This window comes from Brassica rapa, chromosome A02, assembly GCF_000309985.2.
Source record: "Brassica rapa cultivar Chiifu-401-42 chromosome A02, CAAS_Brap_v3.01, whole genome shotgun sequence".
Taxonomy (NCBI): domain Eukaryota; kingdom Viridiplantae; phylum Streptophyta; class Magnoliopsida; order Brassicales; family Brassicaceae; genus Brassica; species Brassica rapa.
Genome location: NC_024796.2, coordinates 16,649,646 through 16,721,734, shown reverse-complemented (window position 1 = coordinate 16,721,734; position 72,089 = coordinate 16,649,646). Strand labels below are relative to the sequence as shown.

The 72,089-nt window shown below is 32.7% G+C and overlaps 4 protein-coding genes and 4 long non-coding RNA genes across 17 annotated transcripts in view; 5 read left to right on the top strand and 3 right to left on the bottom strand.

Annotated features, from left to right (window-relative positions):
- LOC103868178 (nodulin homeobox-like) overlaps window positions 1-2,137 on the top strand; it is a 13,237-nt gene extending 11,100 nt beyond the window's left edge. Inside the window, exon 17 of the mRNA XM_033284756.1 lies at window positions 1-2,137. This exon is cut by the window's left edge and continues 3,588 nt beyond it. The gene's annotated coding sequence lies outside the window, so the exon portion shown is untranslated.
- A 1,173-nt stretch (window positions 2,138-3,310) lies between these two features.
- LOC103868180 (serine/threonine-protein phosphatase BSL1) lies at window positions 3,311-8,574 on the top strand. Its single transcript, XM_009146278.2, has 21 exons — window positions 3,311-3,641; window positions 3,709-3,769; window positions 3,860-3,938; window positions 4,019-4,098; window positions 4,184-4,278; window positions 4,459-4,558; window positions 4,642-4,711; window positions 4,890-4,991; window positions 5,187-5,268; window positions 5,352-5,522; window positions 5,607-5,772; window positions 5,854-6,055; window positions 6,152-6,322; window positions 6,456-6,694; window positions 6,772-6,856; window positions 6,934-7,032; window positions 7,107-7,306; window positions 7,393-7,468; window positions 7,560-7,695; window positions 7,788-7,927; window positions 8,243-8,574. Exons 1-21 carry the CDS (start codon window positions 3,437-3,439, stop codon window positions 8,324-8,326), a joined length of 2,643 nt encoding a protein of 880 aa, XP_009144526.2. The 5' UTR covers window positions 3,311-3,436; the 3' UTR covers window positions 8,327-8,574.
- A 10,983-nt stretch (window positions 8,575-19,557) lies between these two features.
- Window positions 19,558-22,695, top strand: LOC103868181 (probable 2-oxoglutarate-dependent dioxygenase AOP1). Its single transcript, XM_009146279.3, has 4 exons — window positions 19,558-19,777; window positions 19,884-20,263; window positions 20,662-21,316; window positions 22,202-22,695. Exons 2-4 carry the CDS (start codon window positions 19,893-19,895, stop codon window positions 22,460-22,462), a joined length of 1,287 nt encoding a protein of 428 aa, XP_009144527.1. The 5' UTR covers window positions 19,558-19,777; window positions 19,884-19,892; the 3' UTR covers window positions 22,463-22,695.
- On the bottom strand, window positions 22,438-42,989 carry LOC103868182. 2 transcript variants are annotated; one of them, XR_004455400.1, is made up of 3 exons: window positions 34,606-42,989; window positions 26,682-34,489; window positions 22,438-26,565 (listed from the first exon to the last, which is right to left on the bottom strand). It is a non-coding gene; the product is annotated as an uncharacterized LOC103868182 (long non-coding RNA). The 2 variants fall into 2 exon arrangements; XR_004455399.1 differs by having other exon boundaries at window positions 23,056-34,489; window positions 34,606-42,865.
- Window positions 42,990-43,077: 88 nt separating this feature from the next.
- On the top strand, window positions 43,078-53,010 carry LOC103868183. The gene is made up of 2 exons (XR_632824.2): window positions 43,078-47,681; window positions 47,755-53,010. It is a non-coding gene; the product is annotated as an uncharacterized LOC103868183 (long non-coding RNA).
- A 2,042-nt stretch (window positions 53,011-55,052) lies between these two features.
- Window positions 55,053-64,542, top strand: LOC103868184. The gene is made up of 2 exons (XR_004455555.1): window positions 55,053-61,257; window positions 61,416-64,542. It is a non-coding gene; the product is annotated as an uncharacterized LOC103868184 (long non-coding RNA).
- Window positions 57,484-68,774, bottom strand: LOC117132075. The gene is made up of 2 exons (XR_004455556.1): window positions 62,801-68,774; window positions 57,484-62,716 (listed from the first exon to the last, which is right to left on the bottom strand). It is a non-coding gene; the product is annotated as an uncharacterized LOC117132075 (long non-coding RNA).
- Window positions 68,775-69,041: 267 nt separating this feature from the next.
- Window positions 69,042-71,866, bottom strand: LOC103868185 (ELKS/Rab6-interacting/CAST family member 1). Of its 9 annotated transcripts, none has more exons than XM_009146285.3 (9): window positions 71,755-71,866; window positions 71,389-71,449; window positions 71,031-71,172; window positions 70,587-70,963; window positions 70,312-70,485; window positions 70,118-70,234; window positions 69,820-69,999; window positions 69,700-69,746; window positions 69,042-69,566 (listed from the first exon to the last, which is right to left on the bottom strand). In XM_009146285.3, the coding sequence occupies exons 2-9, from the start codon at window positions 71,434-71,436 to the stop codon at window positions 69,275-69,277; spliced, it is 1,377 nt and encodes a 458-aa protein (XP_009144533.1). In that variant the 5' UTR covers window positions 71,437-71,449; window positions 71,755-71,866; the 3' UTR covers window positions 69,042-69,274. The 9 variants fall into 9 exon arrangements, with proteins under 9 accessions (XP_009144533.1, XP_033141499.1, XP_009144536.1 ...); XM_033285608.1 differs by having other exon boundaries at window positions 70,587-70,960; window positions 71,755-71,865; XM_009146288.3 differs by having other exon boundaries at window positions 71,664-71,839.
- Window positions 71,867-72,089: the final 223 nt, after the last annotated feature.

The following is a 72,089-nucleotide window of genomic DNA, read 5'->3' as shown; positions in this document are numbered from 1 at the left end:
AGAAGCAAATTCTGATGCTGGCTAGAAACAACCAGCACACATCTTCATCATCTAGAAAATAACCGCCTTTAGCCACCGGACTCTGAAATCAAACTTCACGCGCCACCACGCTCCTCTAGGCCGGGACCTTCACACACATCAACCAAGTCGGATCTTCACCACATCTTCAGAGAGCAACAAAAGCACCCAACAAGGCAACAACAGAACAATGAAATTCGACTCCGATGCTGTGAGACACACCGGAGTCAACCACCAGCAAACCCTAAATCTATTTTTTGTATAGAGATGACAGAGCTTCGGGAAAGAATGTTGACTGAGTAAACCTTTTTTCTTATGATTAATTAAAGAAATTTTTTAAAAATAAACAACATTGAGGAATTGAAAATTACTAAATGGACCTTCATATTGTAATCCCATATATATTAAAAGAGAAGCATTGTCATTTAATGCTTTCACACTACATTAGACACGTAGCAGCTCACATCGATTTTAATTTGAGTATGCTGACGTGTCGGCCACACAATCATTTAACAATTAATGCGTTCACAAAATATTTTTTTAACTCCACTGCAGACAATTTAATGTGTTCACACTAATTTTTTTTAAATTGGTTCATTTTTAGTTCATGCATTTTTAACCTTTGTATTAGTGAACTGAAATTCTCTTTGTACAACTACTGAATAATATCACTTTGAAAGAAAGAAATTACAAAATCATTAAGATTCACATCAACTAAAATGTTGGAATGAAAATGTGTTTTAGAAATGAAAAGTTTCATATCTTTTCGAACTTAGCCATGGTTAAAGTTTCTAAACACGAAGGCAATAAATAATTGTGATTGGTTATGAATTAAGAAAATTGAGGTAAAACTACCACACACAAAGTTGGATTTTTAGTTTACCCAAATATTTATTTTCTTTACAGAGTTTTCATATCAGACCAAGAACTAGAAACATAATCAAATTGCTAGAAAAATCAAATCAGAAAAGTTTACCAGAAAAAAATTCATTAAATCGATTAAAAAACATAATTCAGGTGCCGACTAAAGATATCACATTATTTTCCATGCAATTCTAACACTCTTTGCTTGATTGTATCGTGTTTTTATTATATTTACCAAAAAAATTTTATAAGAAAATACACGTTATTGGTTATAGACTATACTAGTTTTGCAACATGCCCAACAATATTAACACGACACTCAACCATTTTATTAGCATTCTTAACGTATGATTCAATAATTATGTATGTTAAATAAGCCGGTAATATTTGTTTTACACTTATTTTATTTTGCTTTATATTAATAGAAGAAAGTAAGTCTGGATTAAATATTTGGATCTGAAGAACCAAACCGAAGTAGATTTGAAAATAATACTAAACACAAACTAAAACTGATTAAGTACTCATATAAATCTAAAAGTTTAATATCCAGATAACCATATCCGAATCTGATCCAAACTAACATATTTTGGATACCAAAAATATCTAAATCAGAGTTATATACTTAAATATGTTAATTATTTTAAATTTTATATATATTAGATATTCAAAAATACGAAAATATCTAAAAATTATCAACACTGTCACACGTAAATATCTAAAAATAACATCTATATTATTAAAACAGAAACATTGTGTTGGACCTAACATTTATTTTATAAGTTTTTAAATTAAATACATCTTCCTACTTTATAGTTAAACCTACATTAAATCACTAATATTATTTTCCTTATACTACTATCAATGTTTCCAAATAATATAATTATTTCTTTATACTACTATCTATTTTCCCAAACAACACTATAATTAATCTTATGTCCAAACAATATAAAATACTGGAACTTATCTTTTTAATAACCAAATATTTAAATAAATTAAATAATTATAAAAAATATTCAAAAAATTATAAAAAACGAAAATAAATAAACTTACGTTTACAGGTTTAAATACTACAAAAATATTTCAATCAATGATAAATCAATTAAATTAACATATTATTTTATTTATTTACTACATAATGGTTCTATCATTTATTTAAGTAAAATAACAATTCAATAATAGCTATTACATAAAAAATAAATATATAAACATTATACAGTGTACAATAACTATAATAACAAAAATAATTATGAAAAAATGTTCAAAATATATGTTATCTAAAGAAAAATGCTTAATACTAATTGTTAACAAAAAATTTAAAGTGATTATAATATAAATGATTAACAAGAAAAATTACACAAAACAATTATAATAAAATTAATTAAGTTATATAAAATGGAGTAATATGATCAAATATTCATAGTTGTAATTATATCTATTATTTTCTTTATCAAAATTTTGTAGAAATGTCATAATTTAATAAAATTGTAAAACAATAAACTTCATAATTTAGATTAAAAGGTGGCAAATTATGAAACTATAGCAATTTAAATCAAATTGGATATGTTAATATATCGGGCATCCATCGGTTCAATTTGTTAGTCTCGGATATAGTGATTTTTATAAATATAAATATTTTTAAAACCTAAATTGAATTATCAAATCACCGGATTAACCGATTTGACCGCGGATGCGGGTCAAATTTAAAAACATTGATTTAAATGCAAAGAAAATTCAAATAAACAAAATTCTTACAAATTAACAAAATATTTATTAATTATTAGTAAAAAAATTCATCATAAAATAATCCGCGTTTGCAAAGCGCGGGTCATGATCTAGTAAAATGTTTAAAATAGTGAAAATATTTATTTGTTCTCCATCCAAATATTTAATTTGAACTAATTTTTATGTAAATTTAAACATTTAGTCTTACATTATTCAAATTTTTATGTTTTATATTATATTATTTTTGAATTTTGAGAATTTAAATATATTTAGACTTTTGTTAAAAAAAATACATAATTAGGATGGGTATCCGAATTCGAATCCGCACCAAATCCGGACCGAAACCGCAATGATTCCAACCAAATCCAAATCAAATGATGTAAATATCTGGATACGATTTAAATTTCTAACTCTAAAAATCCAAAATCCGAATAGATTAATAGAATCCAAACGGATATATGAATATCCATCTCTAGAAAAAATTATACAACAAATCTCTTAGTACAATATACAATAAAAAATATAATAAATTATTTCACTGTGAGCGGATTTCTGCTTACTAACAATAATATTTGAAAGTCGACTCAATTAATTTAAGTTAGTAAAAATTTACCGTTATGTACATGATTAAATCTGAAATACTGAGGGGTAGAATCGACATTTTACTACAGCAATAAAGCCGTTGACTAGAAAAGGGAACTAAATTACAGCTCAGCAGCAAATGGCTTGTCTCTCTCCGCCCGCCCCTCCAAGTAGTTAATTGATCAGTACGGTGGTCTCCCTTCTGTGATTCGCTATCTCTAGGTTCCTGGGCGGTCCAGTAGTGGTTTCAATGGGCACGAAACCGTTTGTACATCCAGCTCCTCAGTACAAAACCATAGAAACCTTTTGGGACGAGGAAGAAGACGCCCCTGGTCCTAGATGCGCTCATACACTTACAGCCGTTGCAGCTACCAAGACTCACGGCCCTCGTCTCATACTCTTCGGCGGCGCCACCGCTATTGAGGGCGGGAACTCTCCCTCCGTACCTGGGATCAGTAAGTATCCTTGATGGATTAAACTTGAATCTCGGATTTTGATCTGATGCTGGGGGTTGTTTTCTAGGGTTAGCTGGTGTCACCAACTCGGTTCATTCTTATGATGTTCTCACTAGGAAGTGGACAAGGTAAATAGAGAGACACACACACACATTCATTCTCATGTGTTTTTCTTTCTTTTTTTGGTTTACTGTTTTCTTGAAACCGGATTTGTGTAGGCTTAAACCGGCTGGTGAGCCTCCTTCCCCTAGGGCTGCTCACGCCGCAGCTGCTGTTGGCACCATGGTCGTTTTTCAGGTTTTTTTATATGATCAGACCATTTAATTGTCAGTTAGCACTGTCGACACATACATAGTTTATGTTTGGTCGATTAACAGGGTGGCATTGGCCCAGCCGGGCATTCTACGGATGATCTTTACGTTCTTGACATGACTAATGATAAGTACAAGTGGCATAGGTGAGAGATTCTTTCTCAGCCTTGCTATTTATTGTATTGATGTTGATGATGAGAGACAGTATTATATTCTTGCCTGTGTGTCCAGGGTGGTAGTTCAAGGGGAGGGTCCAGGCCCTCGCTATGGTCATGTTATGGATTTAGTTTCTCAGAGGTATCTTGTCACCGTCACCGGAAATGATGGTAAGGATTTATTATCCGACTTTTCATTAGCTTTGCTTCATAATTTCTGTTTTCCTCTGTAAGGGATGGGGACCATCAGAGAATGCTACTTAGATATATGTATATGTATTTTTTTTGCTTTCGACTTTATATCTTCTTAGATTCTGTTGAAATATTTTTGTTCATCTATGTATGGAACAGGGAAACGAGCTCTCTCTGACGCTTGGGCATTGGATACAGCTCAGAAACCATATGCATGGCAGAGATTGAACCCTGATGGTGACCGACCAAGTGCTAGGATGTTAGTAAATCTACTTCATTTGAATTGTTAATGTAGTAAGGACATCCTAAACTTTCATACTTCGATATTCCTCCTGTGCACAGGTATGCTTCTGGCAGTGCTCGTTCTGATGGCATGTTTTTACTCTGCGGGGGAAGAGACACCTTGGGGGTGGTATAATTATCTTCTCCGTTACTTTTCTTCTGTGTATTGGAAGTATTAGACTTCTCTTTCGAGGATATATATATATATTAATTACGAACTTAGGTTATTGTGCGGTATGGTCTCAATTTTAAGACGTTCATCTCCTCCATGCGTATCCCTTTAACATGGTCCGTGCATCTATCTGCAGCCACAGGGAGATGCTTACGGTTTACTCATGCATAGAAATGGTCAGTGGGAATGGACTCTGGCTCCAGGTGTGGCCCCTTCTCCAAGATACCAGCATGCAGCGGTAACCTAAATCTTACTCTAGTTTCAAAACCCTTGGAAAATAAGTTCTCAAGTGTAGACTGACTGCACGTTGTATGTAGCCTTAGAAACTCACTTATTTGGGTATAAGAAAGATAAAAAAGGATTGGTGAGGAGTTGAATTTCAATGGACAATACAGTGCTCTAATCATATCCGTTTGATTGTTTTTCTCATCAGGTATTTGTAGGTGCAAGATTGCATGTCAGCGGTGGCGTTCTGAGAGGAGGCCGCGTGATAGATGCTGAAGCATGTGTTGCAGGTATTCAATGACTGTTTCCCTACCAAGTAATTTTGGTGTTTCACAAGCCTCCCCTGGAGTTACTCACTCGTTTATTCTCGCAGTGCTTGATACTGCTGCCGGTGTATGGTTGGACAAAAATGGGCAAGTGACCTCTGCGCGTGGCAGTAAAGTACAAATGGATCAAGATCCGTCTTTTGAACTTATGAGACGCTGTCGCCATGGTGCTGCATCAGTTGGTATCCGTATCTATGTACATGGTGGTCTTAGAGGAGGTTAAATTGATTCTTGGGACACTTGCATTTCTCTGAGTTTAGTGAATGCCTTTCTTAGTTGCCCTACTTTTATTCACCTCGCAGATGTGTTGCTTGACGATTTTCTAGTCGCTGAAAATTCAACATTCCAGTCAGACATCAGTTCTCCTCTGTCAGCATCATCAGATAGAACCCAACAAAGCTCTACTCCCAGGTTTTCTTATGCCGCACGACCTCCTTCAGGCTCTGAACCAGCATCCGAAGGAATGAGGTTTTCTTACACTCTTCTTCTTGCCTTTGTGCTTTAACTTTATTATCTAAGTTGTTCGATCGTTACATATCTATCTATCAGCTTGGATGAAAATTCCTTGGAGAAATTGACGGAGGCTTCTGCGGCCGAAGCCCAAGTAGCTAGTTCTGTTTGGCGAGCTGCACAATTAAGTTCTGCTTCTCTAGATGAAGAACCCTCTGCATCTGATGGCAGCTCTCCAACAGTAGAAACCATTACTGATTATCCTGAAACTGAAGGAGATGTCCGGCTTCATCCAAGAGCTGTATGTTACTTAATCCCCAATTATTTATGTTTCTTTTGGTTTCTTTTATATCCATTTGATTACCAAAAAAAATGGACTTACTACCTCATTTTATAGGTTGTGGTAGCAAAGGAGACGGTAGGCAGTCTAGGCGGCATGGTGAGACAGCTAAGCTTGGATCAGTTTCAGAACGAGAGCCGGCGGATGGTTCCCATGAATAATAGCGATGTGCCACAACCCACCAAGAAGTTCACGCGACAGAGGTCTCCTCAAGGCCTGCATAAAAAGGTATGATTTCTTTTTTTCTTTTTTCTTTGAATACCAGGGCTGCCCGAAACCACAACATGTAATATTAGTTTCATCATCTCATTCCTGAATGGCCAGTTAGCATCTACTAATTATCAGATCTCGTTGCTTGCAGGTCATTTCTGCTTTGTTGAGACCTCGAAACTGGAAACCTCCTGGGAATAGGAAGTTTTTCTTGGATTCTTACGAAGTTGGGGAACTCTGTTACGCTGCTGAACAAATATTTATGCATGAGCAAACGGTTCTTCAGCTAAAAGCTCCTATTAAAGTCTTTGGTGATCTCCATGGGCAATTCGGCGATTTGATGCGGTTGTTTGATGAGTATGGATTCCCTTCAACAGCTGGAGATGTCACGTAAGTTTAAATTAAGCAAACAATTGAATAATGTGAGTTTTTGGTACTCATTAATCCATTGAACGTATTAACCTCAGGTATATTGATTATTTATTTTTGGGAGATTATGTCGACCGGGGGCAACACAGCCTGGAGACTATAACTTTGCTGCTTGCATTGAAGGCAAGACGGTGCCTAATATCATATCATCCATATTACTAGTTTCATTATAAATTGTGTTTACGGTCGGTCCTTTGCAGATTGAATATCCGGAGAATGTTCACTTGATTCGTGGAAATCACGAGGCTGCTGATATCAATGCCCTATTTGGTTTCCGTCTTGAGTGCATAGAAAGAATGGTATATTGTCATTTTTCTCTAGATTTTCTGCTTGGGTGGACTAAGCCTGCTTTTTACATTTTTTTTTTTATCAGGGAGAGAATGATGGGATCTGGGCGTGGACAAGATTCAATCAACTTTTCAATTATCTTCCCCTGGCTGCTCTCATCGAGAACAAAATTATATGTATGCATGGTGGGATTGGGAGGTCAATCAGTTCAGTGGAGCAGATCGAAAAAATCGAAAGGCCAATAACAATGGATGCTGGATCCCTTATTCTTATGGATTTATTATGGTAACACGTCCTTTATGCTCCTGCTTTAAATATTGATATCTTTATCTTACATTACCATGTCATAATTTAATATTTTTGAAGTATAGGTCTGATCCTACAGAGAATGATAGTATAGAGGGTTTGAGACCAAACGCCAGAGGACCCGGACTTGTCACGTTTGGGGTAAAAACACATTCCCTTATCGTCTGTTATTCATTAATATAATCCTTTTGGGACCAACCACTGAGGTTGTTATAAGTCTTGATATTTACAGCCTGATCGAGTTACAGAGTTCTGTAAGAAGAATAAACTACAGCTAATTATCAGAGCCCATGAATGTGTAATGGATGGATTCGAAAGATTTGCACAGGGGCAGTTGATTACGCTTTTCTCGGCCACAAATTACTGCGGTGGGGACAAAACAAAAATTATCTATGTTTGTATTCTTGGATGGGCTTGAGGTAACCAATAAAACCATGTTGGTGATACTCTTTTCTGACAGGAACCGCGAACAATGCGGGAGCTATATTGGTGGTTGGCAGAGGACTGGTGATTGTTCCCAAGCTGATTCATCCTCTTCCACCTCCCATCTTATCTCCAGAGAATTCTCCTGAACATTCTGGAGACGATGCTTGGATGCAGGTAACAACACATGTCTCAGTCTTTGTGTCTAAATCTGAAACACATTTAGTTCTGTAACATGACATTATTCCTACCATGTACACTGGCACTGTCTTTATTTTAGCTGGTGAACGGGAACAAGTCGACCGTAGTTACTAGTCATCTGTGTGCATCCACAGCATCGTCACTTGCTTAGATAAATTGAATGGTCCTATAACAAGCTTATTAGAGAAATTGATAACTCCTGGAACGATATAGTAGTTTATGTAGGCTGTACATATGTTTTGTTGTAGCTAAAAAAGAATCAGACACTGGAACTAAAGTATCTGTGTGCAGGAGCTAAATATCCAGAGACCGCCTACTCCAACACGAGGGAGGCCACAACCGGACTTTGACAGAAGCTCGCTTGCATACATCTAAAACTAAATTGCATTCGCGTTTTTTTTTTTCACAATTCACTGGAAGTCATCAAGGTAGAAGCAATTGAGAATTTGGTACAACTCTATACAAGTATAGTAAAAGATGTTAATGGTTCCAACATTGCAGTGTTCACATACTCTGCCGCACATGTGTAATATAATAACCTACTTACTGTAACAGAGAATGAGAATGGTATGGTACTTTGTTTCTTCCTGAAAACTTTCAGATATGTTTCTTCTCTGTGAGTCTATATGGTGTATTATGTTTATGCATATGCCTATGAAATCATAGTAAATGGCAAACCTAGAACATAAAAAGTACTTTTGGGCTGATTAAAGCAATCAGTAAGCCATTACATTCACTATTGTGAATTAACTTAATTGTTTTCAGAGAGCACATGAAGCATGGAGATTAGATTTAACCCAACGACCAGCTTCAAAGGGTTTGATCATACACGGATGTTCATCAAATAAACTTTTTCAGGTGAATCGATAATAACTCGTGGTTTTGGAACAGAGAGCAATGCTGTTGAATAACGAGCGGGTTAGCCCGTTTAGAACCTTTACTTGGTTCTCTTCAAACATCTAGATGGAATAACGATTGCGGCTGTCTCATTGAAAATCATAAAATGAAAGATGAAATATTTACCTTCAAAGACACATTTCATGTTTTCAATTACCCAATAAGACACTTTGGACTTTGAGAGCAACTTATCTACGGCCTCAACTTTAGCAAGTGTATTTTATGGAAAGAGACAAATTGCAATTACACCAAACTGAATAGTAACCAACCGTATGTTGCAGTTGGATTTTTAGAACTAGACAAAACTGATTGAAAAAAAGAATATTTTTTTTCTTTATTTTAATTTGACAAAAAACCTAAATCTCTAAATCGGTAAACTCTCATAATCGAGACTCTTCCGTTGCTGGATTTTCTGTCTACAGAAAAGCTTCTGCCACTAGATTTCCTATCTACTGAAACTCTTCCGTTTTTTTTATTGGAAAGCAACTACATTCTTCTCGTTTGTGTTCTCTACCTTAACGACAACTCTCTATCTCTTGTTTGTACAATTTGCAAAGAACAAAAAATATCACCATAAGAACAAAACGCCTGCTACACCCATTCTCGATTCTTAACTCCAAAACCCCCTTTACATCTCTCCACCACCACTTCGCAACTCGTCTGACCACATCTCATCGCCCAACCACAGAATACCTGTCCACACATCAAGTGACCACACCCCACTCTGGAACCCCTTTACATCTCTCCAACGCCACTTCACAAATCGTCTGACCACATCTCATCGCCTAACCACACACCACCCGTCCACACATCGAGTGACTGCGCCCACTTTGGAACCCCTACATCTCTCCACCACCACTTCACAACTCGTCTGACCACATCTCATCGCCCAACCACACAACACACATCCACACATCGAGTGACCACACACCTCACATCCACTCATCACCTGACCACAATACTCCCGTCCAACCAGCGTCTGATCATATATCTGCTAACCAAACTTCGTCTGACCATATCTCTTCTGAGCATGACGCACCTACTTTCTCAACTTTCGAAACCCATTAATTACACCTTAAAGACATGCTTCTTTGTAACCGTTAGATCTCATGTCTTTAAATTGATCCAACGCCCACAAACCATTCACATAAACCCATATACCTACTTTCTGGTTTATAACTTTATTATTAAATTCAATCAGACACCAACTAAATTTCATTACGGTTGCCTCTTTAATAACATTATTTTCCTGAGCCAAAAGCAAGGTTATTTTCGTCATGAATAAAACAGCTGTCGCAGTAAAGTGTGTCAAAACAACATTATGTCTTCTAGTGCAAAGATAACTGAGAAAGTGTCTTTTTATGTAAGTCTCTCATGAAAGATCATACACAAAAATCCTCTAACAGTGTGGGAACCAAAATTCGCACTGTCTATTTCCGTTTAAATAACAAGGTGAAAAAACTCTAAATTTCCTAGAGGTCCCGGATTATCTTCAAGAGCCAACGGTAAGTGACCAAATAAATGGGGAAAAAAATGTAAAGACAATAAACGAGTTTAGAAAAAGTTGATCTTATTTCGAATCCGCGTAAGAGCGTTGCAATCATTACAAAAGATGATAAAAGCTTTGGCTGCAAGAGCTGTCAACGAGTTACATAGTTCTAGCAACCTAAAACTTTTAAACCTAGTTGAGACGCAGCTCGATAATAAAAGGCGAAAAAGACATGAAAAATGTTTTGATATGATTTCGGACTGAACCTTATGATAGGCTGCCTACGTACCCCTTTTGAGGATCAAGCCGAACGTAGTTTGATTGAAAGAGTAGAACAAGAGATCGAACAGCCTGGACGAGTTCGTCTAGTAATCGGGTGCCAGTCATAGAAATATAGCATGTCGAGAATAATGCCTAAAAGTTTCTAAGTGCAGAGAGTTTTAAGTCTAAAAGAATTGTCTCCTTACCTCTTCAACCTCGGACTTTGAAGGGTTGTGTACGTTTCTTCTTCCGAGCTTTGGAATGATCGACAATTCGGGTCGATTTAAAGACGACGCTGGGACTGTGATTTGGTTGTTTCCAGGTTGACGACTTGGATTATGTCGGTTTTAAGAAAATCGCTAGAAACAAATGGGTTTTAAGACGACGTTTGTGTCTCTAGTTTTTTACTCTCTTTAGGAAGCGAGCTGGATATGCGTGGCGATCGTTTCTCAATTTTCAGAGAGTTTAAATCGGTTTGCAAGATCTGGCTGAACAGTTATGGAACGATATATCGAGACAGGAAAAATCGCCTAAGACTTAGTTCGTTAGACTATCCACCTAGGTTTTAAGTTCCCTAAAGTTCTATGGCAGTTTCAAAAGCGTTTTTATTTCTTAGTAATTTCCTATGAAAATTCCAAGTCTGATTTCAAAAATTTCAAGTCGGAAATACCTTAGTTCTCTCGAAGATTTGGGTTAGCCTCTTCTCCGTTTTGCTTGGTCATTTACCCTTACTCTTTTCGTGTCTGTCAGCCCATTTCAAATAGCAACAATATTGATTCTTGCTGGACTTCTCCGCTTTCCTGGCCGCGTTTAGGTTGCTGCCAATCTTGCGGTTTTCGTGATCCATGTTTCAATCTTAGTATCATTGGATTTACGAAAATGAATAAGCATCTCGTCGAAAACTTTTTAGCGTTTAGGAATAACCAGGGACGATCAAGAGATGCCAAGGATGATCGACTCGCCAGGTGATGAGGGTTTGGCGACAGATCAAGGCGCAAAAGGAAGGATGGTGAGACCGTGGAGAGCTAGGAAGCTTAGTGATCACATTAACGATTGACCAAAAGCGTCGATCGATATTCCAATCGAATAATCGATCGACGTTTCAACAAGTGTATCGATCAATATTCCTATAGAATCATCGATCGACCACTGGTCAATAGACAAACCTAGAAAGTGAGAGTCTAATGGTTTATTATTAAATGTTGAGCTCTATAATATCATGCATACAACTTTTTAGACATCTGTAGGATTATAATCCTCATTACCTGAATAAAAACCCTAAGTCTAGCTACTTCCATCTAAGTACCAAAACCCCAATCAATCGATCGAGCAATTAACTTGCTCACAAACCTTTTTTTACATTTAATCAAAATCAACCTAGCTTAATCAACTTAATTAGATTTATTAGGTTCCCTAGCTCCCTAAGAATTCGATCCCTAAGTACTACAACTTAACCTCTTATTCGAGAGAGTAATTCACTCCTTAGGATAATTTGAGTGAGATCATATTTGACGCCGTTGCCGGAGAGCTTTGATCGCTTGATAGATTTAATTCGATTTAGTCTAGGTTTCTTCTTAAAACCACTTTCTAAGACAAAAAAATTTCTTATCTTTTCAGGTACATGCCCAACAGTCCCAGAAGCAACAAGGAAACTCAACTGCAATTCTCATCAGACCCTGCAAGTTTGGAACGTTCAATCCGCAAAGGAAGGCGCTCCTCATCGATCGACAACAACAAAAGTTTATCGCTCAATTCTCGTCAACCACCGTCGACCCATACACTAGTTTCGTCGACCGATACTCGGTCACCACCGTCGACCGATACTCGGTCACCACCGTCGACCGAAGATACATTTCTGTCGACTGACATCTTTTATCCGACATCGATCAATAGTCCAGTCCGAACATCGCCGCAAGATATGGTATGGATTTATGTAATCTTTTTTTTTTGCTTAAAGTATTATGTAATCTTGTCTCAATGTTTTAATGTTTTATATACGAGGCACCACTTCATACGTAACTGAAAACTATAAAGAAGTAATTTGTCGTTTAATTATAGCCATTAATGTTTCTCTTTGTTTTTTTTCTCGTTACTTCAAAGTTCAAAAACGGCTCTCTGATACTTCTGAGAAAAGAACGAGTATATAAGGCGACGAGCCGGTGACGGTGAGGATCCGAAGTTCTGAACCAACGGAAAGGTTACTAGCTTCGACTAATCCCCGAACTGTTGACAAGCACAGTTTCTCGTCATCTTTTGTAATACGTACAAGTAGGGGTGTCAAAATGGGTCATGACCCATAGGTTGACCCAATGCAATTTGACCCATTAACCCAAATGAACTGTTTATTTTTGATTCAATGGGTTAATGGGTTAAAATGTTAATGGGTTAACATGTTAATGGGTTAACAAGTTAATGGGTTAACAAGTTAATGAGTTTATTGGGTTGGGTCAATTTTGACCCATTTGTTTTCAATTAAAAAAAACCATAAGTAAACTCAATTCTAAGATTTGATAAAATTGGAAAATCATGAGTTTCTCTAAAGTCCAATCATTTATTCGGTGGTAAAATACATTTCCCGCCAAAATCGCAAAATACGTTTTTCCACCAAAACGTGTTTTCCCGCCAAAACTACAAAACAAGTTTTTCCGCCAAAACTGCAAAACTCGTTTTTCCGCAAAAACGCAATTTCCCGCCAAAACTGAAAACCCAATTTTTCCGCAAAAACGCATTTCCGGCCAAATCCGCAAAACCCATTTTTCCGCCAAAACCGCAAAAACCCATTTTCCCGCCAAAACCGCAAAAACGCATTTCCGGCCAAATCCGCAAAAACCCATTTTTCCGCCAAAACCGCAAAAACGCATTTTCCACCAAAACCGCAAAAATCCATTTTCCCGCCAAAACCACAAAAACGCATTTCCCGCCAAAACCACAAAAACACATTTTCCCGCCAAATCCGCAAAAACATGTTTTCCCGCCAAAACCGCAAAAACGCATTTTCCCGCCAAAACCGCAAAAAACATGTTTTCCCGCCAAAACCGCAAAAACATGTTTTCCCGCCAAATCCGCAAAAAACATGTTTTCCCGCCAAAACCGCAAAAATCCATTTTACCGCCAAAACCGCAAAAAACATGTTTTCCCGCCAAAACCGCAAAAACGCATTTCCGGCCAAATCCGCAAAAAACATATTTTCCCGCCAAAACCGCAAAAACGCATTTCCCCGCCAAATCCGCAAAAAACATGTTTTCCCGCCAAAACCGCAAAAGCACATTTTCCCGCCAAAACCGCAAAAACGCATTTTCCCGCCAAAACCGCAAAAAAACATGTTTTCCCGCCAAAACCGCAAAAACGCATTTCCGGCCAAATCCGCAAAATAACATGTTTTCCCGCCAAAACCGCAAAAACGCATTTTCCCGTCAAAACCGCAAAAACGCATTTTCCCGCCAAAACCGCAAAAACGTGTTTTCCCGCCAAAACCGCAAACACGCATTTTCCCGCCAAAACTGAGAAAACTCACTTTCCCGCAAAAATGCTATTTTCCGCCTAAACCACAAAAAACATTTTATCATTTTGATCAACTTGGTCTTAACTTAAAAATAATTTATTATAAAGATATTGGGTCGATGGGTCAACCATTAACCCATCTAACCTATTTAATTTAATGGGTCTTGGGTCAACTCAACCTATTTAATAAATGGGTTGGGTTGACCCATGACCCATTCACAGCAAACCCATTTGGATTTTGGGTTGGGTTGACCCATTTGACCCATTTTGACACCCCTACGTACAAGTGATACAAAAATTCATAAAGTTGTTGGTGATGTCGTGGAAAAGAAATAAGAAAAGTTGAATTCTATCGTTAATGAGCAAAGAAGTTCGTGATGTTGGGTTCAATTACCACAAAAAAATCTATACTATTATTTGTGAAGTAAATTTTTGGAATCGAGCTCTCACGTTAAAAATTATAGTGATTAATAACGTTTATATCTTTAATGAATAAAATATATAACTAAATTAAAATATAAAAACAGAATTTTAATTTATTTGATTAGATAATTGATTAAAATTAATAATAGTAAGAATTATCCAGTAGATATTGTATTGTTATCTCAAAAAGTATTTTAGTATAAAATTAAAAACATGAATTATATATATAACTAAATATTAATCAAATAAAATGTATAACTAAATTAAAAAAAACGAAATTTTAATTTATTTGATTAGATAATTGATTAAAATTAATAATAGTAAGAATTATCCCAAATCTGAAAATATAATTTTAAAAAAGAGATAATTTCTGTATATATTGTATTTTTATCTGAAAAAACCTTTTAGTAAAAAATTAAAAACATGAATTATATAACTAAATATTAATCAAATAAAATGTATAACTAAATTAAAAATAAAAACGAAACGTTAAAAGTTAGAGTGGTTAATAACGTTTATACCTTTAATGAAAAAAATATATAACTAAATTTAAAAATAAAAACGGAATTTTCATTTATTTGTTAGATAATTTATTAAAATTAATAATAGTAAGAATTATCCAGTATATATTGTATTGTTATCTGAAAAAAGTATTTTAGTAAAAAGTTAAAAACATGAATTATATATATAAATAAATATTAATCAAATAAAATGTATAACTAAATTATAAAATAAAAACAAAATTTTAATTTATTTGATTAGATAATTGATTAAAATTAATAATAGTAAGAATTATCCCAAATCAGAAAATATAATTTAAAAAGAGATAATTTCTGTATATATTGTATTTTTATCTGAAAAAACCTTTTAGTAAAAATTTAAAAACATGAATTATATAACTAAATATTAATCAAATAAAATATATAACTAAATTCAAAATAAAAAAGAAATTTTAATTTATTTGATTAGATAATTGATTAAAATTAATAATAGTAAGAGTTATCCAAAATCTAAAAATATAATTTAAAAAGGAGATTTTTTATATATTGTATTGTTATCTGAAAAAGTCTTTTTGTAAAAAGTTAAAAAAATGAATTATATAACTAAATAATAATCAAATAAAATTTATAACTAAATAAAAAAATAAAAATGAAATTTTAATTTATTTGATTAGATAATTGATTAAAATTAATAATCGTAAGAATTATCCAAAATCTGAAAATATAATTAAAAAAAAAGATAATTTCTGTATATATTGTATTGTTATCTGAAAAACTATTTTAGTAAAAATTTAGATTATAACTAAATATTAATCAAAAAAATGTATAACTAAATTAGAAATAAAAACAAAATTTTAATTTATATGATTAGATCATTTATTAAAATTAATAATAGTAAGAGTTGTCCAAAATCTGAAAATATAATTTAAAAAGGAGATAATTTTTGTATATATTGTATTTTCATCTGAAAAAATATAATTAAAAAAGGTAATCTCTATATATATATATATATTGCATTGTTATCTGAAAAATTGTTTTAGTAAAAAGTTAAAAACATAAATTACATAATTAAATTTTAATCAAATAATTTTTTAATTATATAATTAAAAGTATAATATTAAATTATTTTAAGATTTTTTTAATATAATGAATATAATATATAAAGACCTTTTCAAAAATTATGAAAATGTTTAACCCCGCATCGCGGACAAAACATCTAGTTCAAAGTAAAAAGTAAAGTACTTAACAGATTCTCGGAAAATCATGCAAACGACAAAATGTAAAAAGCCTTGTCCTATGCATATGGTCGCAAGGATTGTTCATAAACTGTCTACAATGTTCGATATTCCACGAAACTGAAACTGAAACTGAAAATATGAGACTTGTGATCTACTAACAATTAAAGTATAATTAAGGATTTATATATGTGCCAACATAAATACAAGTGTTACACTTTGACAAAGAAAAGGAGATTGAAGTAATTGAATTCTTGCCTGAAGAAAGTACCGTAAGTGTTAGGATTTATTAAATCTATGTCTAACTCTATATTATTTGACTAGGTTAAGATCCGCACCTTGCGCAGAATGAACATTATATATATAAATTATTTTATATATTATATGTTTATAACATATTATAAACTAATAAATATATTGAATAATTAAAAAGTTATTATCTACTACTTATATAATTATATTGGTGCGAACATATAAATAAATTTTATAAATCGAAAAAATATTTTTTCTATTTGATATGATATATAATTAAATTTAAATGATAGTAATATATATAAGGTATATTTTAATATTAATATTTATTAGATGATGCTTTTTGCTCATATTTTTTTTTTATCATTTGTATCTGTTTTAGCAAAAAGTCTAAATTAGTGATAACAAAATTTTCACTGTGGGATTAATGGTTTAAGTAATTTATGATATTTAAAAAAATGAAGTTGTCAATATTTTTTAAATTTTTTTATCAAAAAATGTTCAAAGTAAATTTCAAAATTAAGATATTTATGTATTTTTATATGGCATATAGTTTAATTTAAAATGATACATATATTTATATATCTTTTATTTTTGATACTTATTAAATGAGAAAACTTATATTATTTTTTAATTATTTGTATCATGTCATAACAAAAGTTTTAAATCATAGATCACAAAATTTGAATGTGAAATTTTAAACAGTTTTAGTAATTTATACTCGTTTTTAAAAATTCAAAATATAATATATAAATATTTTTTAAAATTTTTATTATATGGTTACTATGATTGTTTAATTTATTTTAATATATTAAAATTAAACAAATATAATTATAATACACACTTATTTTTATTAAATCTTTATTACTCAAAATCATTAATTGTCATATATACTTTAGCTACATTAGGCAATTCCGTAATCTTATTTAAGGAAATAATAAAGCACATTAATAATTTATTTATTGTGGTTTAATAAAAAGTTTATTATATATTTAGCTGGACCAACTTATTTCTCTAAGGATTCTAAGAATCATTCTAGTGATGACATGTGGCTACATAGAAATGTTGCAATGCTTTTCAAATAATATATAGGAGATTAGTACGATATTGTCTATTTTGGATCTTAGTCAAGCCCGCATGGATTTACTTTTGTTTCTTTTCCCAAAAAGCTTCGTCCTAATTAGAGTTGAACATCTCTTTATATATTAGACACTCCTTATCTAAACTTCCAATGTGAGACTTGAATTGACATCTTTTATTCTCCCCTTCAAATCAAAGACCACACTCATTTTGTATCCTTTCCTTTAATGAAATTCCTTAGCCCCTATCTTGTCGCATCTTCGATATCTGGTACCCAATCACAAGGTTACTTTGAATTGTTTTGAGGATGTTCTTCCCATAACTGAACTTCCAGAATCTTCTGACTAATCTCTGCCGAACCTCCCTTTCCACCTTGAAGGGTCACATTCATACTCGAAAGGTATTTTAGTCTTTTTGCAGATTTTCGTCAAACCTCTCTGATACCAATTGTTGGGATTTATTAAACCTCATGTCCAACTCTATATTCTCTGATTAGTATGATATTGTCCACTTTGGGCCTAAGAGACTGGCCCGTACGGATGTATTTTTGGTTTTCATCCCAAAAGGCTTCGTGCTAATTAGAGTTGGACATCTCTTTATATATTAGACATTCTTTGTCTAATTATCCAATGTGGAACTTAGTTTGATATCACACATTTTACCCTTCAAATTAAGGATTATATTCATCTTGTGTCCCACAACTGACTTTCAGGATCTTTTGACTTGATCTCTGCCATATATCTCCCAATCCTAACTCGATGTGTCCATTCCTATTCGACGGGTATTTTGGTATTCTTGTAGATTTCTCGTCAACCTGGCTCTGATACAAATGTTGGGATATATTAAATTCATATCCAACTCTATATTATTTGATTAGTACGATATTGTCCACTTTGAGCTTTAGTCAAATCCGCATAGATTTAGTTTTGGTTTCTTTCCTAATAAAACATCGTCCTAATTAAAGTTAGACATCTCTTTATATGTTAGAACTCTTTGTCTAAACTTCGAACGTGGACATGTCTCGGTAAGATCAGTTCACTGTGTGTTGCCTCTATTTTTAAACAGATAACGCATATACGTAGTGTTTTATAAATTTTACCATTTGTTATTTTCTGAAGTAAATATTTGCAATATCCTACGCATGCGTAACGCTCTAGTCAACAATAAGCTAGAGCTAATTATCAGTAAAAATGTTCATCTCGTTCTCGAATTTCTTTGAAAAATAAAACAGAGCTTGTGATGATTAACTATCTAAACCGTCGAAGTTTATTCATCAAGTTATCATCTTCCACCTCCAGTCTTACTTACAGCGAAGTCTCCCGATCGAAACATTCCAAAGTCGACGTGTGGGTGCCGTAAAAACGACAGCTTTCTGCTCCTAAGTACCTAGATGAATAGTTGGATCCAACAGGAATCAATCAAAAGGATCTTGCTTTAACAATGGGCCATTTTTCCTTTTTTCTCAACATTATTGCTTTGCTTCACACAAACCAATCTCTGGCCACATAATTCAAATGGTAATAATAGCACGAAATCACGTCAAATCTTTACACTGGTTATCATGTAACTAGGGTTACATGAATAGTTAGTTAGCTAAGGTATAAGACTTTGAAAGTTTAGAGTTTACAATGTAAATTCTTGCTCCATTTTATCAGAAATTTAGTTCCCTAAAGATAGTTTTGAAACCAATATTCAATGGAAAACAACAAAAAAACTTATGTTGCATGGGTCTCTTCCTCAAAACCTCTTTTCACCGAGACTATTTTCCTTTCTTTTTTTTTTCTCATATTAAAAAGTTCCAAACTAAAAGGCCATGTTGAAAACTATTGAAATTCAAAGCCTGAAACAGATAGGTAAGGTTAGTCACTGAGTTGTTGTTCAATACTATAAGAATAACGCAATGTATTGAGAATAAAGGAGATGGAAACGTTTCACCAACTTATAGAAAAGATGTATGTTTTTGTGATAAATTCACCAACTTTCCTCCCTTTGAATATAGTACATATTAAACCCACGTGTTTCTCTAAAGACAGCGCCAAAATAAACTGAAAAGCATCATGTGGTTAATTGTGTATAAAAGTTCTGTATAAATAGGGCATTCCACCACTTACTTTTTCAGCACGGAAGCGAAGATCCCTTAAGCAAAGAAAAACCAACTTTGTCTCTTAGAATCAAGAAAACTCCAACGGTAATTTTCTTATGAGTTTTGAATGTTTTTTTTTTGTTATAATTAAAAATCTAGCTAAAAAAGTTTGGTTAACATTTGTAAATGTATTTTTGGATTTGCACCAAAGGAAAGAAGAATGGGTTCAGACAGTACTCCCCAACTTCCAGTGATCTATCTCTCGGACCAAACCCTAAAACCAGGAAGTGAGAAGTGGGTTGAAGTGAGGAATGATGTCCGTAAAGCTCTTGAAGACTACGGAGCTTTCGAGGTGTCATATGATAGAGTGTCAGAGGAGCTAAAGCAATCGGTTTTGGAAGCCATGAAAGAGCTTTTCGAGTTACCAGTTGAGGCTAAACGGAGGAACGTGTCTCCAAAACCCTACACTGGATACTCGACTCATAATGGTCTTTCCGAGAGTTTGGGGATCCAGGATGCCGAGGTTTTGGAGAAAGTTAACGAATTTACTCAACTGCTACGCCCTGATTTTGAGGGTAACAAGAGTATCAGGTAAGGTTATGTTATGTGAACAGCACGATATTGCTCAATGTGCAAGAAATCGCTAAGCGGTAATTATGTGATTTAAATGAGATTAGTGCATAGGCAACATACCATCTAGACAGATATTTTTAACAATCAACAGAGAAAATCGTTTCATAGTGTATGTCTGATTTGTGCATAAACTGCGTAGGCCAATTTTAAAACACAAGGATTGCTTCACAAAGTAACTTGTTCGTAAACCCTGTTGATTTCTTTATCAAATATATTGTTCGTAAGTTTTTGTTAATTGCTTCTATATAAAACAAGAATATTTGTTTCTTACATAATACGTTCACGCGTTTTGTTTTTGTTTTGTTCTTCTCTTTTTTATTAAAATGTTTAAAGAAATTTCTTTTTGTTGAAAACAGCGAAACAATCCAGAAGTTTTCAGAGAAGCTAGCAGAATTGGATGTAATGGTGAGAAGAATGGTTATGGAGAGCTTTGGGATAGAGAAGTACTTTGATGAACACCTCAAGTCAACGAATTACCGTCTGCGACTGATGAAGTATATAGCACCTCCTGATGTTGATACTAATGTTGCAGCGGGTGCTAATGATGCTGGTGATGGTTCTAATGATGCTGGTGCTAGTGATAATGCCAATGTTGTTGCTGATACTAGTGATATTGCTAGTGGTATTGCTAATGTTCATATTAATGATGACGCCAATATTGGTGCTACGGCTAATGGCGACATTGGTGCTGATGTTGATGCTAAAACTAGTGATTTTGCTAGTGTTGAGTCTAAAGCCGACGTTAGTACCAATGTTAATGCTAATGCTGATGCCAATGCTAATACTGGTACTCTCAGTAGTGCTGGTGTTGGTGATAGTGTTACAGCTAATGGTGGTGCTGATGATGAGGAGAAGAAATTGGGTTTACCTTCTCATACTGATAAAAATCTTTTCACTGTGCTTTATCAATATGAGATTGAAGGTTTGGAGGTGTTAACCAAAGATGAAAAGTGGATCAGACTGAAACCATCTCATAACTCTTTCGTTGTTATGGCTGGAGATTCTGTATATGTAAGTTAACTTCTTCTTTCTTTTTATGAGATGACATGCACATGTAAAATATTAACCGCTCCTCATTATATTCATGATTTTATAGCATAAATATTTCATAATTTACTTTTATATTCTTTTCCTTTGAATGAAAACTAAGAACTTTTACTTTTATATTCAAAAACCTAAACCCAAACGAATTTTTTTTTACTGTTTCATAGTATTATTTCAAACTATGAAAATTCAGAGACTATATATATATATACATATATATATATATATATATATATATATATATATATATATATATATATATATATATATACTGATATGTGATAGTTACAAAAGTAAATCCACCTTATAACTTTTGATGTTTTTTTATTGAGTATTTGCTTCGTAAACGTTGATGATCTGTGATCTCTTTTTCCTTTTTGGTAAGTATGATTTGTGATCTCTTCAAAAGTTTTAAGGTTTTTGATATGGTTGTGCATGATTACATAGGCTATCTACCAGAACTAAATTGAGACAGAAAACGTGTTGGAATAATAGAAAGTAACCCATCTTTTAAAATTAGAAGTCGAGGAAGAAAAAACTAAAAGAAAAAAAAAACTAGCGGAGAAAAAGGTTCAATTCACTTTCCACTAAGGTGACCAACCAATTCCTCTCTCTACAAACAAATGTCTTATGATTCTATTTGCTCTTGTTCACTCTCACTAGTCACGAGTGTTAGGGGACCAACCAAATCTTATAGCAACTGATGTTTTATTTGCTCTTATCACTTTTCACTACAAGCGCATGTCTTGGCTTACATCATATGTTTTTTTTCTTCTGATCATGACCTTGCTCTTGACAAAAATAAAAGTAACAGTGATTTACTTGGTGATGTTTTTGTCTTTTTGTTTGCAGGCACTTATGAATGGTAGACTATTTCGTCCTTTTCATCGAGTGAGAGTAACAGAGAAAAAGAAGACAAGATATTCAATAGCATTGTTCTCGACTCCAAACGCAGGCTACATCATAGAACCACCAAAAGAACTTGTGGACGAAAAGCATCCACGAGTCTTCAAACCATTCACTTATGTTGACTTGATGAGTTTCTATCACACTGAGGGTGGTCGTAGAGCTCGTTCTACTCTTCATGCTTATTGCGCCGTCTCTGAAGCATGAGCTTGGTTACGGGAGTTTCAAGAATATTTTGATAGTTTTAAGATTCAAATAATATCAAGAACTATGTTGTACTACTAAATAAGGGGTTTTGACTAGTTGAGTTATGTTTGTGTGATAAGCAGTGATGTGCGTCTTTCTATTGTATGAAAATCAATAAAGTACATGTGCCACATGCACATGTCAATAATGTAATAAAATTATTGTTTATTGTCGTGGCACGACTTAATAACTAGGGATATGTTGCTTTCATGAAGATTTACTATGCTCATTTTATAAAAATGGATAGCGTCATGGAATTTAATCGAGGGTGGCCCCGCTTTCCTTTGGAATTGCTGGGTAGCAAAATGCCATAACTGAATTGGCTAGATTATAAGAGCAAGATTATTGCTAGGACTTTATTTTGAGTTCTTAGCTTATTTTAGTATTATTTTTATGTTAAGATATAATGGTAAGACACAACCTCTAAAATTTAGATTATTGCTAGGACTTTTAGTTGTATCTTAGTAAATTAATTGTTTATTTTAATAAGTAATGACATATAAAAATAAGTTTAAAATAAAACATATATTAAAATTGAAAACATAAGAAAATTACAAAGATGCAAAAAAAATAAAATTACAAACATCAGAAACATTTTATTCAATTCATAAAAACATATAAAGTATATGTTATTTGGAAGATGTCCAAATTTAGCCCATATGTTTTCAATCAAATAATCTTTTAATTGTTGATGGGCTTGTTTATCCCGAACTCTTGTTCGACGATCAATTGCATTGCCGAGATTTGTAGGCATATCGACGGAATATGTAAGATCAGCACCCTCACCTTGTTGAAATTCTGAAACGTCATACCGAGTGTATGAATCACGTTCATCTTCGACAATCATATTATGGAGTATGATACATGCTCTCATAATATTTGCTATTTTATTTTTATCCCATAAATTAGAAGGATTTTTAACAACGGCAAATCTAGCTTGCAGGACTCCAAAGGCATGTTCTACATCTTTTCACACATATTCTTGGGTTTTAGCAAATAATAAAATTTTTGGACCCTGTGGTAGCCAGATAGATTGAATAAAAGTCGCCCATTTTGGATAAATCCCATCTGTGAGATAGTAAGCCAAATGATACTCCCTTCCGTTGACATAGAAGTTCACTTGTGGAGCTATTCCATTAATAATATCATCAAAAATAGGTGATCGATCAAGTATATTAAGATCGTTCATGGTACCTAGGGCTCAAAAAACGCGTGCCATGTCCAGAGGTCAGACGAAGCTACCGCCTCTAACACAATTGTTGGTTTATCGGTTTCTAGTGAATACATTCATTTCCAAGCGGTAGAGAAATTCTTCCACCCCCAATGCATACAATAAATGCTTCCAACCATTCCGGAAAATCCACGTTGTTCTCTAATATAGAGTAGTCTCTCAAGATCCTCCGGTGTGGCACGTCTTAGGTATTCATCGCCAAACAAGTGGATTATAGCGGCGGTAAAGTTGTGCAGACATTTTTGAGCCGTTGTTTCACCAAGTCGAACATATTCGTCCACTGTATCAGCTCCACCACCATAAACCAATTGACGAATTGCTGCAGTGCATTTTTGGAGCGGTGATAGACTAGACCGTCCGACTGCATCTTCTGTTGGTTGAAAATACTTAACTTATGTAGAGAGAAGATGCACTATACGCATGAACAAATGCTTGTTCATTCGGAACCGTCGTTGAAATAAATAGTGAGGATATGTTAGAGTTTCACTAAAATAATCATGCCAGAGTTTATCGTGGCCTTCTTCTCGATTTCTCTCGATAAAAATACGCTTTTTTTCTCTTTCTCGGTTCTGGAATAAGAGTAACGTTTTCAAAAAATTCTTCAAAGGGAGTTTTAAAATTAGCATCATCATCATCTTGGTGGTAATGGTAATGTGATGAAGATGCCATTTAAAAAGAAAAAAGGAAAAAAAGGTTTTGGAAGCGGCGGAAAAGGTTTGATCGAGAATGATAATCCAACCAATCCCCAAAACAGAGGAGATTGATCGAGAATGACAAAAAATTCATCTAACTCTCAAAACGGAGGACATAGGAGGAACACATACCTGGTTTTGATTGGAAGCGGCAGAGAAGGTTTTTATATAAGGACAGAGCGGTGTGGATTGAGCGAGAACAGACCGGTTGGGTTGAAAATCGCCTTCCGGAGAGAAGAGGGAGACGATGAAAATGAGAGACACCGTAATACTGGACTTAACCCTAAACCCGATTCGGTCTTCCTCCTTATCGGAAGTTTCCATTTCTTGGAATGGAGCTCGGTTCCAGGGACCGAACTCAAGGTTCCTTCTAGCGGGGACCTGGAGCTTTTCTTTATCGGGGACCCGAGGGTCTAGGTCCTGCCTGGAGGCTGGAGGAAATGATACCGGGAAATTTTCCCTAAACAGAAGGGATGCAATGTTTAGAAAAGTAACCACCCTTTCTCCTATAGAAGGAGGATGGTTCCGTGGCTTTGCAGGTACGCCAGGGCTTCCTCCTACACCCTGAAACACAAAGAAAAACAGAAAAAAGACAGAGAGTTGGTCGGATTCAACATCCAAAACCAAGAGTGGTTTGAAGGCCATAAAGAGGCAGTTTTTGGAGAGATCAAAGGGGAGGTTATGAACGACCCTTTGATGGGTTTTGATTCATTTTAATAACACCCAAAACATCCTCCAGGGACTAAGAACACACGCAAAAATTCAGGGAAAAAGTGGGATGGCCGGATTTCACTTCCTATGGCCAAGATAGTCTTAAGGGGAGAGGTGCGTGGGAAGGCAGTTTCATGGGAGTTGGGAACGACCCTGTGATGGTGTTTTATCATGGATGATCACATCCTAGGCTTCCTCTATGTATTGGAGATACACACAAATATCCAGGAGAGTAGGAAGAAGGCCGGACTTCACTCTCAATGGCATGAACATCTTCAAAGGTGGATGCAGTGTAGAAACTGATTTCATGGAAGTTCAAGGGAAGAGATGAGCGACCCTTATATGGATCTTTCAATACTGGAAGTATATGATAAGGGCTTGAAAAAGGCGTGGATTGTAGGATCATGTCCATTCACATAAAGGATAAAGAAGGCACATGATCTAGACAGATCATGTATAAGATAACCAATTTTATAATTACTTTTCAGTTCATATTTCTGTCTTTTGTGGTGCGGTTAAGGCCAAGTATGGTACGCCCCTTGAAGACCATATGTTGTGATGTACACTAAGGATCCAGGACCCTGAGAGAAGGGCGGAGCTTAGTTGATCTAACTCATCCATGTGGGATGGAATTAGAGTGCCACTCATTGGATAGTGATCAATGGTGGATCATGGTGTGTGTTGATTCTGATCATTGTGTGAATCAATGATCCGACTCATGGAGGAGACACATGGGGGTCCTAGTATATGAGGAACCATGTGGAGTGCAAGGTCCGATTCGTTTGGAACCAGCAGCAAGCCGTGGAGGCGAGTAAGGCCAGTACTAATTGGCATGGACCACAAGTATGGAGCCGGGTGTGTTTATCCAAGGAAAGTCGTGTGTGATCTGGTCTTGGGCAAGGATGGACGACCTGATCCATAGGTGATGGATCAAGGTGTCTGATCTGATGGATCAAAGGACACACCGGTTGTAAGAGCAAGATCAATCGGGTTCATTGGGACATGGTTCCATGGCCGGTTAGGTAAGTGTGAAGACTCATCAGTTCTGAGTCATGTGGGGTGTTTGGTTGATTGACTTAGGATCTGATGGGCATTATTAGTCCATAAGAGGACTTGGCTCCAGGAGAGCATACGCTTAAGACATGGAGGCAATGAACTAAGGCCTTGGGCCGATTCTGGAATGAAGTCCTTGACATAGCCGGGCCGTTCATGATCAGGATCCATATGATCCGGGTCGATACATTGGATTCTGATTATGGGAATATCTTAGTTGGGATTTATCATGAGTTATGAATTTTAATTAATTTATGGAGCATGTTTGTTTGAGGTTGTTTTTGTAGCTGAAGACTTCCCAAAGGTGCTTGGTCTGTGGGGATGGTTGGCTGAATGACTAAGTACTAAAAGGAAGAGTTTATGCAGGAATAAGAGAGCTGTGAGTAGACAGGGAGCTGGTCGAAGCTATCTCTTAGCTCTATCAGCTGGAAGAGAGTAGATGGAACCTCAAGTAAAGTGGTTCAGCTCAGCTAGCTGGATGAGCAAGCTAAACAGCTAAGTCAGCTGAGACAATGAGCTAACAAGCTCCGTGAATGTGGCAAAGGTATGATCAAGTAACTCTTGCTTAGTTCTAGATAGAATGGATTAGGGGAATGGAACCTCAGATAGTTAGACTTGAACCGAGTTAAGAACTGATCTCTAAGCTGAAGGCTAGTTAGTTGAGCTAACTAGAGCATATATGATTAAACCGGTTAAGTGTATGGTTGGATTGAGATCCAATGTTATGAAAGTCCCTAGCTAAGGTCTAAGGTAGCCATCGCCTAAGGGCGAACTTATAGAAGTATGGCTAAAATTAGGAGGTTCACCAGTATGTGGTCTGAGGGACGAAGGACATCGACCGCGGCTTAGGCAGCCGGGTTGGGGCCCTTCAGTAACCCACTTCAATGGAGAATTTTGAGCCTCTCTGAGTCTCGAAGAACACATCCATTTGTATATCAATAGTGTTTCAAGATCAATGGAGAGTGATGAAGAGTGAGTAAGATAAGATTATTTCAACTTCTGTAACTAAGTTTCCTTGTAATGTGTTAACTAATGACCTATTTGCATGGGAATTTTATAATTATTGCTCTGTTTTCACTCTCAAGTCTCAAGTTTGCTATTTTTGAAATATATATATATATATATATATATATTTAATATGAAATATGTGTTCCTAATGTTCAAAATGGCAATAAAAATGAGAGAAAATATGTATTTAAATACCGAACTTACTCAAATTTGCCAAAAAATACAGACTTTTCATTAATCTAAAAAAATATCAAACTTGTTTTGACCTAGCCAATTTAGGTATGAGTTTAGTCAAAGATAAATATCGTTAGTTAGCCGTTTTCTGTTTATGTTTACTGTTCACGACAATAGAAACAATGCGTTTTAAAAATTAGAAACACGTAACTCAATTCCCAAAATCAAAATCAGAAGAACTCTAACCCATAAATCGATTTCTCACCTATCTATTCTCTATGTTTGCTTCAGAAGCCAAATCAAGTCTGATATGAACAATATGAGAAGGAAAAAAGCTACCTGTCCATCGTCAACAAGATCGAGAATCCGAACCTCCACTTGTGGTTAAAAGCAACAAGATTGAGGGTCACAAAGAGCAGCGTGAACCTGTACCCGATGATGTCCTTGGAGAGTGTACTGCTCATATGAAAAGAGGAAGCATAAGCTGCAGATAAAGGTCTATATCAATGAGCATGCTTGTGTAAGGTTTGGTTAATCCAAAATGTTGAAGAGTTCATCTATTGCTCATTTGTTTTCTGAAAGATTGAGGTTGAACCCAAAGCTTACGGCTGTAGAGATTGGTGAAGTTCAAACTGACCTAAAAGTTGACAGTAACTGATGAGCAATGTCGAAAGGCGAAGACTAAAGTAACTATGGAAAGACGAGCAAGCCATGAGAGTCATTTTTCACGCATTTGGGATTATGAAGCCGAGCTTCGTAAGGCTAATCTAGACACCCTTACAAATATAATTACCATTCCAGGAGCAACACCAAGAAGTAAGCAAAGGTTTGATCGCTTCTATGTATGTTTTGAAGCACATCGAGCAGCTTGGAAGTCCACTCTTAGGCTAACTATAGGTCTTGATGGAGCTTTTCTAAAATGAGATGTAAGGGGCCAATTGCTTGCTGTTGGAAGAGATGGAGATAATCGAATTGTGCCAATCGCTTGGACTGTTAACTGGCAATGGTTTGTCAATCATCTTAAGAGAGATTTGGATCTTTGTGATGGAAGCAACTTGACAATCACATCTGACAAGCAAAAGGTAAAGCTATATATTGTGTTATCCGCGTTGTTCTTGTTTAACAGCAAAATAATAAGGCTATTAATGTGTTGTTCTCGTTGTTTTGAAGGGTTTAATAAAAGTTGTTCATCTAGAGCTTCCTAATGCAGAACATCAAATGTGTGCAAGACACATTCTTGGAAAGTGGAAGAGAGACAGCCATGATCCACAGCCAGAGAGATTATTCTGGAAAATACCTCGCAATTACACTTTTGGAGACTTTCAAGAGAAAATGAATGAGCTTAAGAGGTACAATGCAGTGGCGCATCAAACCCTTCAAGTCACCAATCCTCACACTTGGTCGCGGGCTTTCTAAAAGGTTGGATCATGTTGCAGTGATAATCTGAACAAACTCAATGAATCTTTCAATAAAACAATCTGTGAGGCTAGGCGAAAACCATTTCTTGACATGCTAGAGGAAATTGAAAACAGCCAGTAAAACAACCAAACAAATAGCCACCGAACATGGTCTATCTCACAGTAAAGAGTTAAGAAATTACCGTGGAACTGAGACATTCGAGGTGGACATAATAAATCGTAAAGACAGTCAACGCCATTCAAGAAGTTAGGCTATCAGGTTCCTTTTCTATTTGTATTTGCTACCTCTGTTCTCTAGCTCCGACCACGTACGTGAAAATGAAGTTGATACCGCTAAAATAACCCTAAAGAGTGAATTACTCTCTCAAATAAGGGTTCAATTGTAGTACTTAGGGATCGAATCCACAAGGAGCTAGGAACCTATTAAATCTAGTAATTAATTAATTCTAAGTGTTTATTGTTTTACGGTTTTAAAGTAAATAGCAATCCTAATTGAGCAAGTCTATTGCTCGACTAACAAGATGATTTGGGGGTGTAACTTATTGGAAAGTTATTAGATGCATGGTTTCTATTCAGGTGTTGGAGATTATAATCCTGTAGATGTCTATCAGTTGCATGCATGATATATTAGAGCTCAACCTCTTAGATACAGTGATCAGCAATGTCAATGTTTCACTGGTTAACTAACTAGATCTTGGATCTCAACTGTCGTATATTGATCACAAGAAAGTATCGATCGATGGTCCTATATGGATATCGATCGATACACCTTTCACAAATATCGATCGATTGTCAGAAGACAGTAAGTTGATAATGTTCACTAGCTTTCTAGTTCAGCGGTAGCCTTTTTCCAGTTGTCTAGTATGACAGATTATGTTAAGGACTGGATGGTCAAGGATGCTTGACTCATGCAGATTCCTAGATTTAATATTCTAGGTAGCTACTCTAGAACAAGCATTAAGAACAATCAATCAATGAATACCACAACCTAGCAATCTATAGTTGGGGCTAATCCGTCTAACCTATTTGAACCCTGAATCTAACAAGTAAACTACTCAGACATAGCTAAGAAATTCATGACACAAAATATAAATAAAAACTGCATAGAATAGAATAGATGAATCAATGGAGTTCCAATCACAAATCTCTCAATGATCTTCTCTCCTAAAACTCTCTGCTAAAAATAATAATACAAAGGTGGCCAAAAGCTCTCTTGCCTCCTAACACTTAGGCAAGTATATATCTATTAGTTTAAAAACTCGTCAGAGGTAATCTTGTAATTTGTTGAAGTCTTGGGTTTAAAGTCGACTGGAACCAAGTTGTGCTTCCGCGTCTCGACATCGAGCGATGGTACAAGATGTACATCGATCGATCTTAATCTTCAATTGTCGAGGCTTCTCTTATGTATCGATCGACGACACTGGATGTGCATCGATTGATTATGTCTTCTTTGTATCGACCTCTAATGGACAGCTCAGATGAATACTCATTTAAGCTCCTAAATGCTCCATAATCATCATTTTACTCCAAGATACTTCTGAACCTGAAAACATACCTAATAGGGTAGAATATATAGTATATAGATAGTAAAATACTTATATACCATGGGTGAAAATGGATCAAATCCATGGTATATCAGAAGTGTAGCAGAAATGGCATAGAAAATGATTAATAGATAGATATGCAAGTTATGAAAAACGCAGAAGAATGTTTTTATTGAGGAAAGAAAACAATGAACCTCTTGATAGCATCTGATTTGAAATCAGGCAACCGTCCTCCTCCATCATTACTCTCAATCTTGTCTCAAGCACACCTAAAGAGAAAGTGAAGTAACATGATCTGCAAACACAGTAGACCCATCTGAGAAATGGAGCTTCACAGGATGATCATGGTTACTCTCTACCACTCATCTTCGTGACCGTTCGAATCAACTGGATAACACCTTAAGGAAGAACATAAGCCAAGGGATGGATAATGCTTAGATAGCCTTTGGCTATGGGGACATCTTCGCTAGAAACATCTGATGCTCACTCTCCGCCGCGTAGTCAAGAGTCGAGAGATGATGTGTCTGAACATCGCAAAGATGATTTTTTTCAAGCAACTTTCTGGACCATGTTCCATACCTGTCGACTTCATTCTCTCCTACTGCTGATTGAATCCCAGTAAGCATCAAACCCAGATTTGGAGAACGACCCGAGACAACAGGAAGGAGAAGACTAAGTGGCAATATCACAAGTATCAGCCAAACATCTTGAATCGCCGTCGTTTTGATAGATCTATTTCCCCTGATCTAACTCAATGAGAGCTTTGATTAGTTGATAGACCATGGATTTGACTCATTTTCATCCATGGTTTATAGGTGTTTTTACTATCTATTATTATATTATAGAGTATTTATTATATTTATAAGATCAAAAGTGATTTGGAAATAAATGATGATTTTAGCACATTTTGGAGATATTTGGAGCAAGCACCCGAGATGACCATCGAGCTCGACCATCGGTCGATTTTGGAGGAGGAATATCGATCGATGTTCACACCTGAACATCGATCGACAGCGAAGCGCGCAGAAAGCCGGTTTGGTCACAGCCGACTTGAAGCCCAAATCTTCACCAATTTACAAGATTACCCCTGACGAGTTTTAACCTAACTATATAAGCTTTGCCACCATGTTAGAGGCAAAGGGGTGCTTTTCTGTGTTTTTATTTTTATTACTTTCAGAAAAAGGTTTTAGGATTGTGATAGATTGGAGAGAAGATCCAAAGTTATAATTTGTGATTGGAACTCTATTAATATCTATTTTACTATTCAATGAAGTTTTCTAACATAATTGCTTTCATGAATTGCTTGGCCATGTCTGAGTAGTTTCACTGTTAGATTTAGGGTTTAAATAGGTTATGAGGGATTAGCCCCAACTATAGATTGCTGAGTTGTGGTAATTGTCATTAGGATTGTTCATTAATGTATGTTTCTAGATTAGCTACCTAGAACTTGCCCTAGGATTAATAGATAAAAGCGAGAGCTTCATTCTCATCCTGAAAACATTCTAACTGAGCTAAGTTTCTTGCTAAGAGTAAGGCGAGAGCTGATCTAGTGAGCTTAGTAAAACATTATTCAACCCGCACATAAAGCTTAAGTAGAAGCGCGTCGATCGATATTCATATTGGATAATCGATCGACGGAGCAAAAGGTGTATCAATCGACATCCCTATAGGATCATCGATCGACACTTCTATTGATCGAACACATTTGTTTGGGTTATTAGATCTAGTTAATAGACAAGTTCAAACATGCGATAGCTGATGGACTTGTTGAATTGATAGTTGAGCTTTACATTATCATGCATGCAGCTCATTAGGCATCTGTACGATTATAATTCCAAGTTATCAGAATAGAATCTCTAAGTCTAGTTATTTCCTTTTAAGCACCAAAAACCTCAACCAATCAATCGAGCAATTACTTGCTCAACCAAAACTGCAAATTTACATTTTAAATCTTGAAAACTTCCTACTTAACAAATCATATTAGATCCAATAAGTTCCCTAGCTCCCTGTCAATTCGATATCTAAGTACTACAACTCGACCTCTTATTTGAAAGAGTATAAATCACTCCTTAGGGTAATTTTAGTGATACCAAATTTAGCGCCGTTGCCGGGGAGCTTTGATCGCCTACTGTTTTAATTTTTGTTAAGTTTCTGACATAAAATCTATTCTTGGATTTTCAGGTACATGCCCAGCAGTAGTAGAAGCAACAAGGAAACTTAACTACTATTCTCCCCAGATCCTGCAAGCTTGGAGCGTTCAATCCGCAAAGAAGCACGTCCTTATCGATCGATAACACCCCCTGTTCATCGATCGATTTCTGTTAACCACCGTCGACCCAGACACTAGTCCCATCGATCGACACTCGCTCACCACTATCGACATAAGACACTCATATTCCGTCGACTGACATCTTCCATCCGACATTGATCGATACTTCAGTCCGAACATCGATCGATACTGAGCCGCGAGACATGGTTGCTACTTTGATACTTGTACGAGATGATAGAGGAAACCTGCATGACCAGGAGGGTTATCTGCGTAATGCAGCAGGTCAGAGGATTAATGCTCAGGGGGCTGCAATCCCTGAGTCCGATACTGATGCTACATGCGCTACTCTACCTGTAGATGAGGCTGCTCGAACCAGAACGTTGGCTGACTACAACCATCCAAATCAGTTCTACACCAACCAGTCAGCCATTCGTCCTCCCACTATTTAGAGGGATTTCGAGTTAAAGCCACAGTACTACACACTCGTGGGACAGACACCCTACTATGGGTTATCTCACGAGCATCCTATGGACCATATGGAGAGGTTCGAGGATCTTATATCTGCTATTAAAGTCGAGGGAGTCTCTGAAGACTACCTCCTATGCAAGCTCTTCAAGTACTCACTTGCTGGAGATGCTTCGCATTGGCTTGAGGAGTTACCACCACGATCTCTGACATCCTGGGGCGCAACCAAGAATGCATTCTTATGCAACTTCTTCGATGAAGCGCGTGCTGAAGACTTGAGGAGCAAGATTGCTACATTTACTCAGGAGCGTCCAGAGTCATTCAAAAGCTCCTGGATCAGATTCAAGTCTTATCAGGGAGACTGTCCACACCATGGATTTAATGAAGTACAGTTGCTCAGTACTTTCTACAGAGGCATCGCGGTGCAGTACCAGATGGCTCTTGATGCTTCCAGCAATAGAAACTTCAACACCAGAAATCCAGAGGAGGCAGTGAAGGTATTGAGAACCTAGCATGTAGTAGCAGCACCAAGAACACTGACTTTAAGAAGAAGAAATCTGCCACCATCTTTGGGAATGATCATATGGATGAAGTGAAGGCAAAATTGGACAGTGTTCACAAACTACCAGTCTATTACGCAAGCAAGGCTCTCCTGGATGCGGAAACCCGCTATAGCCATCTTGAGAGGTTGGCCTTAGCCCTGCTAGTCGCTGCTCGCAAGCTCCGACCCTTCATATTTCAACTATTTAGATCAAATAACAAAGAGAGACTGTGAAAACCTTAAAAAGAGACACTTCATATTCTCACTGCATTGTTTAGTATTTTTGATATTGAATTATTCCGAATTTCTATTTTATTTAGCTAAAATAATCAGAGATGATATTTTATTTTCATAAAATCAATGGAAGAGATTCTTACAAAACTTGTGAGCAACTCAACAAGCAAACCTAAAGGTAAACACTATGATTACAGTGGCAGCTCTGAAGTAAACTTCCTTGATGCCTCTCTCCACATTCTTTATGATTTCATCTCCCTTCAAACTTGAGCATTGCTTGTTTGCTTTCCTAATCACCTCTCTGAGTATATTTACAGCCCATGACAGTAATACCAAACTGAAACCAAGTCCAGTGTCTACAAACTTGTTTGCGCAGAAGGGTACACGCCTTGAAGCAAGCCTATAGACAACTGAGAACAGCACAGCGATTCCAGCTCCGGCGGCGGTGATAGAAAACTGAGTAAGAATCTCTGATATCTCTCTGCTTGATCTCTGTATTGTTGTTTGTTTGTGTTGATGATCATTGCCTATCATTAAAGACAAAAGGCTCTCGTAAGCATGGAGATGGTTCCTTTTGTAGAGGTCTCTCTCTTTAGTTTTCCTCTTCATGGAGATGGTTCCGTGTTTCACAAGATAAGACTGGCTCTTCTGCATCAATACATTAACAATTAACACAATCAGACAAGAACCAACAAGGTTCAGAAAGAAATATGCGAATCAAAGATGGTAACTTTACACGAACCCACACGAAATGAATAAGTTACCTTGATGATGATATCGGCGTTACTGAACTCATAAGGAAGACCAAGGCCAGCTATTGAGTAGCCATAAGAAGTCATGAAGCAAAGCTTTATCATTTTTTTGTTTCTTGTCTGATTGTTTGAAGAGAGCTCTGTTCCTGTCTTCTCTTTACTTGTTGAATAGAAATAAGCAAAGCTTATCGAATTTAATGAATCTTTTTTTTTTTTTTTTTGCTGTAACGAATTTCAAGATTCTTTTTTTTGTTTCGCGACCTACATTTATTCAATCAACTCTAATGATGGGTTTTTTAACCTAATTGTAGGCAAAGGTTAAATCTTTGAGAGAGCTGTGGCCAATAATAAACACAATTAAGTATAAGTCTTCTTCAGAGTTTAATTAATGTATGAAAGCAACAGTAACCAAAGGACCCAAATTTCTTCCACCAAACATCTACAACAACGAAAGCTTCTATCTTTTTCTTACATAACCATTGTAAACCGTTAACAATAGGAACAAGAGACAAAAAAAAAAAAAAAAGAGTGGGCTACATAGCCTACACTAACCTCGGAGGACCACTTTGATGCGTGCGTTGTTGACTTAAGCTTAAAAAATAGCTTGAGTAATAAGTTATCATAATGTTTTCTAAGAGGATTAAGATTACTTTGTATATTTAGGAGTATAGTCTCCCATACCTTATGCACCTTGAGGGCCAGTGTCGGAGCCAGAAAATTTTTGTACCGGGGTCGGAAAAAAATCAAAAATATAATTTATATACCACAAAAAACTACATGTACTTTAGGCATACTCCATTTTCTGTTGAATGTAAAAATTTATTCAAACAAAAGACGTTCAATGACCGCTTCTTTGTTTATAGTGTTTTGTATTTTTAAAGTTTTCAAGAAAAGAATAGCAAAAACGAATAAAAACAAAGCTCTATCTCTATCTCTAAAATCTTCTCAGACCGAACCACATGATTATTGCAGTTCTACTCTACGCACACTTATAGCTTAAAACTTTTTTATAACAGTTTTATTGGCTAAAAATATAAAAAACCAACCAAAAATTTAACTAAAAAATAATTATAGAGCACGAGTTAAGAGTCCGCCGTCATCTTCTGTTCCCGAGGAAGAGGAACATATTTTCTTTTCTTTTTATGTTTACTTGTTTTATAATATTTCTCTATTGTAAATTAGTTGGACCTAATACAATTTGGGAGTAAACTAACATATTACTAAAGATTAAAATAACAAAACATATTTAGGGATTTTATATTTTTGGATAATTATCAAAAAAATGAGTTTAAAACTAATATAACTCCAAAGTTTCAATGATATAAAGTATAATTATTTTAGTTGTATAATTAAATTTTATCTTCAGTGTTTAGTAATTATTTTTTTTGGGTCAAAATTATTTTTTTAGTGGGGTCAACACAAATTTTGCTTAAAACAAAACAATAATTTTTTTTTTAAAGTAATGGGGTCAGCTGACCACCCTCCTCATATGCTGCATCCGCCCCTGTTGAGGGCTACTCTCACTCGCATAGCACATACCGTGTAGTTAGTAGTATTGAACATCATGAATCCAGGAACATATGATGAAGATAAGAATGATCTGGCTAGTGCTCTCCTTTTTCAATCCAGACAGAGTTACTAATATTATAAGTTAGAAACCTCAAAACCTCAAAAGCAGTTTTGGAAGCAATAAAAGCTAGACATGTAGAAGCTAATAGAGTAAAAGACGCCATGCAACAAATCTTTATGACCGATATTGATACTATTTGATAGAATGAAGATGAAAGAACCTGACATGATTGATGATTTTGTTAGTAAACTTTTGGAGTTATTCACGAAATCAGAATCTTTGGGAGAGAATATTGAAGAATCAAAGCTCGTTAAGAAGTTTTTTAATAGTCTACTACGAAAGAAATATATACATACATATATTATTGCTGCTCTTGAACTAATTCTTGACTTTAATACAACACATTTTGAGGATATTGTAGGAAGATTGAAACCTTATGAGGAAATGATTTGTGATGAGGATAAACAAGGGATCAAACTTATCAAAAAAAATAAACAAGGGATCAAGGAAAACTTATGAGGCTAACATGGACTCATCACCGTATCAAAAAAGTTACATTCGGGGAGAAGTAGAAACCAAGGTGGACGTTTTCTTAACAGAGGAAGAGGGCGTGGACGCTACGGCAACCAACAAAACTCGGGTTACAGACAAGGAAAGGATAAATCCAAAATGGTGTGCTATCGATGTGACAAAACAGGGCATTATACGTTCAACTGTTCCAGTAGGTTACTTAAGCTCCAAGAAACGCATGAGAATGATGATGCAAATACACAAGAAGCTGATAATGATGCATGAGGTGGTGTACCTCAATGAAGAGAACACCAAGCAAGTTTGAAACGCACTCAGATATAGACAATATGTGGTACTTAGACAATGGAGGTAGTAACCACATGACTGAAAATCGTGCATACTTTCTAAAATTGATGAGAGGGTCACGAGAAAGATAAGGTTTGGCGACGATTCTCGTATATATATAAAAGGGAAAGGCTCAATCCTTTTTATATGTAAATATGTCAAAGAAAGATATCAGCTGACCTCTATTTTATCTCAGACTTGAGAAACAATATTATAAGTTTTCGACAGGCTCCAGTGTCAGGATGCGATGTTAGAATTCATTGTTTTCTTCAAGTTAGTTCTCGTTCCTTCGTAAAAACGTTACAATTTAATGACTTTTTTGCTTATTGCTTTTTTAAAAGTTTTTTTATAAAAATAAATAGATTTTTTTATTACATATAAAAAGTGCAGAAACAAAAAAAAAGATAAAACAAAAAGCTGGAAACTCCTAATGGACTTGAAACTAAGAAATGCGTAATTGGAAGACCCACAAAATGGTCCAAAGCCCATGAATACCTGAGAACCCTAGCTTCCGCTTTAGAAGATCCACAGTCGCGAGCACACACCCAATAGAAAAAAATCACAATAGTATACTGCTGTTGACATTTTCTCAATATATAAAAAAAACTGAATCTGAAATAATATGTATTTTAATCATTATTGTAGCTATTTATTATTGTTTTTCTTTTTCAGGGTGGAAAGTTTAGCTTACAGGAAGCTAAAGGAATAATCACTCTTTTCTATATTTCTAAGAAACCATGAAACATAAAAGCAGATGCTCTTTGGCAAAAATTAAAGAAAAATATAAAAGCAGCACTTGGTATACAAAGAATTAATTTATTTTAGTTATTAGAAGCTTACTCCATCTCAGTGTCGGTCCGGAGTTCTATGGTGCCTAAAGCGCATTAAAACAATTATGCATTTTCTAATGAAAATAACTTCCTTAAACAAAAGTACTTCTATAATGAAATTGAGTTTTAATAAGCTTAGCTTTTTAAAACCAAAAAAAAAAAGTCATCAAGAACCCTAATATATTGATCTATCATATTGATAAAACAATGATTCTAAAACGTTCATGTACAATTTAACATGTTACTTGAAAATATTTTTGGTTTCAGATTACTCTAATTTACTAGCTGATCTCTTATTTTGCTGTCAGTAGACAAGAACAATTTTTTTACCAAAAAAAAAAGAAAAGAAAAAAAGAACAACTTAATTCAACTCAAAATTGAAAAACAGAACAATGCATAAAAGAAGCAGAAAGAAGAGCCAAAATGAAGAGCATCTCGTAAATGGCAGCGATTTGGAAAAAGAAATTAATTGATTTACTCTATTTATATGACTATCTCATTTAATACAATATAAAGAAACTAAGATCATCAATAAAGGAATCATAATCAATTAGATTCTTTCAATTATTATCACATGTGATATAAAGGAGTAGAATTCATGCCACTACACCTAAGAGAATTATTTAGTTTTGGTGCCCATAAAATATATATAATGTGTGGCGCGTAAAGCCCAAGCTTTACAGACTTTAGCCCAGAGCCGGACCTGCTCCATCTAATAGTGTTTTTCTCTTGTTTTTCGTTTTATGGCTTCTTGGTGTTCCCAGACTTTCTCTCCTCAATCTCTTTTAGTGTTTCGTGTGTAAACTCATATCCTCAATATATTACGTCTTGTGTTCTGTAATGCCAACCCAATTGGAAATTAAAAATGTACTTATGTTAATGTATATGAAAGAGCGATATTGGTGTAGTGACTAAATCATTAAAAACGAACTCAACAATTTTGGTGACCAAGTTACAGAAAAGTTTAAAGCTGAACTATCTGGCTAAAAACATAGATATGCAGCTATGCATGTGCTCTCAGGTTCATGCGAACTTAAGGACAAATCTAAATAAAGTCCTGAATATATCTTGATTGAAAGTCCTGTATGTACAAAATAAATGAACATACGGCCACATCTACCTAAACATTAATATTGAGATCTAGGCCTATTGAGATTTATGGAGTTTATTAATATAAATAAAATAGGCTGTTGTAATTTTCAATCCCACTTCGGTGTTATGATATTGAGACGAGTGATAAAAGCAGACAAAAATTAATAACATTACTGTAAGGTATTCGGTGGGAAAGTCTTACCTACATACTTGATACTTCCTTGCTTAAGAACTTGATATGATCCAAAAAAATATATAAATAGCGGGCCTATATAAACTTTCTACACTTTAGGCCCAATCTCTTATTCATCTTCTCATCTTCTTCGTCTAGGACCAACGACGACACAACTTCCTTTCCTTTTCCATTCAAGAAACTATTTTTAAATCAACAATAATGGAGTGAGATGGTGACATTTTCCACCAGTGTTCTGAAGACTCCCATGGCGTACACAGCTGCTACTCTCCAGTCTGAACTTCTGCTCTGGAATCTTCGTTTCAATTGTCAGTGAAATCCTACCAACGACCCGTTCTTGTCACTGAAAGAGACAAATAGGAGCAATATCACATCTTTTGATTTGTATACACTATACACTGTCAAACAAGAGATTGTCTTCCAATAACTATCGGAAAGTAGAAATAAAAATGATCTCATAGAAAATGAAAAAGGTAAGCAACTGGAACAGATTGATCCAGGCTCTACAAGAAAACTAGGCGAAATCCGATGGAAATCCCGACGGAGAGAAGAATCGTGGGAATATCCTGAGGGTTTTCCGACGGAAATTCGAGGAACAGCTAATTAAGACAGTCGTCGGAAATTCGTCGGTATTTTCCTACGGAATTCTGACGAAACAAAAAACCGTCGACGGAATATCAACGGAAAATCAAGGGAAATAAATAACCGTTAAACAAGCATTTTTTCGGTTCAATATGTTGAAAGTTGTCAGGAAATTGTCGTAAATTATCGAAAAATTTCCGAGGAACATTTTTGACCATTGCAAATATTTTGAATTATTGGATATTTGACGAATTTCCGACAAGTGATACAAAATATTCTGACGAAATTCCGATGCCATTTTTTTGACCGTTTTAGAGCCATTTAATTTTTTAGATTTCTAACAGATGTTCGACGACCTTTCTGTCGGAAGTGTCGGCATCTTTTTAATAAATACGAGCTCGCCTCATTCACCTCATTCACTCTTCATTTTCCCTTCACTCTCTTCACTCTCTCATTCTACAAATCCGAAAAAATCATGTCTTCTTCAAATTATTTTCGTTCGTGGATGGATAAACCTCATATGGATCCAAACATCAACTTACTTACAGAAGAGTACGCAAAAGACATTACTGAATTCATGACACTTGTTCAACAACAACAAAAGCAAATATGTATGTTAAGATGTCCTTGTTCTTCCTGCAAAAATAATAGGGGTTTAAAGGAATGAGATTTTGGACTCATTTATATCTGAAAGGGTTTACACCTAATTATAAAGTTTGGTATCTTCATGGAGAAACTACTGGTTATGAATATGGTAGTACTAACGAACCTCATACTGTGGATAGGTTAGAAGAACCTAGAAAGAATGTAGATTATGGTGTAGGTACTGAGCAGATGGTAAATCCATTATAGAGGGGACGAACCCAATGTAGAAGCTAGGAGATTTTTTATATGTTGGAAGTAGGAAGACCATCTTTGCACAAAGGATGTAGAGATGATCATTCATTTTTATCATCTGCAACTCGATTGATGGGTATTAAGACGGATTATAATTTGGCTGAAGAATGCATGGATGCGATTGTTGATTTTGTTAGAGGTGTTATGCAAGAGGATAATATTGCACCGGGTTCATACTATGAGGTTCAGAAAATTGTAGCAGGTTTTAATTTACCGTATGAGGTGATAGATGTATGCATCGACAATTATATGATATATTCGAGAGTGGTTGTCATATTAATTTATTATTCTTATAAAGATACTTATAATGGAATTTGTTTTATTTATATGTATGTAGGGGTAAGTGCTTTTTTCCGCAATTTATGTACGAGATCAGTCACTGAAGAGGGTGTTAAAAATTTGAAAGATAATATAGCCATGATCCAATGCAATCTTGAGAGGATATTTTCTCCTTTATTTTTTGATGTTATGGAACATCTTGCTATTTATCTCGCAAGAGAATTGGAACTTGGTGGTCATGTGCAGTATAGATGGATGTATCTTTTTGAGGGTTATATGTTTCACTTGAAGAAAAATGTCAAAAATTTGAGCAAGGTGGAAGGATGTATCATCTGCACCCTCTTCTAGCTTGATTTATTTAGGTTTTGGATGTTAGATTTGTGAAATTAATGTTTTGAATGTTAGATTTTGGATAGGATAAACATAATTAGGTTTAGTTTTTAGGTTGTGGTTTATATATGTTTTGAAAGTGAATTTGTGGTTGTTATTTTAATTTGTTGTTTTATGATATTTATAAAGTTTAAATTACTATATAAAATGTTTGTTTGGGTGTTTTAAAACCACTTAACCACATTTTTAATATTATATTATTTAAAAACGTATAACAATTCTTTATGTTGAATTTCTGTATAACAAATGTTGAGAAACCAACACAAAATACAAGTTCGGGTCTAGGATCAGCGCAAAATACATATTGGATTTTTTAGACATGCAGGTCTCTGTTCGAATCCGAATATCCAAAGTACCCGAAATATTTTTGTGTAGACTATGTATATTCGTGTATTTCAGATATGTTTTCAGTATTCAGATATTTTTTAACAGAAATTTGGGTTCGCGTTTCCGGTTATAGTTTCGGGTTTATGTAAAATTTCAAATTTTAAAAAAATATATTTCGGGTATTAGGATAAAAATTTGCATATTTTTTTTTCGTCGGGTAATATTTTGGAGAAAATTTTGAGCCTCTTTGGGTATTTTAATATTTCCGTGTATTATTTGTTTCGGTTTTTCAGGTTTTGGGGTAGTTTAAGTATTTTTGGTCCTAAATACCCGAACCGATCCAAATCCATTATGTACCTAATTTATATGTATTTTACAGGTATTTGAATTATGAGCTCGAACTGACCCAGATCCAAAAAGAACCGACTTGAACTCTAACAAATTTTTCTCAAATATTTAGTTGGGTCAAATTATTTAGGACCTGAATAAATATGCACCAAAGGAAACCGATTTGTACCCGATCCGAAAACCTGAATCCCCAAAGTTACTATCTCTCATTATATGTTATGGGCGTTTTATAAGAGTTACATTTGTTGAGGTGCTGACACTTCTGATAGACTTAGAGAGATTTTCTGGCTAATTTAATATTATCGATTTGTGTAGTTTTTTTTCTTTCTGTTGAACAGAAACAAATATTTGTAAGGTTTTTGCTAATTTTTAAATTTATTTTAAATAACAATTGTTATTATAAATAATTTTTATAAATATAAATTTAAGATACTGTATATTTTTGTTTTAATAGATGGTTTACTAAAGTATTTATCAAATTTGATTTTGTAAATATTCTAGAATTATATAATGTAGAAGACATGGTATTAATGTTGTATGATTATTTCTATAATTAATATCTTAATATTTATAATTATATAATGGTTATTACAAAATTATTTTACTGTTTAGATATTTATAAAATTGTAATGTTTAAAAAAATATATTTATATTTACCGATTTGATGCATTGTAGTTCACATAATAGGAGATGGTCTCATAAACCACTTGGTTAAAGCGGCTAAATGATACATTATTATAGAAAAAAACATGGTTATGTAAGATATAAAATAACTCATGGCAGGAGATAGTTATGTAAAATAACTTGGGTATACAAAATATGTTTTTCACGAAATATATAGAGAAAAAGACCAAAATAGCACTAAATCAAGTTTTTGTTCCCAAACTAGCACTCAAGGCCAAAAGTCACAAAAATAGCACTCAAGGGGTGGGGTTTAGGGTTTAGAATTTATGGTTTAGGGTTTAGAGTTTAGGTTTTAGGGTTTAGAGTTGAGAAGTGAGGTTTTGGAGATAAAATTTCAAATTTTGAAAAATAAAAAAATTTAAATTTTTCAAAAGATAAAATGCTATTTTGGTGATATAAACTTAGAAAGATGCTATTTTGGAGATTTGCCCAAATATATATCTTAAATAACAAATTGTTATTATAAATATTAATTTAACATAATATATATATATATATATATATATATATATATATATATCCTTAACATATGGTTTACTAAACTGTTTATCAAATTTGATTTTGTAAATATTCTGGAATTATATAATGTAGATGACATAGGTATTAATGTTGTATTATATATACTAACTCATTTTATAATTAATATCTGAATGTTGTAGGTCCATATTCAGCATAAGATATGGTGTATAACTTATTTATAATTATATAATAATTATTACAAAAAAATTTAACTGTTTAGATATTTATAAAATTTTAATATTTTTAAAAAATTATATTTATATTTATCGATTTGATGCACCGTAGTTCACAATATAGGAGATGGTCTCATAAAATCACTTGGCTAAAATAGCTGAATGATGCATTAGTTATAGAAAAAAACTTGTTCATGTAAGATATAAAATAACTTGTGGCATGTGATAGTTATGTAAAATAACTTGGATATATAAAATATTTTTGTCACCTAATATATAAATGGTGCGATAATTGAGGTCCAAGGTTCCTTAATTAGTGGGATTCAGAAAGATATGCAATAAGTCGTTCAATTATATGTTAGTATATCAAATTCAATATAAGGTGCTTATGTTATGAATGGACAACCAAGGATAAATTTTGTTCCAGAGAGAGAGGTCTAAGTCAAGGCGATCCTATATTTTTTTTTCATATTTATTCTATGCATAGAAACGCTGGTTAGCCCTCTTAATCATAAAGAGAACCAAGAGAAGATAACAGGGATGCACGTCACATGTGCGTGTCTCCAGTATCACATCTTCTCTTTCTTGATGATAGTTTTTTTTCTGTAAGGCGGAACTCCGTAAATGTGAAGAAGTGATGAAAACAGTCAGGAAGTATGGACAAACATTAGGACAATGTATTAACTTTGAGAAATCTCTTTTACTCTTTGGTAAGAGGATTGATGTGAATGTTAAGACAGCAGATTAAAGATACACTTGGAATCCAAAACGAATGAGGAATGAAAACATACCTACGAATTACATAATATATTAGTGGGTCAAAATGCAAGCTTTTTGCTTTTTTAAGGACAAATTACTGCATAGAGTGAATGGATAGACATGTAGATAGCTCTCTAAAGGAGGAAAGGAACTTTTTGATTAAATCTATCATGCTATCTCTTCCGACATATGTTATATTTACTTTCTTGCTCCCACTGGAGATATGTGAAAACCTAGCGAGTGCCATTGCATAGTTCTGGTGGATCTCAAACCTACCAAAGAGAGGAATTTACTGGGCAAAATAGGAAAAACTTTGCTTACCATGGGAGGAAAGCGGGATTAGTTTCCGTATGATCCATGAATTTAACCTTGCTTTACTAGCAAAACAACTATGGAGGCTAGTACAATACCATTACTAGTTGGTGGCTCGAGTATTGAGTAAAAGATACCACTGAATGAGTTCACCTTTGCGATTAATCTATGTAAATAATCCATCATATGTGTGGACCAGTATTTCAGCGGCACGAAAGCTATTGCTATTGAGAATCAGACAGAAGATACATTATGGATATGAGGTCAAAGTGTCGGAGGATTTTTGGATCCCTACAACACCAGCTAGGCCGGCTCGACCTTTAGCCCTAGTTCTCCATCTGAACATAAGAGTCAGCGAACTTATTAATCAGGACATGAGAGAATGGAATGTTGGGATACTAGAGGACTATGTTGCTCCTGTTGCTATACTTTTCATAAGAAGTTTGGCCATAAGCTCAACTCATCGCTGTGACACATTCTGCTGGAGCTACACCAAGAATGGCCAGTACATGGTTAAGTCAGAATATTGGGTAGCTCGAACTTATTGAAGGCTGAGGCGGAGAAAGAAGTACTAGAGCCAAGTATTACTAAGCTTCAAACCTTTGTAGCTTCAAACCTTTGTTTGGACGATAAAAGCACCGCATAAGATATGTCATCTTATATGACAGCTGATAACATGTCATGTGGCAGTAACGAGGAATTTGGTGCGGCGTAACATGAGATGTGATAAATATTGCCCACGATGTGGTGAGCATGAAGAATCTGTTACCCATGCTATTTTTGAGTTCCCGCCAGCTTTACAAGTTTGGCCCTTATCATCGACACCTATAAGTCAAGATATTTTTTCAAGCCCGAGTATCTATGCTAATATGGATTATCTTTTATGGAGAAAGAACAACATTGTCGAGCCAGAACTAGATATGAATCATTATCTCTGGATAATTTGGTACATTTGGAAGGCTCGAAATGAGAATTTTTTTAGGGGGCTTAATAGAGATCATTTGGAGTTAGTGCGCTATGCAGAGAGTGAGTGTCAAGCCTGGTTCGATGCAAACGAGATGGTGACTTCAACTCCACAAGGACATAGTATTGAGGAACCTAAAGTCTTAAGCTTGAGTAATATATGCATGATAGATGGGTCATGGACATCCACATCACAGTTCAGCGGGTGTGGATGGGTTTGGATGGATAGCTTGGAGAAGGTTCAACTTATGGGGACACAAAATTTATACGGCAAGAGTCTGCTCGGATTATGAGGTAGAAGCATTGCGATGGGCGATGGAGAGCATGGTTCAGTATTCAACATGTCAGAGCTTTAGAACGGACTGCAAATATTTGATCGCCATGATAAAGAAACCTCATGCTTGGCCAAAGTTTGCAACATAATTGAAGAGAATAGTGACTCTGAAGATATGCTTTCCGAACTTCAAAATCACTCATATTCTTTGAGTACAAAATCAGATTTCAGATTCTTTAGCTAGGACTGCAAGGTCATTTAATAGAAAATTTGGTTTTGTTGGTTGTTCTATTCCGGTTTGGTTACTAGACCACCTCAAGTTTGAGTAATACAGTAGTCGTTCGTTGCCAAAAAAAAAGTATTTAAATAGGTCAAACAATCTTACATAAGTAGATTTTTTTTTAAAAAAAAAATCATTTTTAATAGTATAGATTGTTTTTAGATCAAGTTTAACCCCTAGCATATCTTTTTCGAAAGTGACGTATGGTGCATGACCTCATCCTACCGTACGTCATGGAAGGTGAATTACGGATGATAAATCCTTAATGCATTGCAATAGTCTTAATCTAACCTTATTATTTATCATTTATCAATCTAACGATAAAGAACAATTGCTGGAAAGATATTGTTATAAAATAAGATAAATTCACGTGTGCTTTTTTTGGATTTCTAGTAATACTCCACTGTTCCTTCTTTATGTATAAAAGTCTTAGTGTCCAGATCTGGTATATATGACCTTTGGGGTGTGTAGCAAAGTAGGTAAGATTATTTCCATAAGCAATTAGTTTTATAAGGAAGATAAGGTAATATCCTGCTTGTCTACGGCTAGTAGGCCTCTCGTTCACACAGCCACTACAAGAAAAATGTGTTTTAATAGCAGTAGAAGATAGCATTTTTTGCCTTTGTGCTATAATTGACATACGCCTTAGTTTTAGATAGCGTTTGTACATTTCGAAACGCTATGATAGAGTGGCATATTTAAAAACGCTATAATAGTGTATAGTTTTAATGTAACACTTAGTTTTAATAGCAAAACATAATTAAAAATGCTATGTTTGGTTATTTAAAACCCTAAACTTAGAACATATTTTAAACCCTAAATTATAAACACAAACCTAACGCTCAAATATTTTCATATTCTAGTCTTAAGTTTAAATTTAAATTTTAATATTTTCAAAATTAATTTTCAATTCAAATCTTAAATCTAAACCTCAAACCCTAAATCCTTTACATCTTTTCAAACCCTAAACTCTATATCCCTATTCAAACATCATATAAACCCTAAACTTTAAATAAAAAATCCCAGATCTAATATTTCCAAGTTTTAATAAAACAAAAAACTATTATAAATATATGATCTTTTCAAATTTTCTTTTTCAAACATTAAATATAACCTTTGAACCCTATCACACAAACCTTTGCTTTAAAATCTTATATGTTAAATCTGAAATTCAATAGTTCTTATCGTAACTTTATAATTGTAAATGATAATTTAATTTTTACATAAATAAAACTAGTTACATAATAAAATTATAATTTTTAAAACATCTATTAAATAAAACAGTTTTGATTAGTTAATCTATGACTATTGATTCCTTTTAATCTAATGGTTACTCACTCTTTTGTTAATCCTTTCGCTTCTTTCTCATTGGTCAATTAATAAAACAAAGAGTAAAAAATTTCATTGGTTAAAACATGATGGTGAGGATAGCTACTATATTTGATCTCCACCGTTGATATAACTCAATCTAACGGACAAAAGTGATTCAGTTTAATATTTTATTTTTTTGCATTATCTCTTTCATCTTCTTTCTCACGATCTCTCCTCTCCTCCTCTCTCACCATCTCTTCAATCTTCTTGCTCATAACTCATCTGAAATCCTCCTCTCTCATCATCTCATATCCTGCAATCATCTTCTCCTATCAATTCTCCTCTTTCATCACCTATTCAATCCTCATCTCACGATCTCTCAAACTCGTCCTCTGTCGTAACGGGTTCAAGCTCACCACCATCACCATGACCTCGCCTCCTCCTCTTTGGGTTGTCTCTTCTTTCGTGTTCATTTTCTTTTCATCTTTTATTTCCTAATAAAATCTATTACTTTTGCTCACAGATCTGGAATAATGATGAAAGGGATGCACGCCAGAGGTGAAGGTTGACATATCGGAGATGCGCCGGAGGTGTTACGAACCAGATACGGAGGTGTTACGAACCAGAGACGGAGGCGGAGGTAGATGTGGTTCAGAGAAAGGTGATTTGAGGCGGGGGCATGAGGAGGCGGAGGCACGAAGACGCGGAAGCCAGAGAGGTCGAAGACGGCGGAGTTAAGAAGATTGGTTTAGTCGTTACTGTATTAGGTTTAGTTAGTAAATAGGTTTAGGTTAAATCTTGGTTTAAGTTTTTGGTTTAGTTTTGATTTATTTTCTAATTTGTATACCATATTCTTTTTGTAAACCAGTTTTATTATAAATCAGTTTAAATAATAAACAAATTTTTAAATATATAAACTAATTTAAATTTTAATTATGTTTTTATTTTCAAGCAATTAAATTTCCATAAATAATTTTTAAAATAAAGAATTTTAATATAAGTAATAGCATATATGACACGCTATTAAATAATATTTAATTGCAGATAGAAAAACGCTATGGTATCGGAAGAAAAGATAGCAGCATAAAAAACCGCTATGTAATGTCTTTTATCTATTATGACGGGCGATGATACAGCGTTTCAAAAACCGCTATAGTATCGTTATATAGCGTTATTCGTCCGCTATTAAAACACATTTTTCTTGTAGTGAGCATGTGGGTTTATTCTAAACAATGGATAGTGTGTTTTTTATTTTGGAGGTTCATTATTTTTGTTGAGTGTTTCTGCAATCACTATATGACTTTTCCACATGTTTAAGTCTCATTCGCGCGATATTGCAAATCACTTTTTGATATGTCATACATCCTTTCACTACTCAAACTTAAACACACTTAAATATAGAGTTATAAGGGTAGTGTGACCAAAAAAGTAAGTGTACTTTAGTGACATAAGTAGCCAAATCAATTCTTTTAAACTTTCCCACATATACCACAAACATGGATGTTACAATTCACCTCTCTCACAGAACACAACGTCCTCGTTGCGTCCTAAGATCGTTATCCATGTTAGTGTGAGCCCACACATGACTCCACACTCGTCTGTGTTCGGCTCTGATATCACATGTACCGTCTACCCATGATTAATGAGTCTTCCACGCCCGTTCTTTCGGTCCGTGGGCATCATTCTGCACGACAGGCAGTGCGTTTGTTTTTTGGAGGTTCATTAGACTTGTTTATTGTCTCTACAATTGCCACATGACCTTTCCACGTGCTTTGGCATCACTCGTACAATATCACAAATCATTTTTCGATAGGTCATCTATCTTTCCTCTACTCTAGCTCAAACACATTTAATCGTAGAGTTCTAAAATAATGTGTAACCGAAAAAAAGTATACTTTGATAGCATAACTAATCAAATAAATTCTTTTAAACTCTTATACGTATACCACAAACTGAGATATTAAGGATGAGTTAATTAGCTATATAGTACTATTTATCAGCTTGCATTTCTAATTAACATACATGTATTCAAGTAGTTTAAAAATTCCATTGTTGATAGAATTAATTAACTCAAGTTGAGTACTCAATGTATCTCTCATACGGTAATTTGCATGCACAATGTAGTATAGTCGCATTATCTCATCCACTAGTTGGAAAGTAATTTTACATGCATGTGGACAACTAACGGTGTTTTATATGCATATTGAGGAATAAACTAATTTAAGTAGTATCTCTTTTCTTTCAGCATGCAAATAGTACTTTTCATTAGATGATTAAATGGCGTCGATTTTCCAGTTAATAATAGCTTAATCGTGTGGTTTACAGGTGTACAGTCCATGGTCAACACTACAGAATGGTGAGATTATAAGAAAATAATATGAATTAAATTAGTGTCTAAAAATCTTGTAAACACGATAAAAATAGTTTAGTAAGAGCATTTTCATTTTGGAAGTTTCTTAAAGCATCTCCATTCATAAGATACCTCAGAACATTTCATTAATCTGTAATTAATACTTTAATACGTTTAAATTACATCACTAAAAACTACATCACTGATTTTTTTTTTGTTATTAAAGACATCTGGACCAGTCATGTCATGTGTGTTAAGAGTATATGTAAAATTCTCAAATAAAAGATCATATAATTGTTTTTCTCTTTTATATTATTTCATTATTTTACCGGTAGCATATCTTGTGGGTAACTAGCAATTCTATATCATAATAGTGAAAGAGAAAAAGGTTGGATGGATATATGAAAAAAATGAAAATTTCATCCGGAAAACTTCTCCCCTATTTATAATATCAATCTAATTTTATATGATTTGCTATTTTTCACTATCTTTGTAATATTATTTGAAAAGTCAGTTTTCCAACATATCGCGATAACCTTAATTTTTAGAATGATTAATTACAATGATATCATTAATGAACTAAAAATAGAATTAATGTCATTATTATATTTTTCTTTCTTTTTTTTCTTTTTTGATATTTTTGCCTTTTTATTTATATTAGTTTCCAAACTACATATATAAAAAGGCAATAGTTATAAATTTTAAAACGTGGTTAGTATATATAAATTGATTTAATAAAACATAAATTTCATAAAAAATAAGATCCATATTAAAAGAATTCCTTGTACAACATAATCTCAAACAATACAATAGATATTTTTGAGATAAATTTTTTTAACTAAAATTAAATATCACTTTCTTTTTTTTATTAGTTTTCAAATAACATATATAAAAAAGGAAATACATATAAAAATTAAAACCGGGTCATATGATTATAAATTGATTTCATTAGAAAAGGAAGTTTCATTTGCCCAAAAATGGAAATTTCATTAAAAAAAGATTCATGTTGAAAATATATATATAATTTCTATAGTTTATTTATTAATTATAAAATAATTTAAATATACATAGGATATTGATTAATTACTATAGTTTATTCATTACTAAACATGTGGCAAAATGAGTTCTAGTGAATATCTAACATGATCTTTTGTTTCTCTTTCCTAATTTTTTTTTATTAATAAGATATCTAAAGAGTTTTTACGAATAGAGTTGTTCTTAACAATTGGAATTTTTTTTACCGGAAGCTTAAAGAAAAAAAATGCATATAAAACGGTAATTAACAAGTAATGCTAAGAAAAAAAATTAGTTAATGATATTTTACAGTTAAACAGTCGAATATGTATAATAAACTAATAATTCAATATTCTTGTACAATGTTTTTTTTTTTTTAATGAATGAATATTAAATTTATTCACCAAAAAAAGCATTTTTACAACTAGTGCATACTGTTTACTGAAAGACTTTAAACTCCAAAAAACAACTTAAACATTTGTAATTCTAGTTAAAAACCAAAATTGCATCATCTCATCCATTCCTTTGACTTCCTTCCTTCTCAGAACACTGATTTTGTTTCTGATCCCTTTGTCTATCATTCTCTGCACCACAGATAGTGGAAGCAACTTATCCCCATGCCTCACTTTATTGAGTTCCCTCCACACTACATAAAGAACTAACTGAAAAGCATAACGTATGCAAAACAACCACTTCTTCTCCTTGTTTCTATCTATTATGAGCTCCATAATCTCAGACCAGACATTAGTATAACAGCTCCCCATAATACCTTTGACCGCCTTTTCCCACATTTGAGCAGAGTAACAACACTCAAAGAACAGATGCTCTCTCGATTCAGTGCCCGAGGTACAAAGCACACAAGTGGTAACAGTACCTTGGCTCCATTTAGCAATCCTATCCAGCGTCGATAATCTATCCCGAGCTGCTAACCATGCCATAAAAGTGTATTTAGGAGTGGCCTGCTTCATCCATATTCCTCGAGACCAGACACAGTAAACTTTACTCACTCTCAACAGCAACCAAGTTTCTTGAGTAGAAAAAAGCCTTGTACAATGTTTTTAAATGTTAAGGAAATGAATATTTTAACATTCGATTTCATAAAAAATTCGTCCTCCTATATATGAATTTACAGGATTTTAAAAGTGTTATTTCTTAGTTGATATGTATACACTAGTGTATAGACAACTAAGCTGCTGCTGCCATATTTTTAACTAAAATAACAAGTACTATATAGGCCATCAAGTTGGATAAATATATTTTTCACCTATAAATAATGTTGAACGTATATGTTCTCCCTCTCATCCCAAAACAAAATTCCTTACTATCTCTTCTTCAAACCCGAATAAAAATATATCTCTCTCTCCTACTCCATTGTAATGGCTTCGTCACTTCTAACATACTCCATTATGATCCCCACCACCGGTTCCACGGTGGTTGTCCGGTCAGTGTTACCCATTGAATCTTCACTGCCCTCTCTCCGCCGCCTAACCTATCCGCACAAGAAGCCAACCTTGTTCATCTCATTTTTCTCCTCTAAGTCCCAAAAGGCCGCAACTAGTAGTATTGACCTCCAGCCCGTCATGAAACGGTGGCCAGAGTACATACCTAACAAGATCGCCGACAAGAATTATGTGAGAGTATTTGACACGACGCTCCGTGATGGCGAACAATCTCCCGGTGGAGCTCTTACTCCCCTTCAGAAGGTAGAGATTGCTAGGCAACTCGCTAAACTCCGAGTAGACGTCATGGATGTCGGTTTTCCGGCGTCGTCTGAGGAAGAGTTAGAAGCCGTTAAAAGCATTGCCAAGACCGTCGGTAACGAGGTTAATTGATTATCTCTGTATTTCCTTAACTTCAAATTATAATGATAATAATGTGTTCATACCTACGTAGCATGGATGCCTCGTCATATGTTAGCTTCCTGTTTTGGGATTGGAATTATAATAGGAAACTTCAAGATATTCTTGGAATTTCGGAGTTGATTGGCTGTTGATGTAGTAGCTTTATTTTCTTAGTTATAGAAAATAGATTGTGAATTTTTTTTGCTTTCGTTTTAATTTTTTTTGCGGTGGATATATTTTCAAAACACTACATAAAAGCTGTAGAAATTTTAATTTTAAGAGCTAATATTTTTATCTAACTTTTTGCTGTAGTTTTAGTTTTTATACCTAAAGCATGTTTGCTTTATAAAAATGCTTTAGAAAGAGAAAATGGTGTCCAAAACACCTACAGCTCTTCCCAATCAAATTCTTTGCTTCCACATCGCTTCTCAAAAAAAAAACTACTTGAAAATGTAATGGAAGTTTATCCCTTCATTTTGAAAGCTTATATTTCTGTTTTAAAAGCTTGCGATTCTATTAAAAATAGTTAGATATCATAAATAAATAAGAAGTTCAAAATTAGTTTTATATACATTAGAAAAATAAATATTTTTTCTAAATAATAGTATGCTAAACAGATGAAATAAAATCATTTATGAGATATTTAAACCAATAAAAACTATTTAGTGCAATAACTTTTATCTTTTCATTTACAAAAAAACTTTGAGATATATTAGATATACTGTAGGAATTATATGCCTGGTAATGAAAGTGATTAATTTGTTTAGTTCAATAATATTATACCTAAAATACATATATATATATATATATATATACTAGGTGTTTTTCCGTGCTCATGCACGGATATAAATATTTCTAACGTAAATATACTATAATAATTTACTGCTATTTATTTTTAATTTTAAATTAATTTATAATTTGTATGTATCATTTATATTAATAATATTATATTACTTTAATTATACATATGATTCTATATATGTTATATCTAATCAGTTTTGTTATTTTTACAATCAATTTAGTTATCATTTAGATAAAAAAAAATTTATTCTAAATATATTAAAATTCTGTTTAATTTCTTATTTGCATTGTCTTAGATATGTAAACATATTTTATGAAGATTATGTATAACTTAAGATATATTTTGCTAAGAATAAAATAAAAAATAAACTAAAGTGTCTGATTCCAAATTACATAAATTAATATAACAATAATATTCTGAAGTCTCATGCATATATATAAATTTTACAAAAGAACTAAATTGTAACAGTCTCTTAATATTTTATTTTCATTTTAATATGTTTTGAGTTTCCTATGATTTATATTAATCAGATAAATTACTATTCTTATAAAATTATATATATTATCGTATTTAAATTTATGATTTTATATATAAGTTAGATTAGTCGAATCACTCATGTTGTGAGTATATTGAGTTACATATATTTTTTCAGATTCAAAATGTAATATAATTATTTTTATTCTGATTAAGTCAAATCAAGTCAATTTTAGTTATCGTTTAAATGTGCATGTATTTTAATAATATTTATCAAATTATATGTTGATGTTTTAAAATAAAAATAAAAAATAAAAGTGATGATCAATAGGAAGTTACATACATAAGTAGCTGATACATTTTTAGAAGCTCATGAACACATATCAGTATTTACAATAATTAAAATAATTTATAAATTCTAAATAACTTTATGCCTTTGATTTATTGAATGGAAACTGAAATTTATTTTAAATAAACTTAAAAATAAAAATAAAGATTTGCTTTGGTATTTTGATTATGGTCATATTAAGTTTCACAAACATAAAAACATAAAATTTAAAATCAAATTTAATATTAATAAAAAAATAACTTTAATAATGATAAAATATAATATATCTACCTCATTAAACTATTTTGTAACTATTTGATCAAGCGATGTTTATTTTTAAAATTTATTTTTAGTTTTTAATAACTCTTAAAAATAAGCAGCAAACTAAAATGTGATTGTATTTGAAAATAAAATTATATAACTAAAATATAATTTATCGATATTTTTTCTGTAATAGAAAGATATTATAGTCAACTAAATATATGAAAAATAAATAAAACATTTCAATATTACTAATTATAAACTATGTTTAGTAAATTAAACATATATCAGTTTATGTAACTATATTATTTTATGTAATTATCTAAGAAAATGGATTAATATATAAAAATATTTCTATTACTTTGAATTTTTTTGTATTGTTTAAAATATATTTTAAAAGAAATAATATTTATTTTTCTAATATCAAAATTATCTGTGTAAATTGTTTTTAATGAAATCAAATTATATACAAATTTATATTTTTCATCTAAGAAAATATAGATATTAGAAAAGTATTTTATTACTTCAAAAGTATATTTTATGTTATTTAAAAATATGTTTAAATGTAATATTACTATTTTGTGAACTTTTCTTTTTTTATGAAATCATATTATATATACATATATTTTCGTTTTTCAAATTTTTTAACTTTATAAAAAATTTCCTTTTTATTATATGTATATGTTTTTGGAAAATTTTAAAAAGAAAACTAAAAATAGAAAAAATAATAGTACTTTAAACGTAATATTTTTAATTCATTAGGGGTATCAACTATCAGTGTAATCAACCAACGTGAGAGTTAACGTGAGAGCGACACATATAAAACTGACTTCTCAAATAATATTAAAGAGATATATATATATGTTTGTAACACATATCCATTTTCTAATTTTGTTTAAAAGTCAATTTCACATTTTGTTTTGATTCCACTTTTACCTACCCGGTTCTTATTTGATGCAACATAGATTCAAACTATGTATATACTTTGGTAGGGACGGTACCGAAGGTTTCCCTCCTGTCTACGCAAATCTGTAGGGTTCTAAGTTTTATTTGCTATTTCTGAAATAAAAATACTCATAGATGCAGAACTACTGAGCAGGTGATTAACCCACATCCACTTGTAGAGCCGGTCTTAAAATTATATGGATTAAAAAACTAAAGAAAGTATAAACCTACTAGTTAATCTATTCTTGAACTTTTTATAGAATAAATCAAAGAGTTCGAACTCTTCAACTCTTTGAAAAGTAGACTGACTCATGCAAATGAGAACAAACTAAAGAAATGAATTACTTACAAACAATTTTCTAAAAATTGCTAGGTGGTAACTAGACGCTTTATAGAGAACTAGCGACTAGGCGGATTATTCGTGGCCTAGGCGAAGCCTAGACGTTAGCAAATTATTGATTTATTTTATATTATATATATATATATGACATATTTTAGTTTTTAAGTTTAATTATAAAATTATTGTGATAAATTATCAAAATTAGATATATAAAACAGAAGAAAGTAGACAAATTTGTAGATTTGTAATAATATTCTTGCTTAATTTAATATATATATAGACAATTTTAGATCGATTTTAATCAATTTTAACCGATTTAGAACCGTTTAAACCAATTTGAATCATATAAATCGTTATAAATCAGATTTTATGAAAATCGTTTCGGATAAGACCGAGTTGTTGCCTAGGCGGGGGCCTAGGCCGCCTAACCGATTTTTAGAACCTTGCTTACAAAACAATGGCGCAAAAGAATTATTTTGAAGACTCATGTTTATTAAGTTTTTATCCAGGGCCGGGTCTAATTTTAAAAAGACTTGTACCATTTCGTTTTGACTTTTATCCACTTAGTCTTTAATATGCATTTGGATTTGTTTTTTTTTTTCGTGTCTCTTCCTTTTAATTTTATCAATAAATTAAAGGAAAATAGTAGAGTCATATAGTTTAAGGGGGTCATTTTCAATTTATGGCGGAACATGGCTTACTGCTATGTTGAGTCGCCCTGTATACAATATATAGTTAACCTTTATGGCTTTATCCTTGATTTGTGACTTCCCATAAATATAAGTGAAGTATTTTTTCCAAAGATTGAAATAAATAATGCCTACATACACAGAGTAAACAAACTATATTGTTATTTTGCTTAGGTGGACGCGGAAACAGGTTACGTCCCGGTAATATGCGTCATCGCACGATGCAAACATGAGGACATCGAGGCCGCTTGGGAGGCGTTAAAGTACGCGAAGAGGCCGAGGATATTCCTATTCATATGCACAAGTGAAATTCACATGAAATATAAGTTGAAGAAGACTAAAGACGAAGTGATCGAGATGGCGAAAAGTAGTATTAGATTCGCTAAAAGAATAGGCTTTAGTGACATCCAATTTGGTTGCGAAGATGGCGGCAGGTCAATATCTAAAAACATTTATAATATATATCAACCTATACTATTATTTGACAAGTGATTTTGCCGATTTATTATGTTTTCCATGATTTTATATATATTTGATTATTTGTCATGTTTTTATTAGTTTTTGGCATGAGTCATTAATTTATTATAATATAACTATTTCAAATTTTGTAATTAGAATTAGAATTATTCTATCTTTGACGATGATTTGTTTTTCATAATCTTAGTTAGTTTTGTTTGTCATTTTTTTATTAGTTTTTGGCTGAGTCATTAATTTAATAATTTAAATAATATAGGTATTTTTAACTTTGTATGGAGTGGTTTTTTTTGTCATGATATATGTTCTCTATGATTTTATGTATTTTTGTTTAACTTTCATGTTTTATTAGTTTTTTGGATTTAGCCATTAATTTATTATTTTAAATAATATAACTATTTCAAATTTTTTAATTAGAATTAGAATTATAATATTCTGACTTTGACCATAAATTGACATATTTCCATGATTATTTGGTTTTTATTCATGTTTTTGTTAGTTTTTGGCTGAGTCATTATTTTATAATTTAAATAATATAGTAATTTGAAACTTACTAATTAAAATTATAACTATAATTATTCTAACTTTGAAGAGTTAGGATCAATTTTTTTATTTTTACATTTTTTTTGGGATTAACCTCGAGTATCCTAGATCTTTGAAAGGGCTCAAACCAATTTTTCCATAATAATTATGATAGATCATCCATATAAATATTTGATATTATTTTATTTTTTATTTAAAAATAATTTTTTCCTTTCCCATGAAAACATATTTATCCGTTGATTTAGTATCTGGATCAGGATCAGGATCCGTGGCTTCTGAATATCAAGATTCTTGATATATGTGCAGATCTTTCTATTTATGACTATCCAGATCTGGATCTGTAAAATAATTAAATAAAAAAAATACTAAAATTCAAAATAATAAATAAATATATAGATATATATAATTTATGTATGTAATATTATAAAAGTTAAAATATAATATTATAAGTCTATTTTTTATGCATAAATATTATATATCACATGTAATTATTAATAAAAAAAAATTTTAAAAAAAAATTCTAATAATAACATATATATATAGATATTGTATAAATATTTAAGTTATGTATATAATATTATAAAGTTCAAACATAATATTATAAGATTAATTTTTTGTATAAATATTATATATCACATGTAATTATTAATAAAATAAAAAATATAATATGTTTTAAAATATGGATTTGGATCAAAATATCTGAATTTAAAAATAAAGATATTCGGATTCGACTTTGACGGATCTGAGATTTACTATCCAGATCCGAGCAATTCGGATATCCTATTTTCGGAGCGAATCGGATCCCAGATAATAAGTCCCGGCCATAAAGAAAAGGTTATACATATTATTATTTTTAGTAAAAATTTCAAATTAATTTTGAAAACACCAAATATACATCAATTAATCTGCAAATTATTTTAATTAGTGTATTTAAAATAATAAGACAAACGGCTGCGTTTTAGACCAAATCCTTTTTGGTCTAAAGGTTAAGAAGACCAATTATTATTATTTTGTTTTAAAATTATATTTATTAATGTATATCTTTAAATCATATTTCTTATTGCATATGCGAAATAGTCAATTTTTATTGTAGTTTATAGTTCAATAGTAGTAAAGATAATCTGTAAATGATATTTATTGTAATATATGTCATATTATAATAATATGTACTCTAATACAGATAACTTTGCTGTATATTTGTATTCATCTTAATATTGCATTATGATAGTTTGCCGACTCTATTATATATTTTTCATCTTACGCTGATGCGTAATAATACACAGAAACTTACCAAACTTCTCAAAAAAGACGGCACTTTTTAGTACCAAACAAATTTTCACATAAATTATTAATTAAAAATATTAAATTAAATAAAAAATAGCTACAAAAAATTAAAATGCTAATTTTAACGACGATAACGCTTCCAACGAAACCTTAAACCCTAAATTTTAAATTCTAAATCCTATACCCTAAATTATAAACCCAAATCCAAACCCCTAAACCCAAACCCTATACTCTAAACCCTAATCCTAGACCCTAAACCAAAACCCTATATCCTAAACCCTAATCCTAGACCCTAAACCCAAATTATATACCTTAAACCCAAAAAATAGACTATAAACCTAAACTCTATACCCTAAACCCAAATCTTAGACCCTAAACCTAAACCGTAAACTTTAACCCAAACCCTATAGCATCTAAGTTTGGGATTTGGGTTTAGCGTTTGGGTTTTATGTCTAGGATTTGGGTTTAGGGTATAGGTTTTGGGTTTAAGATTAACGGTTTGGGTTTAGGATTTACCGTTTGGACTTATGGTTAAAGTTTTAGGTTTAGGGTATATAATTTGGGTTTAAGGTTTACGGTTTGGGTTTAGGGTCTAGGACTTGGGTTTAGGGTCTAGGACTTGGGTTTAGGGTATAGAGTTTAGGTTTATAGTCTAGTTTTTAGGTTTAGAATTTATAGTATAGGGTTTAGAATTTAAGATTTAAGGTTTAGGTGGAAGCGTCAGCGTCGTTAAAATTAGCGTATTTATTTTTTGTAGCTATTTTTTATTTAATTTAATATTTTTTAATTAATAATCTATTTGGAAATTTGATTGGTCATAAAGAATGGAGTGAATTTAAAGGTTCACTATAGGAGGTGAACCTAAGATATGTCCCTCAAAAAAATATAACAAAGTTATGGGCTGAAGAGAAAAAAACAACACCTCTTAAAACTACAAAAAAAAAAGAAGAAAATTTTAATTTTAATAGGCGTATGTAATTATTACTTTTAGTTTATAAAAAGATGAACGTTTTCTAACAATTGCTAATAGGGATATAATATGAGATAGTTAAGACGGCCAAATTTCAAAGCTTGAAACTTAAGAATACCATATTAAAAATACTTTAAATTGATTATCACACGTGATGAAAATTTTAAATACAAAAGATCTATGTTAAATTTAAATATTGTTAGATACATACATATTAGTCCCCATAAGGTTCGGACACTTACCTAGTTTCAATATTATTTGTTTGGTTCGTTTGGTTTCACGTTGCTGGTATTTCTTTTTTGACATTCAAAATCTTCCTACCAATCTTATATGTTTACATTTGCATTTATATCTTACAAGAAGATTTATATAATTTTAAAATGAAATAGTCACTTTTTAAAACCAAAATTTTACATGCAAAAACAAACGCATAGTTAATCTGAACGTCATCTAGGTCATACATAATCTAGCAAAGTTTTTAGCTGTTGAGTTATGGTGTTTGCATGTATACTAATCATGCCAAATATAAATTTCAAAATACTAGTAATCTTATATGCTTACATTTGCATTTATATTTAGGCCATGTTCGTTTTCGTATCTCAAGTACTAATGTGTGTATGTGTGTGTGAGATTCAGATCAGACAAGGATTTTCTATGCAAGATTATGGGAGACGCAATAAATGAGGGCGTAACGACGGTGACCCTCGCGGACACGGTAGGGAACAACATCCCTCAAGAATTTGGAGAAATGGTGACCTATCTCAAAACAAACACTCCTGGAATTGATGATGTTGTCTTCAGCCTTCATTGTCACAACGACCTTGGTCTTGCTACCGCCAACACAATCTCCGTAATTAACTATTTTGTGTTAGTCTAATTAAGAAAATCTCCGTACTTAATTAACTCTTTAATTTGTGTTAGTTTAATTAAGACATTCGCTGGACAAAATATATATTCTCAAGATGACAAACATATAAAGCCTATATTAGGGTGTGTGTGCGGGAGCAAGACAAGTCGAAGTAACGATCAACGGAATAGGCGAAAGAAGTGGGAATGCTTCGCTTGAAGAGGTACCATACTCACTACCATAATAATCATCATCACCATGAATATTTATTTGGTATGTAGGTTGTACTGGCTTTGAAATGTCGTGGAGCATATGTGATGGATGGTGTTTACACAAGAATAGACACACGCCATATCATGGCTACTAGCAAGATGGTAACTTTTTATATATACACAATATGTATACAAGTAAATACAAATTTCTTTAGACCTTTAATTATAATAGTTCAGTAAAAAATATAAAGTGGTATTGAGCAGGTTCAAGAGTATACTGGCTTGTATGTTCAACCACATAAACCCATAGTAGGTACCAACTGTTTTGTTCATGAGAGCGGCATTCACCAGGTTTCGTATCTTTAACAAAATGACTAATAAAATATACATCTGAGATTGATACCAAGAATATTGTTAAAACATTTTGCAGGATGGAATTTTGAAACATCGGAGTACATATGAAATATTCTCACCAGAAGACATTGGGGCCGAAAAATCTCAAGATTCATGCATTGTTCTTGGAAAGCTTAGGTAACATGTTATTTCTTAGTTTTGCATAAGCAAGATTACATGTTTTTTGTTGAATTTATATTAACAACAATGGAAATATGCATGCAGTGGACGTCATGCTGTGAAAGATCGGCTAAGAAAGGTATCCCTTGTGATTTCTTAGTTTTTGTTCTTAATTGTTGGTTATATAATGATCACATTCATATATATATGAATTTGATCTTTATTATGTTTGTATTTATGTTAATGAACAGAATCGTTACTATGTTTACACTTATGTGTTCTTTTTTCTTTTCTCAGATAGGATATGAAATCAGTGATGAGAAGTTCAACGACATTTTCTCACGATTCAGGGAGTTAACCAAGCAGAAAAAGGTTTCTACATTCTTATGTTATATCTTCTCATGCACACATTTATGATTATTAATAGAGATAAATACGATTTAATTAGTCTATTCACACGTAGTTGATTTAAGTATGTTAATTTCTTTCAGAGGATTACGGACGCTGATCTTATTGCATTAGTGGCGTACGGTGATAAAATCGCATCAGAAAAATTAACTATTAACGGAAATGGCAGCTCTCTATTTGTATAAGATGACATTACTTTGACAAAAAAATGTAATAAGATGACACATCAAATGGGATTTGAGATGCATGTGTTCTTGTAATGAATAGAATAATAATCAGTGTTGTTGGAGAATGTTTTCTTATATGTTATTTAGTTACTTCCGCATTCTCCTGTATTAAACTGAACTACGGAATTGTATCAAAACAAAGTTGTTTGAGACCTCTCTATTCAGTGGTGGAAAAAGAAAGAACAATGTGCTGACAAAATTATGATTCTAATTTGGCTCCAAATATTTTATATATATATATAAATATCGAAACATTTCAATAATACTCTTATTTTTAATTTGAAATCTGTCAAATTTACTTTAAAATTCGCAAAATAACCGAAAATAAACAAATAAGTAAATGAAACTAATCATTATAGGAACTTTAGATTAGATATTTAAATTCTTATACTACTTAAAAGATCTATTAAATGTTTACAACTTAACTATAAACTAAAACTAGATATGGATCCGCACTGTGCGCGGAAATATTTATACTTTATGGTTTAAAATTACAATTTTATGATTTGGTAATATTTTCTAAATATTGATTCGACTCCAGATTAATTTTTTATTTTTGGTTTGGTTCCGGTTTGATTGTAGATTTTGGTTTTCGGTTCAAGAAATATAGTAATATTTTGATTATTTATGAATTTGGGTTTAGTTGAGGTTATGTTATTTTGATTTTTTGTTTGTCAAATTAATTTTTAATTTTTTATATAATATTTATATATATTTGACTCTATATAATATTTTATTAAATATATATAAAATTGATTGGTGTTATAATTTGTGTTGTACATATTCGTCTGTAGTGAATCTTGTTTACTTTTTAATATTTTAATTTGACTTTGATCTTATTTTAATTTATTTTCGTTAAATTTAAAATATACATCAGGCAAGTCTTCAGGATCCTCATGTCGATATACATCATGCATGTCCTCAGAAAAATGACTCCAAAGACAACATGCAATGTGTTGATCACTGAAAATAGATGAAGCAAGATAAAATCATATAATACACGTTTAAGAAGATATCAATAATTCTTAAAAAAAAGTTTCAACTTACTTTGTATCGGTCAATGTAAGTTCCGGCTTCTTTTTTTCTTTCCCAATTACTTGGACAACCTGAAGATCGCCAATATCAGTGGCACGGCCAATATCATCTAAAACCTTAAAACGAAATAGTAATTAATGTAAATCAAAGCTGATAAAAATATTATGAAAACGCTAACGTGTATTTCCAACTAATTTTTTTGAATCAAGGCTTCCATTCATGATTGCTTGTAAAGGAGTCAACGTCAAGAAATCATCATCGATTTTCAGTTCGGAATTGGTGACATTGGAATTTCCTGTGATGGACATCTTGTATTTCTGGTTCGTTGGTCGGTACTTTCCGTTAGCTGGAGTTACTAAGAAATTTTAAATAAACCTCCATTGGCCAACCTGGAGATTCTTCACACGAGGAAAGAAGTTCCTCTTGTAGGTATAATGTAACTTAACACCCTACATTAAAAAATAATCAAAATCGGTTTAGACATTTTACAATAGAACTTTTAGAATAACAAAACCGTGTAACCATTAATACACTTACTGTCTTATCCGGAAGAATGAAATCAAAAGAGTCTCCACCAGAATAAGATGAGTGTTGAGTCCATGAGTGAAGAACTCTGATTTCAACTTTCCAAGTATCTTTAAATGGCTTGACATCGTTCAATGTCGGACTGCGTTCGGAGTAACCATAGCCATGAGTCTTTTACTTTATGATTGTGAGGTGAAGAAAGAGTAGGGCATGGAAGCATATTTATAGTGATTAGATAGTAAGTATATGTATAATGAAGATCTTTAGGCATATTCTGATTTCAGTAGTTTGTTGAATCAGTTACTTAGTTAAGATATGAAATCAGAATGTAGTTGTGATGGTGATTAATAGCAAGCTCGAAATATAAGGAAAGTTGTTTTTCAGCATTAAAATATTTCATTTAAAAATCAGATTAAGGAAAATTAATTAAAAAAAATATTAAGTTGTTTGAAGATATTATTATGGAAGATGCATTAGTGTAGATTTGATCAAATCTATTATTCATATGATTTGAATAATAGATATGTAATCTGAATGTAGTTGGGCAGGTGGTAAACATCGAGGTTGGAATATAAGAAAATTTGTTTGATGATTTAATAATTTACTAGATTTTGACCCGCGCTGATTTTGACCCGCGCTTAAAAAGTGCGGATTTATTTTTGAAATTAAATAAATTCTTCTTATATAACTTCTATATAAGATAATGTATAGGTTTGGGTACATTTACCGGGTGCACTGAACCATATCAAACTAAAAAACCAAAATTAAGCTGAATTTCATAAATAATCGAGCATATCCTATATTTTTGGAACCGAAAAAATAGAAACCGATTAAAATATAAATTATATACCTACAAATATTAATTATATTTAACTTCTAAATAACCAAATATCCTGAAAATACTATTTATAAATAAACTTATGCAAAAAAATAATAATGACTTGAATGTTTTTATTCAAATAATTAATTAAAATTATTTATCCTATATTTTTTCCAAACAACCTAAACTACCCGATTTAAAGAGCAAGATTTATTACATTTGTGAAAATTCAATAAAACGTATCATATGCATTGTTAGAATTTGTAAAGTATATTAACATGTTCTATTTAAACCAGTTTTCTTTTACTAATTACATTTAAATCTCTAACCCGTTTAGACCCATTTGATATTTATTTATGGTAAGATTAATCATTTAGTTCGTATATAAGAATGTAAGATCAAACCTTAATAATTTATTGCATGTAATTAATTAAATTAAAGTTTCATATTTGAATAGTTAACGATAATGCTTTTAGTTTTCAATTCACGTAAATAAAAAAAATTGTTATACATCAGAGGATTCTCCATTACAACCTATATTAAAAATAATTAAACCATTAAAAATTTATATTATTAGTGGAACTATATGTGGTAATAATCACGTCATGTGTAAATATGTTTGATTAATCTGTCATATATTCTAGGAAATTTCTTGTTAGAATAGTTATTATATAATAGATTATGGTAGAATATCTTTCTCATATCATAATTGTAAGATCATAATAAATTAGCGTTAAAAAAAGTTATGGGAGAATAATAAATGAGTTCATTTAAATTATCTAAAGCATTTATATAGTTAGAGAAATATAAAGTAAGACCAAAAAAATAGTTAAGTCTAATGAAAGGGTCCAACAACCTTTTTTTAAATGAAAAAATATACATTGTACACTATTTATATATGCTAAAAACATTAAATAGGATTAAAGTATAAAAATACTATTAATTAAAACATCAATATAACTATATTATATAGGACAACACATTATGTTATTTACCCAGTTTAATGTTATTTAATATAAGACAACACATTAATTATGATATTTAATATGAAAAAAGTATATATAATGTGTTAGAGGGTAAATGCTCCATGACATGTAAGGTCAAAAGAGCAACAACATATATAACTCCAGTAATAATTGTATTTACCAACTTAATAAATATAATATATACGAAGATATCTGGAATCATAACAGCATGGATCCCATATTTTGAAAATATACATTATATTTACATAGTTAATTAAATAGTGTAATAAATAAAAATAATTGGTTGTGTTTTGTGTATAATAAAGGTTAAGTAGTAGTGAAAGGGTCCAACAATTTTTTTATAAGTAGATTTTTTTTCAAAATGTTATGGTCAGTCACTTTTGATAATGTATAGAGATGGTATAAGGTATAATCTTTTCAAGTAATTGACACCTCTTATTTTTGATATAAGAGGAGAAGACATGTAATGAAACATAGATGACTGCATTCTAAATTCTCCATTGTTAAAGAAAAGCTTTTAAAACTAAGATGTAAATATGAGACATTGAAGGAGGATTTAAATATGTACCGTGTACTACAACTAAATATAATATTATGTGTATAAGGTATATTATAATCCTAAAATATAATGTCAACAAAGAAAAAGCAAGGATATAGGATGAGGTATAAAATTATCGGGTGCCAAAAGACGTGAGCTTAGTAAACAAACATATTGACATATTGTTAGAGTAATTTATGGTGACTATTGTTACCTGAAATATAGGGCAGGCCATAATATAATAGATTAGTTAAATGAAAGGGTCCGCACAACTTTTATAAGTAGATTTATCAAGACTGCTTCCCTTTTAATAGAATACTAGATTTTGACCCGCGCTTCAAAAGCGCGGGTTTTTTTCCGATTAAGAATATTGTTTGATATGAATTATTATTTTGGTTTTGATGTTTTGAAGTATATTATTAAGTTATAAAGTGTTATTATATCGAAAAAGTAAAAGAATTTTAGTTTAAAATTATATAATTTATCAAATAGTTTATTTTAGATTTTATATGTGTATTCTTATGTTACAACGTCATCGTTGTATTTTGTGTGTATTTTTAAGAGTTATATCTGTTGAGTTGATGAGACAAAAAAATTTAATTGGTAGATTTTGGGCTAATCTAATAGTATATATATTGTAGAATTTTTAATAGTTTTAGCAGTGTTTTTATACCCGAACCAAACCTACAGTCTCAGAAGTAAATCAGGTGATTCATATAAATATGGTCTGAATTTTGTTAAAACCTTATATATAAAAATCTGATAAAAGTCGGTAAAAACGTAAAAACTATCATTAACCCGCTATCCAATATTGGTTGACCCGATAAAATCCCATATAAATTGGATGGTATATTTTCAAAACTCAATTCAAAATTTTGAATCAAGTTTTGAAGCACGGGGTTAATACTTTTTCAAAAGAGAAAAATCTTATTTAACTTAGGTATTCCAAACCTAGTGAAGAGTTTATACCAATCTCAATGTGTTTAGTATATAATATATGATTGAATAACCCGCGGAAACCTGCAAGCTTGAAACTCAAATAATATAAATATTAATTCTGAACCTAATTATATTTGTAAATTTATTTTGTTATTTAAATTGAATTACAGAAGTGGACTTGTATTTGAGCATCTTTTATACTAAACATTATTTGTTGCCCAAAAAAAAAAGACTAATCATTATTTTGGATTTTAGTAATTGTGCTTCATAAGTAAAAATCAAGTCAACTTATTTTTTATAAAAAAAAGAGAGAATATGGAGCAATATTTTCAAAATTATTTGTATTTTTTAATTTTTCATAATGTAGTTTAAGTGGTTGTATCTGAATTATAGTAAAATCTCAATTAAATAAGTTGGCCCGAGGATAATTTTTTAACTAACTTCATATGCATTTTTTCAAATTTATTCAGTACTTATATGTTAATATCATTTTTTATGAACTCAGAATAATATAATATACTACTAAGTTTGATCGGTTCTATAGTAAAACATGATTTTGTGATAATTATTTATCATACTTCATTAACTCATTTTTTAAAAATACATGTATTACTTACCAGACTATTTTAATTCAAATGACATGTTTTATTTAATGGTGATATGCACCATACCATTCATTTTATATAGATATGAATTTAAGAATTAAAATAAACATTATATAATATAAATATGGTCACTTACACAATAGATTAGTCTATTGACCCACGAGTTTATATATTATTGCATCAAAAAATGTTGGTTAGTAAATCGTATATGGGATATCAATAAATAAATGGAGAAATTTATAATCAAGGGGTGAGATTTATAGAAGGTAATATAATAGTTACCATAAATATAGGAGTGACACACTTATAATATCTAAAGAAAATCAAAGAAATATATGAAAATATTTTGTTAGGAGAAATTTAAGTAGGACTATGAAATTATTAACTCTTAGAAAATAGTCCAAACAACTTTGTATAAGTAGATTTTTCAAGACTGCTTTCCTTTTAATAGAATAGATATTTTTTAATAAAATAGATTTAAGGAAAAGTAACAAGAAAGTATGTTGTTCTTGGTGGATTTTTTGTTTGCAATACACGTAATTTTGGTGGAAACAAAAGAGTAATCTTATATACCTATATGAATTGTATGATGTGATACGATAAACAAATAAAAACTTATGTAATGTAAAGGTGAATCTAATCTAATATTCATATGATTCAAGCTTAATGCAGGTGCAGTTAGTGTTCTGAAATATGAGGAAACAAAAGAGTAATCTTATATACATGTATGAATTGTATGCTGTGATCTGGTAAACCAAAAAAAAAACTTATGTAATGCAAAAGGTGAACCTAATCTAATATGTATATGACTCGAGCTTAGATGCATGTGCAGTTAGTGTTCTGAAAGATTTGTATGGCCAAAATATGAATGGATTTTGATATGTTGCAAATGAAGTTAGTGATATGGCAAACACGGTTTTGTTTACAAACATGATGTCCATATAGAATAAGTATTGAAGACACATTATAAAAGGAGTAGTGTATTGATTAGTATAAGAGCAATTCAGTTTTGTATGTTCTAGTTCTATTAAGAGAACCAAACGTATTTTTAATATGACATTGGTTATGTTTAATTAACCGACGTCGGTTTTAAGTTTAAGTAGGTAGGTTCTATTTATAAGGTAGTGTGATATATTGTAGTAATATTTATGAAATGGTCCAAAATTTAATAACTTTAGATAGTAGATAAAAGTAAAACCCTAAGCTAATAATAGATTAGATATAGAAAAAAAAACACATGAAAATAGTCATATCCACTCAAAAGTTTCAGATATTTTGAATCCATATAAAACCCATATGCGTATCTGAATACTGTTAAGCTGAACATTAATTATATGAGAAATATCCTAAGATAACATTAAAAAAGTTTTAGTCACAAAAATAGACCACAATGAAGAAAATGATCAAAATGTTTCATTAAAGAGGTAAATACAATTATACTTCTAGGGTTAACTAATTCAAACCTTAGGGTTTAGAGTTAAGGGGTAGAGATTTGGGATTGAGTTTAAAATTCTATAAAATAAAAAATAAATATTTGAAAATAAAAATTTTAAAAATAGTTTCAAAAAGTATTTTCGAATTACAAAAAGAAAATTTGAAGAAAAAAAAATAAAATAAAAAAATTTTGAAAAACAAATTCAGAAAAATAAAAATTTATAAAAAAACTCGAATTTAAAAACGTATAATCTAAAACTAAAAAAAAAAAAAATTTACTTTTTATTTTATTTTTTTTATTATTTTTTTTATCTAGGATATTGGTTTCATTTTATCTATTAAATGAAACATTTTGGTCATTTTTCTCTTTATGGTCTATTTTTGTGATCAAAACTTAAAAATTGTCTAGCCAGAAGAACTGCCCCTAATATATTGAAGTAAATTCTCCAACCGTTTTCCAGGAAACTATTGAGTAAACTGTACAACGAGGGAAAGAAGAAACACGAACTCAGTAGATGAATGGACGATGTAAGTTTTGCAAAGTGGAGAATAAACCCTGAACCAAAAATCCCCTCTTTTTGTCGTAAAACAAAAAAATTATTTCTAAGGAAGAGATGGAATCTTCTATATAGAAGACATTTAGAGTTCTGTCTCTTTGTCAAAAATGTCCCAGCCATCTTCCAGGAGCTCCTTACGTTCGTCTTTTCGCTCCTCAACCAAAGCTTTTGGGCTCTTGTTGCTGCTTGAGGCTTCAGGTGTTTCATAAGATAGCTCAAGAGGCTTCTCAAGCAATAAGCTCTTCATGGATGATCCAGAAGAAGCCAGTTTACAACTCGTCTGGCTTGAGGTGACTGATTGGCTCAACGGCACTCTGTTGTCGAATTTCTCTTTCAAGATTCGGATGTCCTGACAGATCACAGAGATTTCTCCTCTGTTCAAGGAAGAACCAAATTAACAAAGACAAGTTCAAATAAATTAGCAGACAAAATATATATATCAACAGAGATCTATGGGTATGAATATTAATTTATACATGGCAGTTAAAAGTCTCAAGTAGGACTTACTGTAAGGAGTCAACAATCCGACCACGATCCATAAGGAACTCTCGCAGCTGCAGACATGTTGACAAAACATGTTAAGAATTTATGACTTCAAAATCATGCATTGGAAGTGAGTGATGTTACCTTGGAGTTTTCCTCTGCATCCTTTTGTAGAAGCTTAGATTCTTGGACAACTTTCTCCATGATCGCTTCTTGTTCAGCAAGTGCCTTCCGTGCATAACCTTCTTTTTCTTGCTTTTCTTGCTCAGTTGCATTTTTAATCTCCAGAGCTGCCGCTAGTCTCATTTCGAGGACTCCACGCATCTAGAAATCAGAAAGAAACACAACCAGCTAAGTCATACAGTGTGAAAACAGTATAAATCAATAGTGTATAGCATTATGATGTTGAGCAAATCATCTAAAGCATGTGGCATGCTCAGACCTCATCAAGAAGAGACAATGACTTGTCTCGTTCTTCTGATAAGTTGAGCAAGCGGTTTTCACGCTCGTTTACTTCAGTGGTCAAAATTGACTTCTCCCCATAAACTTGTCCAGCATCCTGTTGACAGCAAAAATGTTTAGTTCCCCATTAAAATTCTAACACGTAGTAGCAAATAATCAGTAAAAGGAAGTCACCATGTCATTTCCCTCCTTGGCATGTGCCAGAATCTTCTTAAGATCCTCGACCTTTTGAAGGGTATCAAAGCCTCCTCTAGCAGCATCTTCCTTCACCTTCTCTGCATCCTTCTCTTGAATTTCAACTTCTCTCATCAGATTCATAATAGATTCCATCACAGTGAACAAGGTTCTCTGCAACATTACAAAAAAAAAAAAAAAAAACTACATTAGAGAGAATGTCTTGAAGGAAACACTGATACATAATAACTCCAAAAACAAAATAGTTAGCACACCTTGTTACTTTTGGCATCTTCAATGATCTGTTGAAGGTGATCAATCTTGCATCCCTGGGTAACAATAGAGCTAAAAGCACCATCCAGCTCTGCATCACTGTTTTCAGCAGTCAAGGAAGCCTCTCTTACATCATCTGAACGAGATGGTTTCTGTGTGACTTGACTTGAATCAGCGCTTGTGCTTAGCTCTGCTTGATCACTACCTTCACAAAGGGGGTCTGAGGAAACCACTCTAGACTCATCCGATGGGCTGATAATTGCTTTACTCTGAATATGAAGATCACCATTTGTCAACTCCGTTTGATGGTCAGTATCAGGAGCCAGAGGGGTAGTACGTGAAGAAGAAGAAGAAGAACCATTGGGCATAGCAATATCTACTACAACCATTTCATCAGCATGTTACAAGTGTACAAAAGAGAGAGAGAGAACAAGTAGAAGTACCACCTTTGTTTCCTGGTGGGTGTAGAGAAATATGAGGCAAATAAGGGTAAAACTTAGGAGCAATCTCTGAAATAACCACAGCTGCAGCCTCATCAGCATCTTTAGGGTGCTCAATAGCAACAGCTTTTAAGATCCTTGAATCAATCTAATCAGATTTAGAAAAAGAGAGGCCTAAGTTGGTTTCAGAAAACACACACCGAACTAAAAGAATATGGAACGATGATCAATCATCGCTTGGCGTATAAGGAATTATATACACATCTTTGTTACCATTACAAACAAGACAGGCAACAAACACGATCACGAACTCCACAACATGTCAAAAAGGTGATTAAAAATAAATAAAATAGAGCTTTTTTACCTGTGGAAACAATTCCTTGAGAGATCGATAAACCATTTGGTAACCCATTATGAAAATCAATCTGCAAAAAAATTAAAATAAATAAATGCTACATAATTGGTTCAACAAATACTAAAAATGAGTAAAATTTCTGCGTTTAAAATCAACGCCGAGCACTAAAAGCAAAACCCTAATTTCAATCAAAACAGGGGAGAGAAAGAGAAAGAGAAAGAGAGAGAGAAAGAGAAAGAGAAAGAGATGAGAGTGCAATCAAAAGCAAGCAACCTACTAAATACCACATAGCGATGATCACGTTCCTGGGAGGAATTGAAACAATTACGCAATATTAATTTATTCGGAAAGGAAACAGAAGATCACACGACGGACCTTCTCTAATAGTCCGTTGAGGAGATTTTGACAGAGCAAAGGGACTCGTAATTCGTAAAAGCCGTAATTTAGTTTTACTCTTTTTTCTCTTTTTTTCTTTTTCTTTTTAGAAATTGTGAAAAGAGTATCTAATCTATTAAAACAGAATCCTATTTAAAAATTATCTTGGCATAATTTTTTTTGGACCTAATTAATATATTAGGACTTATCTGTTAATTAACATTTATATTATTTCTACATATCCTTAATCTACGAATATTAAATAGATACCTTAATATTTGCTAATAACTGTTACCCTATATTAAAGCATCAATGCTTTAAAGTAAGATTCATAA

Bases quoted from the DNA above. Each gene is read 5' to 3' on its own strand.
- LOC103868180 (XM_009146278.2), top strand. From the start codon at position 3,437: ATGGGCACGAAACCGTTTGTACATCCAGCTCCTCAGTACAAAACCATA. The intron at 3,770-3,859 runs GTAAATAGAGAG...GGATTTGTGTAG, and splicing joins CTCACTAGGAAGTGGACAAG to GCTTAAACCGGCTGGTGAGC. The intron at 4,279-4,458 runs GTAAGGATTTAT...TGTATGGAACAG, and splicing joins CACCGTCACCGGAAATGATG to GGAAACGAGCTCTCTCTGAC.
- LOC103868181 (XM_009146279.3), top strand. From the start codon at position 19,893: ATGGGTTCAGACAGTACTCCCCAACTTCCAGTGATCTATCTCTCGGAC. The intron at 20,264-20,661 runs GTAAGGTTATGT...TGTTGAAAACAG, and splicing joins GAGGGTAACAAGAGTATCAG to CGAAACAATCCAGAAGTTTT. The intron at 21,317-22,201 runs GTAAGTTAACTT...TTTTGTTTGCAG, and splicing joins TGGCTGGAGATTCTGTATAT to GCACTTATGAATGGTAGACT.
- LOC103868185 (XM_009146285.3), bottom strand. From the start codon at position 71,436: ATGGGTTACCAAATGGTTTATCGATCTCTCAAGGAATTGTTTCCACAG. The intron at 70,964-71,030 runs GTGGTACTTCTA...AAATGGTTGTAG, and splicing joins ACACCCACCAGGAAACAAAG to TAGATATTGCTATGCCCAAT. The intron at 69,747-69,819 runs GTAACATCACTC...ACATGTCTGCAG, and splicing joins ATGCAGAGGAAAACTCCAAG to CTGCGAGAGTTCCTTATGGA.